We start from the raw sequence: 72,089 nt of genomic DNA on the forward strand, positions 1-72,089 counted from the left end.
TGGCTGAAAGCAGGAGAAAGGAAAGCCGAGAATGCCTCATCCCCCTCACTAACTCACGCTTTCTTGCAGGCTCAAAGTTTTAGGCATTGTTTCATGTAAGCTGCCGGCTTTCTAAGCTCTAAGTCTGCAGGGAAGCTGCCTCTCCAGGGAGCCTGTCTATGGTTTTCTTAAAAGGGCAATGCTGTAGCAAGAAAGAGTTAATGAGGGGGACGAGGCTTCACCACTCATAGGTAAGCGCTGTGGCTCTGTGTGGGGGGGAGGGGGTGACCCGCGTATAAGCCGAGGGGGGCATTTTTCAGCCTAAAAAAAGGCTGAAAAATTCGGCTTATACACGAGTTTATACGGTAAGTGATAAGTCTTGTGCCCAATAAAAGTTGTTTAACATGTATTTCATGGTCATCACAGTGTTCATTCTTCAGTTGTCCAGCTCTTACTTGGTTTCTCAAAGCATTTGTTATGATAGACAGCCCTCCTGTCCCACAGGTGGAGCAGCAACAAAGACCATGTCTGACTTGTCCAAGGAATTGAAAATATAGGTCTGGGTCATAAGTCAGAGAACTAAAGGAGAATCTAGGTTTTTTTTCCTCCCACAAGAAGGTAGGTCGATTATACACTGCTGCTCTGCCCAGCTGTGAGAGGGAATATTTCCTTCAAGGCAGATATTTCTGTACTTACGTGCTCTGTGTTATGGCACCACAGATCCTGAAATCCCCATGATTAGTGAGAGCAAACCCCCCATGTTTTCCCTTGCTTTGGATTTGTCTCTCTTTCCAGTCTTCCCCTCCCCCCCACACTTCTCATGGGCATTTCTGGGAGATCTATGGCCAGCTTTTTTTAAAAGCACAAAAATATAGATATAACAGAAATATTGCTATTACACAGAAATATCAATATAAACATTTAAAGGGCTTTAAAAAGAAAGCCAGCAATCTTGCAACAACCAGAAATGACCAAGAAGTAGGGGCAGGCAAGCCGCATAGCAGGCAGTGGGGCCCCTGCTAACATGCAAATAGAGAAATGTGAGGAGACCCCTCTATGAGCCCATTGCAGAGCAAAGAGCCCCAAGGAAAACACTCCATGCATAATGGGCTGTAGTCATTAAGGAAGAAACAAGTCATGATATGTTCAACACTACAAATAATATACACTGCAGTTGTTTGCAAAAAAACCTTCGAAGGTTTTATGAAGTAGCAGTAGGTGAATATCCAGCTTGCTGGGGATAAAGTGGAGATGATTGGGGAAGGCAATGGCAAACCAACCCTTAAACATAGTCTGCCTTTATGTTTAGTAGATGGCGAATTAGGGTATTGTTCTTCCAGAGTTTTTACTTGCTTCACTGAAGGCATTCCAAAAACATTCCAAAGTTGTCTGGAAATACTAAAGATATCAGCTCACCTCCCTCTCTTGCTCTCTGATACTGGGAACAACATGCCACAATTACTGCACACATCTCAGGTGATAGTTCTAATTTACCTTTCTCTTCACAATACTCTTGACACTCATTCAGAATATAAATTGGAGGCTCAAAAAGCTTCACCTACCTCTATTGTTTAACTTAACAGCTGGCTGACACCAAGATCCTTCTCTAAAAGAAAGCAATTTCCTCTGTGCTGTTCAAGAACAATGGACACCAATGGGGAAGGCTCTGACATCTGAAGGCACTACCCAGCAAGAAAGTGGCTTCAAAGTCAATAACTGAATAATAGGGGGAAAATAAACATTTTAAAATGCCACACTACAAATTGAGAGAACTTCCCCTTCATGTCAGCTTTAGTGCTTTCTTTGATAGCTGCTCTTTTTAAGGTAAGCGCTCAGCTAAGTGAAATGAAGGTCCATACTTCTGTACCCTTGTAAACCGGAATGAATCATCTGAAAAAGAGAGAAAGAGAATTATTCCATTATTTCACTACAGGGATCTTTCAAACAGTTCTTCACTGTTCTGACTATTCTTTTGTCTTGAAATGAACCACAGTAGTCTATTATTTTGTTTCTTATATGCAAGTATAATAACTTTTATCATAAAAAGTTGCAATCTCTACCCTTACACTCTCTGTTTCATTACATACTTCTTCATCAAAGTTACTTCAGGGAACTCTGGATGTACATTCCTGCCCATGAGTTAAGATCTCATGGGAGGGCCCACATTCAGAAATAAGCAGTTAACAATTCCATAGACAGGGCTTTCTTTGTAGTAGGACCTCCGCTCTGGAATAGTCTTCCCACAGAAACTCACCTGATGCCAGTTTTTAAAAGGTTTCTCCTCCCTCCTCTCCTTAGAATATGATATGATATTCTTTGGTTTTTATTCACCTGTTTCTGTGCTTTTATGTTATCACAAGCAGTAAAGCCCATTGCGCTAAACAATACAATGGGATTTAGACAGCTGTTGGTGGCAGGAGCAACAACAAGCAGGATCTGCATGACTTGGGGAGAGGAAAGCTCAATTCTAGGTGCTGGGTAATTTTCTGTTTGTTTTTTAAAATTTTAGAGGAGACGTCTTCAAAGCTTTACAGAATCAATATGAGAATCCATGCCAATTCTCATGACATGTCTGTGAAGCTTCAAAGACATGTCCTCTAAAATAAATAAATCAAAAACAGGAAAATTATCCAGCACCCAGAATTGGGCTCTCCTCTCCCTCACCACACAGTTCTTGCGAAGCAAAGTGGGGGTAACGATCCTGCATGCTGGACAGAGAGAGCTCAGTTCAGGCCCCAGGATTGGGCTCTCCTCCCCCCACCTCACTTCCCAAGGTCCACTGGTCTTAGGACACAAGGGGGGAGACAGAGCCCAAACCTGCATGTAAGACTGAGCAAGCTCAGTCATCATGTAGGATTGCTTCCACCACCTTGCTTCCCAGGGTCTTCAGGTCTTGGGAAGCGAGGTGGGGGGGGAGGCGAAGCGACCAGCCTGAAAGGGCTGAGACATGAGAGGTGAGGGACAATCTTCCCCACCTCTGCTGTACCAGCCCAAAAGGGCTGAGATAGCAAAGGTGAATGTGTGTGTGTGTATGTGTGTAAAAGGGCTGAGACAGTAGAGGCAAGCAAAGAGGACTGGCACTGGAGAGGAGGGGGTGAAAGGATTGAGTCAGGAGAGGTGGGCGGGACATCTTCACCCACCTCTGCTGTCCCAGCCTGAAAGGGCTGAGTCTGCAGAGGCTGGGCAAGGGGGGTGGCACAATTTTGCATGTTCTCCTTGCATGTTCTCCTGTTATGCTGAGAAGCCTGGTATGCAAAATCATTTCCACTCTCCTCCTACTTCTGTTTTCCTAGATGGAACGCGTGGCAATTGATTGGAAGTGAGTCATCACCTCATGTTCCATCAGTAGACAATTGTTTTATATGTTGAAAATCATCTCAGGAAGCTCCTAGGATGAGAGATACAGAATTTAAAATACTTAACCAATGCACCCTATTTGTTTTTCTCCTCAGTGGGAGCACACAAAGTTTAAAACATTCTCTTCTCCTCCATTTTATTCTCACAACCACTCTGTGTAGCAATTTAGGTAAATATTGACTGACCCAGTGAATTTCAATAGTAGAATGTGGATTTGAACCAGAATCTTCCAGATCCTAGTTTGACACTCTCACCATTACACAACACAGTAACAGTATATTGGTATTACATGAATTATAGTGAATTATAGTGAAGAGGGAATATTCTGGATTAAATGCCAGAAAATCACATGTGAACTTTCAAAACATTCTGGATGGCTTGGAGCAATTCATATAACAATGTTTAATGGACTACTTTCAGTGGCGTAGCACCCAGGGGATGGGGGGAATCTTGCCCCGGGCACGTGCCAGTGTAGGGGCGTGGTGGGGGTATGGTGGGGCAGGTTGCAAGGCACACATGTGCCACGGGCAAAGTTACCCTCCCTACATCTCTAATTACTTTATACAGTAAAACTGTTCTTGTACTTCAGGCTGAAGATGAGGATCCCATATTGAATTCTACTCTAATTTGGAAACAAAACCTACCATACCCAGATGAATTGTTTTTAATATACCTAACCACTGAACATACACATTCTATTCATTTTCAAGGCTTGTAATTAGTATTACTAAAATTTGTCAGGTAACTATTAATAAGCTGTGGCAAAAACTTATCAGAGAGCCAGTGTGGTGTAGTGGTTATGAACAGGTTCACTCTAATCTGGAGAACTGGGTTTGATTCCCCACTCTGCCACTTGTGCACTTCAACACATGCCAGCTGGGTGACCTTGGGCTAGTCACAGTTCTTCAGAACTCTTTCAGCCCCACCCACCTCACAGGTGTTTGTTGTAAGGGGGGAAGGGAAGGGAGTTTGTAAGACCCTTGAGTCTCTTTACAGGAGAGAGGAAGGGATATAAATCCAACCCTTCTTCTTCTAGTCCCTCTAAAATTAAAAAAAGGTTTTGCAACAAAACACCAGCAAGGAGAGAACTGGCAAAAGAAAAGAGCTTGTTTTGCTAGAGCAATGGGAGTGCAGCTGTAAAAAGATCCAATTTCCCAAGGGGGGGGGAGAGAGAGAGAGAATGTCTGGGGCTGTGCCCCTGCCAGCAGGCATACCTTAGGTCTTTTCCCTGCAAATGCCAGCATTTGCAGTTATGCAGGTGCAGCTCTGGGCATGCAGGTTGGTACTGCACAGTTCCATGATGCCCACCTGCTGCCCAGTTTGCCCTCTCTGCTGGCATAGGCATAGGGTGGAAGTTGACTAACATATGCCAGCAGGGTGGGCAAACACATCAACATAAACTCACACTGTTTCCTGATCACGCTTCTCTCTACCCACCCCACATATTGGACTGTTAACCTTTTTTTCTTAAAAGTCAACTTTGGTAGAATAGGAATGACAGGGTATGCTTTAATAGGAACTTCTAAGCACCATGCCACTGTTCTATATATCTATTCCAAGTTTTGTTTAATCAGATCTGGAGTGATCAGATTATTTTAAAATAAAATCTTAGTATGCTGACTGCTTATTGGCTGGTAAATAACAGCATTTCATGTTGAAACTGGAACAAACAAACAAATCTCTATTTTTACCTTAGAAACTGAGGTCTGTGTCCTGCAAAAATTAAATGTTCTAAGGAAATGTTCAGTCATTGTGATTTACAGGTTAAGGGCTTGCTTTAATGCAGACAAAAAGATTTTAATCTCCATGTCGCTGTTTTAAAAAATGGCCTTCTCACAGGTGGGCCCAAGTAACTGCCACATATCCAGTTCCTCTGAAGTACCATGCTTCCTGCCAGCATCACCTCTGCTTGTAAGGATTCAGCAAGCACCAGGACAATATTGATCCATGGGGTGACATCATATGACATTAACTAGGCAGACTATGTTTATGGGGAGATTTGCCATTGCCTTCTCCAGTAGTCTATATCTTTACCCCCAGCAAGCAGGGTAATCATTTTACAGACCTCAGAATGATGGAAGGCTATGTCAGCCTTGAGCCAATTACCTGAAACTGATTCCACTGGAATCAAACTCATGTCATGAGCAAAGCTTTGGCTGCAGTACTGCAGCTTGCCACTGCACCACAGAAGCTCCCTGGACTGCCCAATACACAGGCTGAGGCAGCCAGGGATGACACTACTGCAGTGCCACCCCACTGTCTCCATAGGGCTTTCTGGTGGTGCTGGGAGGCAGAAAATACGCAAAAATCTCCTCGCCACTGGAAAGCCCTCCATAGAACTTGCTCAGTGGACTTATGCCACCAAAAAGGGCCATGATGTGCCTGCCCACAATCCAGGGGGGAAGTTGACTAACATTGGCTCCACCCCCAGGAATGCCTCTGGCATTCCCCTGCTGTGTTGGCATGCCCCTGCTGTGCCCAGTGCTATGTCCAGATGTCCTGGAGGGTCAAGTGGCTGCCTGCAGTGTGTTTGCCTCTCTGTTGGGTTAACAGCTGCAGGGAGGGCAAATCTGCTGGTGCAGATTTACAGGATAATTGCCCCCCCATCTGGATTGGGCTGTTATTATCTTATAATTTTATTCATTATTCATTATTCCTTTTATCCATTACCATTGGGGGGCATTTCTGCTGTTTCTTGATTTATTTCCTTTCTTTCCCTTTAAAAACACCCAAGGGGATATCTCCTCCTCCTCCTCCTCCTCCTCCTCCTCATCATCATCATCATCATCATCTTTTATTTGTGCAGTAGTTTTTTTGCAGTGTCAGCCTTTCGTGCTTGCCATAGGCTAAATTAATTTGGTATTTGTGGTCATCTGCTGTGTTCATGCTGCTATCTCAATTCAATTCTCTGGTAAGCATTTTTGTCTTCTCTTTCCTCCCCTCAGGTAAGGTGGGTCTTCAATTGGTGTTGTGGCAGTTGAGAGATAGAGGGGCCACCTCTCACTAGTTATACCGCCTTGTCTCCCCTCAGGGCATGGTGCTTCTTTGATAGTTTAGCTACTGTTTCTCTGAGGGGTTTATCTTTGTCTATTGTACAGTCTTCAGAAAGGATTTTCAACTTTAGAGAGGACTTTCTGCTCTAATGGCACAACAGAATGGACTGATCCCTAGTGAAAAGGCAGTGGCCAATTGTAGCATTTCTGACATTATTCGTTTTAACTTTGTAAGACATGTATATTTCTTCATACCTTTCCTAACCTGTTAAAATACAACCCTACATGCTACCACTGAAAGATTCCATGAGGAATACTTTTTATTTTTATTTCAAATGTGTTTCTATCCCTTATGTTTCTGGAGAAAAGCCTTAGGGGAAAATGATTACAATATCCCTAAAGATTCTAAAACCAGAGCAGAAGATTTTTAAAAGAAAAGTGAAATCCTAAAACATTTTAGCAAAGCAAGTTTTGTAAACAATACCTTGGGATTTGAGTCATGATGCATTCATTGCACAGTGGAGATTCCTATACACAACATATTTTCCATTTCAAAATATATAATATTGATTCTGTGTCACTATATTATATACATTGCATAAATAACATCTCTGTGTTGAAGTGGGCTGTTTCCAGTTTTATTCTAATGCAACAGTGTGTAATTGTGTAATTTTGAGAATAGAATCTTTTCAGATCCACTCAACTGTGCAATGATAAATCCAGAGCTCTGTCAGATAAGATTTCTCCTGGTCAGTTGTTTCAAGAAGCTGTACATGGTATTAAAAAATTTCAAAGTATGCCCAAAGTGGGTTTCTTTAGTACATATTTTAAGGTTACTTTTTATTTCTTTTTAAAAAAACAGAAAAAAGAACAAGTAAATATTCAAATTCAAACCTGCAACCAGTTAAAAAAAGGAGTATATATAGCACAGAAACAAAAATATTTTAAAAATGGTGGTAGATCTCCAGGTAAATTTCTATGTCATAAATTTCATCTATATGCTGCGCATTCAAATATTGACAAAGTTGTAAGGTCCTCAATCCAATGATTTACAGAAGGTAGATATTTATTTCTTTTAGGCTTTTAGCTGTACTAAGGCCACAGAGGTCCCTTTTTGTTGACCATTGGCAGACTTCCATGAGATGGGCAGATAGTTTACAACTACATAAACATCTTCAAAAACCATTGAACATTCTAATAAAAATGTATATGAGTGACATCAATTTTGTGGTTCAAGGTGGCTCACAATAGTTAAAGGACAATTAAAACCAGAATAAAATAGCAGAGCAAACTTCCTCCCTCCCTCCTTAAAAATGCCTGCCATTCACACCTCTCATTTGACTATGCTTTGTAGCAGCCCCTGAAAATTCCCAAGATGGAGGCTGCTCTCACCTGTTTAGGGAGCCCATTCCACACAGCAGGAGCCATAAAGGAGAAAGCTGATACCAGACAGACTGCACTAAGAAGTAGGATAGCCAACAGATTGTTGCCTGAATAGTTGAAACACAGGAACACATATGGAAAATATTATATAAAATAAATGTTATTAAATATTATAAAAAGACAGTTCTTCAAGGTCACAGGTGGTGAAGGGTTTTATAGGCCATAATCAGCACCTTGAATTGAACTCATAGACTGGCAGCCAACGTAGATGTTTCAAAATGAGCAACCTATGTTTCCAGTGGCTAGCACTTGTCAACAGCCCCACATTCAGCATGTTGCAGTCACCAAACCATGAAATTACAAAGGCTTGGCTCAGCATGGCCAGAATGCTTAAGTTTCCAAATAGCTGGTATAATTAACTGATAATAATTGTGTGTGTGTGTTACATTCTCTCAAGTCATTTTTTTTAACTTTTGCTATTCTTATAAATTAATGATCTTCAAGCATCCTATTGTTAATAACCTTGCTCAGGTCTTGCAAACTGAGGACCATGACTTCTTTCAATGAGTCAATTCACCTTTCTTTTCCTACTGCCTTCAACGTTTCCTAGCCTTATGTTTTTTCCAGTGATTCCTGTCTTTTCATAATGTGACCAGTATGACAGCCTCAATTTACCTTTTAGGGAGAGTTCAGGCTTGATTTCAGCTCGAACCTACTTTTTAGTGGTCCATGGTATCTGTAAAACTTTTCTTCAGCACCAAAGGAATCTATGTTCTTTCTGTCAGTGTTATTCATTGTCCAGCTTTCATAGCCATATATAGTAATGGGCAACAGAATTGAACAGATTATCTGATCTTAGTAGCCAGCAACACATCCTTACATGTAAGGATATTTTCTAGCTCTTTCATGACTGCTCTTCAATCTCCTTCTGATTTCTTGGTTGTAGCCTCCAGTTTGGTTGATGATAGAGCGAAGGAATAAAAGGTCTTCAGCATGGAATAGGAGGTCTTTCAGTTTCCTCATCTTAAATTTCTTCAATCTTAAAGTTGTTTAATTCCTTATTAGTCACTGATTTAGTCTTCCTGATGTTCAATAGTAATCCTGCTTTGGCACATTCTGCTTTAAACTTCATCAATAGTAATTTCAAGTCTTCACTGTTTTTTGCCAGTAATGTGGTCATCTGCATATCTCAGATTCTTAACGTTCCTTTCATCAATGTTTCATTCCACTTTCATCTAAATCTAATCCAGTTTTCCTTTTGATATATTCTGCCTATAAATTGAAGAGGCAGAGAGATAAAATGCATCCCTGTCGGATACCTTTGCTAACTGGAAGCCATTCTGTTTCTCCCTATTCTGTCCTAACAGCAGCCTCTAGTACAGAATATATATTGTGCATCATGACAATCAGGCATTGTGACACATGCTGAAATCAACATGCTGAAATTTATGAAACTGATTTTCTTCTTATATTCTCTTGTACTTTCCAGTATCCAATCTAAATTTGCAATATGATCTCTAGCTTCTTCCTTTTTGAACCCCACTCAAACATCTGGCATTTCACATTCTATGTATGGTAACAGTCTGCATTGTAAATACTTCTGTCTTCACTAAACCTGCCTCCAAATTTAGAGGACTTGAGCCAGACAAAATATTTACAGGAATTTCAAGACAATCTCTGAGAAACTGAGAAAGTTCTCAGTAGGATGGGGATGCTTATCACTGTCTAACTTATGTGATTTGGTAGAATTCTGTTTTTTCCATAGTATTATAGAAATCAGCACAGGAGTACTTTGATAACACAAAGTAACTACTTTGCAGTTTTAAAACAAATAGGTATAATAAACACATTTCCCAGCATACTTATGTGAAGTGCAATTCATAATATTAAGAAGTGTAATACCAAGAGCACCATCCGCTTAAAAAAGATACTATTAAATATTTTAGGCCTTTTATCTACATCAAATATCTTAAATGTTTTATTAAAGACAAAAACACAATGCAGCCAAACAGAAACATTTTTATGGCTATTTATTTTGCTGGGAGAGACCTAAAATTTGATTTGGTTGTCATGTTTAAAAACTTGCTTTAAGAGCTCACTTATCAGAACATGCTGGTGGCGCAATCACTATTCATCTCTCACTGCTGTGCTGGGAGAGAGCTCATGTTGTCTAGACTTGAATGGATATTATATATAAATTTTGTTCAGAAGCATGTTCTTCTGTGTTTTTATTTTCATTAAATATTTAATATCTTTATAATTTAAGTATTCAAACAAGCAAGAAGAAGACAATAAACGTACATGGAATGGTACTACGTACCAGCAGCATAGGAGTTCTTTCTAATTTATTCTTGCAAAACTGTTGAATGTATCAATGCAAAACATTCTTCCACCCGCACTCTAACTATCTGAGTAACTGGGCAGTGAAAATTGCCTTGAAGTATCCCTCACTGTGTCTTTCCTCTACTTTCAATATTTCACAGGAACTCTTTCAACTGTGCATGTAGTATACTCTGTGCAGAAATGAAATGGGAAGAGTGGAGATTCCTAAAGCATGATTTCCACTTTGGAATCATGATCAGTTAAATCAGAACTCCAAAGTCAAGAGAAATGTTTGGATCACAGATGCCATTGCTGTCCGTGAACAGAAATTTTGGGAAACTGATCTCTAATCATTTTCTTCTTCTAAAAGAATTTCAGCCAATCATCTTGGCTTATATTATAGGAATCCATTTTACAAAACAGAGATCAGAACTTCTAAGGGTGTTTTTTCTTTATTTAGGGTTTACTGTTTGATGTAGGGATGCACTGCTGACCCAGCAGCACCGTAAGTAGAGCGCTGGCACACCGGCGCTCCTACGGCCTATCGCCTCAATTGGTCAAGCGACCGCTCCCTCACCCTCATCCCCCCCCCCCGATGAGTCACGGGTCATGAACTACCTGGCTCACAACCACCGGGTGTCCCGGACAAAGGGACAATGGTCTTGCCCCCAGGTGAGGATTAGGTCCCAGACGCTGATGTGCTCACCTCTTCCGCAGACGTAGCAGCCAGATGAGGATCATGCATCACATGATGATCTCAAGTCTCCCGCTCTCCCGCTCTCCCGGAATTCCCCCCGTTCCGCCTACTCTTCTACACGCCCGTTAGGAAATCATAATACAAAGGTGCCAGGAACCAGCACGCTGCAGAGTTAAAGCTTAGGAACACACGGGACACCACGCGCTCCCACTGCTGGCACTTCTCCACCAGATGTTATCACCGCTGTCTTCGTCTACGTTTCTTATGCGCTGACCTGCAGCGGTCACGACTACAATAGCTGGTGCCGCCAAAACCCGAGGGAGATCCCTCGAAGCTCCACCCTGCTTACGCGTACGCCTGGGAAAGGGCGCGGTACCGGGACGCCTGCTGGATGTTCGAGCGCACATCCAGGGACTCCACCTTCCGTGATCGCCTGGCCCGGCTGGATCGGCGCATCGAGGGTCCGAGTCCTAGGGAGACTCTCTCGTCCGGACGGAACACCGTAGTACGGTATAGAGCTCTTGCAAAACAGCTTATGGCAAGCACGTTAAGCGAAGCTTCGCGTTAAAAGCTGCCAGCTTTAAACGCGGCAGGGTCCCCGTAAAGAGAGGGGAGCTGCGCCGGTGTGGTTGAGGTAGATTGAAGCTCAATGTCCTGCACCGGGATGGTACCCGGAGGGGGGACATTGAAGATCTTAAAGGATTAGGAAAACATCGGGTGCACTCTCTTCGCGAGCCTCAGCTGGCGCTACCGGGTGTCACTGCTGCAGACGTGGAGACACGCGGCGTCGTCGCCATCAGCCTGCAGATTTCATGGCTCCACTTGCTGTAGACGCTTCCTCCTTTTCGATCTTTCAACTTCCAGTTTCGCCCCGGAATTTTCTCACAATATCCTCTAAATTGGACGCCTGTCCTCTCCTTCTGCCGCCCCCTTTGCTCCCCTGCCTCCTTTGCTCAAATTCTTCCGCTGCTCGCCGCCTCTGCTGCCCCGTTCCTGCTCTTCATTTTCTGCAATACCATAGCAACTCCGCTCGGGCCCTAATTCTTAATGCGGCTGAAGCCAAGACCCTGCGCAGAACGTATTAGCCGACCTGCACTAAGTAATCTTAAAAGTGGAAACTCTGACAGAAGACTGATGCCGATATCCTTTCGCTCTATGCGTTCCAGCTCCCGCACGGATTACCGATAACGAGGGGAGGGATGGCGTGCTATTAAAGCTGGGTTGTCGATTACAGCCCTTGTAGGCTATAACATCCTCCTCATCGAGACTCCGCAGAAGCGTGCGGGGACGTAGGAGTCACTCGTAGCCCCTATGTGAGAGGCATGGGAAGCAGTCGCCGAAGGGATACACCTAATGGTTCAAGGTTGAGCGGAAGACCACCTTCGTGACGCTTTTGAGCTCCTGTAATAATGTGCATCTAGGAAAGCGAGAGTTCCCGCCAGCAATACCTCTGCGCCTCAGGGAGTCAGTACCAGCGGCTTACTACGCCAGCATAACGTAATCCCTTTATGCCTTACATGCCCTTGCACAACCCCAACGATCAGATTATTGTCCTGCCAGAGGCCACCCTTACGATTACGCCTTCTGGAGTGCGCTCAAAGGCGTTTATCAAAGGATTCACAATGCGGCCAGCCAACCCTAAAGTTTCTCCATGCCATCCGGCAAAACCCCAAAGAGCCCCACGCTGAATTTGTGAACAGGCTCCAGGAGGCTCTCAAAGAGGCAGGTGGATAGCGCAGGGAGGTGGGGCCCAAAGCGAAGCTCCCTCATGGCTCGCTTTGCCAAGGGAACGAATCACCTCTCCACTGAAAGTGCCGCAGAGCATCCGCGGGCCTAGGCAAGGGATCCTGAACTGGCCGCACATGCCAAGAGTTTGCTTACCCGGACGCCGGATCACTCCAGCCCACCAATTGCTAGCCCCGCCAAGTAGCACTCTCCACCGCCAGGGAACGGCCCCAGGATGATTGCTTTACCATTGGCGGCAGGTCAGGAATTTCTTCCCAGAGGGAGTGAGGTAGGTGTCAGCCAGCCGGGGCTGGCTTACAACCCCAAACCCCAATGGAGGAGGGTCTTCCTCCAAGAGACGCAAGGCCCCTGAGGCCAGCCAAAAACCCGACATGCCCCCGGGTGCCAGAAAGGCTTCCGCTGGAGAAGCACTGACCGTCTGTCGAGGAAACTTCAGCGCTTCGGGCATCTCCCCAGCCCAGGGACCCTAAGGGGAGAGATTACTGGGCCAATTTGGCGTGGGCCCACACGCCAAGACCACCACCCAAACTACCCTCTGCGTGGCATCACAAAACTGAATTACTTCCAGCCCCATCTCCTTCTGTTCCCCAAAGAGGTTATGCCGTAAAACGGCAGTATGATGCACCCACCATCCCTACCGGGACCATTGGGCTAGATGCTGCTGGGGAAGGCCTCCTCGCGCTGGTTGAACAGGGATTGTTCATCGCGTCGAAGTAATTGACTCCACGCACTCAGGGACCACATCCATCTCCGAAGTCTGGCGAACGGTTTATCCCGCATCCCGCAGAGGTTGCCCAGCGGAACCAGCGCTGGGCGCACAGCTGATCCTCCTGCCCCATGCGCTACCCGCCATCCACGCGCAAAGGCTAATTTTGAAGCCCGGCAGCCACCAGGGGCGCAGCCAGTACCTACCATCGCCAGCGGTGTGGAGACACTCCATCGGAAGCTCTCCCCCGCATCGGCCTGGAGAGCTTTCCGCGGTGGAGGGGTGTCTGTTCAAGGAACCTATTAGTGGACACCGGGCGCGCCTGATGCTGTGATCGCTATCAGAGCAGCCCGAAAGTGTGGCCTGGACCAGTGTGGCCAACCGAGACCGTGTCCCCACATCTGGGGGGTGGGAACAATAAACCGCGCTGAGCCAGAGCATCGCGGCCCTGGGCCAGCCACGGTCCATACCCAGCCTAGGTTTCGAGCGCAGCTCACAGTCCGATCACAGTCCGCCTCATCATTCTGGAACATCCATGTCAGAAATCTCTTTGGGAAGGGGATCTCATGAGCCAGGTCAAAGCGACCTCTAGTCTGGGGATGGATAAACCCATCACACAGATTATTTGATCCTAATTATTGCCTTCTAGAACTCTCATTTTCGAATCTTCCTAAAGGGGAAACTATTGCCCTTTTTTCCTTTTCTTCCCCTTTCCCTGGCTATTTTTTTCAACCAGCAAAGGCGTGGAGGGCCACTTGGCTGACTGGGTCTCTCCTGGATTAGTAAATCTGGGCCGTCCATGGTACCGCAAGAGAGCTTTGCAGCACCGCTGTGGACAGGCCCCAGGATTAAAAAAGGCTGCCACCATTATGCCCCTAATACTTCCAAACCACCTGTTTGGGTTATAAGGGCTTAGCCCAGCCTGGCAACTTTACCTTAATACCACGTTTCAGTTAAATGCTTTTAACCCGAAGGCGCTTTATAAGGAAGGTCTCAAGGTCTGCAATTCCCCAAGATAATTTGACACAAATTCAGCACCATTTCCAGCCTCTCCTGCGCTAACCACCGAGGTCCACCGGTAAGTATATATTTTTCCTGCAAAGAAATACCCCCCCCTTTGTGTGTGAAATTCACCCTAATCGCCTAATTGCTTTGTCTCCCCGGATGCATCCATCACCCAAAAGCGCTTGAGCTACCTCTTTTGTGTTGTACAAATTTAGCATGCATACAATTTCACGGGTCCGCTTGCCCCTCTCCTCCATTTCCGGACCCTCGCTTTAGCGCACCCTGATGGCTCTGAAGCCGAAGCTTCCATGGGATGCATACCTCTGCCCTTCCTGTCGAACAATTTAAAGAAAGAAGTGGGCGGACCCCAGTAGACTGCACATTACAGAAGCGAATACTTAAGGCTGCAAGATAAGCCTCGTGGTATAGTTGTCTTATATCAAACACTAAATCCATGCAAACTTGATTTTTGACCTCCCGCCAGCCGACTCTCCAAGCCTGGCAGGACCATTTCCTATAACCTGGGGAGGGTGTGAACATTCAGTCCTTCTCCCTACAGATCTCCTGTGGATTCTGACTGCCGCCATGGACGGGCCGAAGCCCATGGATAAAGCGGGGCTTTCAACCCATCCCGGAGATGGAACGCATCTCTCTGCGGAGGATCCGTCACCGGCATTTAGCCTCAACAGGGAACGCCACCGGCAGGCGGGTCCAAGGGACCGGATGACCTGGGGAATGCTGGTAGCAACCGCCAGCGTGGCTGGGCTGCGTAAGCAAAACCACCGAGGCCGGGAACCTCTGTGCCGCTTCTCTTTGCAATCATCACTGCCAACTTCGGCAGCCACCATCCTTTGCCTGCTCTGCTGCCTCCAGCCAGTGGCAATGTCGGCCTTTTTTGGACGTGACTTTGACCAAACCAGCATCTGGGAGCAATTTGCTGCGGCTGCTAACGTTTCGTCCTTCTGCCTGGGCTAGTACTGCTAGGAATTGGAGGCCTGCTAAGCTCCTGCTTTACCTGCTCGTTTAAAGCCCCTGAGACTTCCTAGGTCTGGTTTTAAGCCCTATGAATGCTTCATCCATCAGAGTACTCTATGAGCGCTGACTGGGGACCCGTTGTCCAAACCCTCCCGGCCGGCCCTCTCCCTTGTCACCAAGACTGTCGCCAATCACAAGTCGATTAGCCGCGTCGCATTGCCTGCGGCCTTGACAGGGTGAGACCACGACCGGGCCCATTCACTGCTTCGGCCAATTGGAACTGCAGCGCGCAGGAGGACATTCCCCGTGTATGGAAATATCTTGCTCTCCCCAAGGGTTCTGGACTTGCGGGGAGAGAACTTTCAACTGTATCCCTGCTCGGCTTTCGCCGCTGGACTCCTCTGTTGCCTTAGCTGCCTCACCATCGTCCTGCCTCAGGCTCTCCACGGGAGCCGGACGCCCGTCGCCGCCCTCCACTCTGCCCTCGACCCCTCTTGCCGGAGCGATGTGGTTGCCCTCTCCGGTGGAGTTATGTCTCCTCGCTGACTTCTAGTGGGAGTCCCTGACTCATTCTTACAAGCGCTTCAAGACCATTGGGTCCGACTGGCCTGTGCCCCGAAGTCCATCAACTCCACCTCCATTGCTCTGGATGCTCTGGCCTCCGAAAGCAGCAGGAACTTTCGATCAGGCTGACTTTTAGATAATCGTGCAGCTATTGATTATTTGTTGTTATTGTGCATCACCTTGGGATAATATTCCATCATAAGTCAACCTGGAACACACAGAGATAACACCCTTAAAGCCTGCAAAATTTATCCGCTGCAGTACTGAAGTTTTAACATCAATGGTGGTAGATTCATACCAGCAGCGTTGAATTGGCCCAGCACCTTTTGTATGTTATACCCATTTGAATCCATGCATGGCACCAGAAATTGTAAAGCATCCAATCCAATTTCCTTTATAAGATGTTTGGCACCCGCATTGACAGGTCCATGCATGGTGTTGCTGTTTGGAATCAGGGCAACATTTATTAGAAACAAGGGCATGGGTTTAACTTTTAAGTTTGGCTCGTCTTTGTTTTTGCACTGACCCTATTGGTTGTGCCAGTTAGAAATGAGAGAGCTTTAGCTTTTCGAAATGGTGGGCTATATTGAAAAAAAGATCTTTTCCTTGGGCTTCTCTTGGGAGGCCCTACAAATGCTCACGCTCGAGATTTACCGTGGCTAAAGTCTGAACATTTGAGATCAAGAGTACCAATTTCTCCTGAGCAAAGCACAAAGCTTGCTCTCCAATAGTCTTTGGGATTATCCCTCAGAAAACTAGCCCTGCTATATATCTGCAACAACTTATTAATTACAATATTAGCAGATGGGTCATGACCAGAGCAAGGTGTAACTCTTTTCCGATCAGCACATCTTCAAAGATTCGATTTCTGGTATTCCCACAAGATGGTAAATTAAGCTGTCAATTCTGTCCTGATACAACTGTAACACGTTCTCCTATTCTGTTCCATAGTTGAAAGTACAACAACATCAGAAGCGATTTGAGACCTGTGTTACCAGCAGGATCTATGCTCCTGTCTTATAAAACACAACGGGCTACGCTTCTAAATAGCTCTAGTGTGGAAATATCTGAAGCTGTTGCTTATGTTTTTGCTTCCGGTGTACTACCAAGTTGAGCAATAATGATCTTTTATTGTATTTGAAATTCTTGGCACTGGTTTTATGCCTTAAAGGTTTTGGATTTGGATTTGGTTATTGCATCACACCAGGGTTGCGAGAATGTACATGATATGTGTTGTTTTAATCTTTCTGATAATTCCCATTTGATTCATATGAAGAGTGTAGTAGCGAACTGCAAGATGTTGTATCTAATCTGAAGTATGACGTTTTACCCCACTGGTGGTCAGCCCTCTGGAGCTGGCTACCGGGGGGATGGTTAAAGTGTGTACAGCTCTGCGCATTGGCTTGATTATTGTCCCTCATCGCCGGATCTTGTTTCATCTCCATGTATATCTAATATTGCCTTAACGTATGTAAGAAACCCTCGACTTTCCCTTACGCGCAACCAAGTTCTAATTTTACGCTTTGACATTTTCGACCGAAACGGCAGGCGGCAGTAAATCGCCCCTAACATTTCTTCGACGCCATTAAAATGTAAAGGAGGAGATGTAGAAGGGATGCACTGCTGAGCGGCGGCTTGCGTAAGTAGAGCGCGGCGGCTCCTACATTCTATTCACCCCTACCTCATCCCCGATGGAGTCACGGGTCATAGACACCACCAGCTCATTGCGATTATTACGGACAAAGGACAATGGTCTTGCCCCAGGTGAGGATTAGGGCCCAGACGCTGATGCTCCTCTCCATGCGTAGCAGCCAGATGAGATCATGCATCACATGATGATCTCTCAGTCTCGGCTCTCCCGGCTCTCAATTCCCCGTTCCGCCCTTCCTACCCGTTGAATCGCAGCAAAGGTGCCAGGAACCAGCACGGCAGAGTCGCTAGAACCACGGACAGCTCCGGCACTGGCACTCTCCACCAGATGTTATCACCCGGCGTCTTGTCACCAGTTCTTTGCTTTGACCACCGTGATTAGAGCTGGACAGTTTGAGATGTCCAGCTTCATTCCACTCTTGAGCCCTTTCCCCAAAGTCTGAATTTGAATTGTGCTTTCACAAACTTCAGTGACGTTTTTGCTTGTTTTGTTGTTTATTTTTAACTCATCTGTTTTAAGTTGTACATTTGTAATAGATCAATACACATTTCCTTATGTGGGATATTAAAATCAATTCATTATCTTCTTTTAGAAATATGAATAAGCTGTCCTTTCTCCACTTCATCTAACGAAGATGCAAATCTTATTTTTAACAGAAACAAACCTAGCATTTCTTGAAATAATAGTGGAACTGTACAATTTATTGATCTTTCCATCCTAAAAGATGCCCGAAAGATTGTTGTGGCACTTCTACTTATAATGATGACATACTTCACTTGACCTTGCCTGTGTAACCTCCAGGGACTAATTTGTTGTTCCAGTAGGGATGAACTTTTGAATGGAGGCTAACAGCAAAGAATGAGTTTTTTTGCTGTGGAATTGTGTAAAATCCTAGGCACTTACAACTTACTATATATATTGTACCTACTCAATAATAATGAAAAAATACCCCCCCCTTTATATCTAGGAATGTGTAGTAGTTAGAATGTTGAACTCAAGTGTAAGAACTGGGTTCAAACCCTCACACTGCCATGAAATAGATTTGGCAGCTCTGAGTGGAGAAATATTTGGAGATTTGGGAGGCAGAGTCAGGGGGGGTTCAATTTGTTGAGTTATATGTCACAGAGAGCATTTTCCGACTTACCTTCTGCTGCACGCTACTGTAGCCAAGTAAGCGCTGAGGGTCCTGACACTCCTACTACAGGGGGGGCAGTGACAAGCGCGGCAGCCGCCCTGGCGCTCGTCAACCTGCGTCATTCCTGGCGCTCTTCAAAACAGCGCACAAGCTACAATTAGCGTGTCAGAAGTGACGCGATGCTGAGAGGTAAGAAAAGCTGGCGGCATAGGGGGCTCATGGATTTTTCTCCAGGTGAAGTGATCTGTTACCTGGAAAAGAGTTGTGATAGCAAGAGATCTCTAGCCACAACCTGGAGGCAACCCTCCCATGAAAGCACACTTTATAAGCCTAACCTACTTTTCCCCATAAAGACAAATATTCAAAATGAAAGACACATGTATGCCATGACTTGTAGCAAAGCAAAGTCAGGATAAAACTGAATTGGATAAGACTACACATTGTAACAAGGAGCTTGCATTGTGTATATGTGTTTGTGTATATATCTGTGTGTATCAATAAGCATTCGTACCTTTGTTTGTGTGTAGTTGTCAATAACAAAAAATGTCTTCCTACCTCTCTGCGTTAGTCCATCTCCCAGATTTTAATACTGGCAGTGACATTTTTGTCTATTAAATACAACCCAAGTGATTCAGTGTCAGTGCCAGGTCACCTTGAACTTGCAAAAACATGTCCCAGTGTGATGCAATGATTGGAAAAGAGCTCTTTCAAAAATTGAACCACATTTGTGGTTGTGAATATTGCAAGTCAGGCTGAGATCCCTTTTCCAAGCCTTTCACATAATGGCTGCAGGCAATTTATGGCAATTGAAGCGAATACATCCCTGTGGGATCCTTTTGAAATGGCAGTGAATTGAGCATGGATTAGTGTAGGCATGGATTAGTGTAGTGTTTCTACATGCCTCCTCCAAAGTACCTTATACTTGACTGGGCCTTCTCTGGAACAAAGCCCTCCAACTGGTTGTAATTTCTTGACCATTTTCAGATGTAACTCTCAAATAACACCATCAAATACACTTATGTGATCTTAGCTGGTATTTTAGACCAGGTCCCTATGGAGAAATAGAGCATGAATTAAGCCACTGTCACTTGAACAATCCCTTTGCTATCTCTTTCACACAAACTTTTATTTCAAAGCTGCTGGCTCATTTTTTTCCCCCACAGGGAAAAAATCCCTGCTCAGCCTTTTCTCCTTTAAGAAGTAACAAAAATTCACTTCATATGGCAAGTGTTCTGAAATAGGTATGGCCATGTCAATGCATGACTTTAAAAATCATATGTTTAAGCACAGAAGAAGACAATGCAATTTTTAATGGTCTGAGTTGAAATAAAAGTCTATTTGGTGATACCAAGAAAGCTCTATGTGTCCTGGGACCCACATATCTATAGGATCACCTCTCTCATAAGGCTTTGCTGCAAGAACTCCACTCCATATACCAAGGCCTATTGAAGATATAATACAAGCTGAGAATGGAGTCTGCTTGGTTCAGAGCTTTTCCAGTAATGGCCCCACTTGGTTTAATAGCCTTTCTCAGAAGTCTTCGTCCAAGTTGCAGTGTAGGGGAGCTAGCTTTCTCACTGTTGTTAGTATTCTAACCCCAAGGCAAAGTCGAACAGTCCAATGAAGTCTTCCAAAGTAGAGGGATAACCGTCGTTAAAGTCAGCTACCCTTCTCATCCAATAGCAAGAGCAAAACTAGGAAGATCTTTAGTTCCAAGACATAAGTTCCAATTAAAAAGACAACATAACATAGCTGGATGCATCCCACCAGCAACCCCCAACCCTCACTACTGTTTGGTTAGCCAGCAAAGGAAAAATGTAGAAAAAAGCACCATCATGGTGATGGTGTGATGTCCTGTATGGTACTTGAAAGACTTCTTGAACAACAGCTTAAATATGGTTTTATTTGTCTCTTTGGGGGAATTTAAAAATTAGTTAAGCAAAGCTTCATAACAGGAATGTGGTTTGTAACAGAATAACAGAATTCAATATGGTTATGTTCAAGTGATATATTGTAATTCCAAATGTATCAAGCTGGTTCACACTTATTTTCTACTGAGAATGATTCCATTCAACAGTCATTGGTTTGTTTCTTGAACTAAAACTTCTTTTAAACAGTTGTTCTTTAGTTAGAGTAGTTAGGAACATTAACACAATTCCTCAGTTTCTCTTTTAAACTGGACTGAGATTATTCCTTTCACCAGAGTTATTTCTTAATAAACTCTTAGGCCCTTTCCGCACGGGCCTAATACAGCGCCCTGGGGACAGCAAAAACACCGTCCCCAAGGAGCTGTTCGTATGGGGGGTGCACCTGCTTCGCAGCCACGCTGCCCTCGCGCCGCCCTTGCTGCGCGAAACCGCCGTTTTCCCACCTCGCTTCCCGAGCAAGGTTTATGGAAAACGGCGGCTTCCAGCCGCTGCCGTGCGAACGGCAGCAGCTGGAAGGCGCCATCCCTCCCCCCTGTGACCGGTCGACCTACCTTCTCTGAGACTGTCCATCACGTCGCCGAGGCCTGGGGACATGCCCCCCTGCCCTGCGATGCCAGAGCAGTCGCGCAGGGCAGGGGGTGTGTGTCCCCTGGCCTCGGCGACACTCCAAACGGTTGCAGAGAAGGTAGCTCAACCGGGCGACGCCGCAGCATGGCGCCTTCGTCCCGGTAGTTTCTGGGACTGTTCGTGCGAAAGGTCCCAGGGGGGTTGGGTCGGCATCATGTACGCCAACCCAACCCCCACCGTGGCCATGCAGAAACGGCCTTAGAGATCCCATTATCAACCTATGAGCTATATCCCTAAGTAATGGGCTATGGATTCTTTTTGATCCCAATGACCAGGACAACTCCACAGAATACAGCTGTTCATCACAGCAGGACAAAGAAAATTGATAGAAAAACTGATATTAAAATATTATGCACTAGAAAAAAGCTGATTCAGAACTGGCTTCTGAAAAAACATTGGGATAAAATGCACACAAATAAGAAAATGAGGGGATAAACTGAAGTAATATGAGCCACAATAGCTGAGGGAAAAATCCATGAAGAGAAGACCAAAGACTAGTCCTGTCCTCAAGATGCATCATGTTCCAGTCCTTATTTAAACAGTGTGGGTACGGGAAAAGTTACTGTTACATCTATTAGGATGAGGATGGACTTAGTGACATAATGGTATACAAAAAAGTTCTGCATAAAAATGAAGATAAATATTTATAGGGCATCAGTGTATATCACCGGAACACATCATTATTCACAGGAAATTTAAACAAATTACGTTCTAGGAATAGTATTGCAAAGTCCTGTCCTGTCCTGAGGAAACTGCCTTGACTCCCTATTCACCACCAACCAATTCAAAGTGACATACAAAGCCTTACATGACCTTGGCACTATATATCTGAAGGAACATCTCCTCCCACATAGGGGTGAGTGATTGAGGGAAGGGGCACTCCTGGAGGCCACATTGACATTCAGGATTTGGGATTGAGGGCCGCTTGGAGGCCCTTCTCTGCAGATGTTCCAGTGCTTTGGAACACTCTTCCTTTAGGGGTCTTCCAGGTGCTAACTCCGCAAGTGTTTAGGTGCCAGGCCAAGACCACCCTCTGTAACTAGGCATATGGGTGTGATCTCTCTTGAGTGGTGCCTCCCTCCTACCCCATACCCCTTTTTTATTTGGAACCATTATTGCCATATCTGGGTGATCTACTGGTACAGTCCCTCCCATTTTTAAATGTGCTGAGAGGACATTATGGAGGGATTGTTGATTATATATTTTTAGCAGGATAGGGTGGTGCGGTGCTTAAAGTAGTTTTTTAATGGCTTTAACATTTTTTATGATGTTTTATCATTTTTTTTATGATGGTACCCTGCCAAGGGACTTTAGTGATGGGCAGGAAAGAAGTACAAAGATAACTAAATAATTAAATAAATGCATTTCTTCAGCTATGTTGTTGCAGTGGTTAAGAGTGGTGGACTCTGAATTGGGCTTGATTCCCCACTCCTCCACATGAGCGCAGACTCTTATCTGGTGAACTGGATCTGTTTCTGCACTACTACACATGAAATCCTTGGGGAACCTTGGGCTAGTCACAGTTCTCTAAGAACTCTTTCAGCCCTACCAACTTTACAAGGTGCCTGTAAGTGGGGAGAGCAAGGGAAGGAGTTTGTGAGCTGCTTTTAGACTCCTTACAGGAGAAAAAATCGGATATAAATCCAAACTCTTGTTCTTCTAAATTAAACAGCACTAACCATTCATAAGTGTTTATCTAGCTTGATCCCTCCCACACAAACTATACATAAAACTGTGCCACAATTTCTCTGACACAAAATCACTTAAAAGTTTTTCAAACAAGCTGAAAAATGTCATTTTGCATGAGGACTAAACAATGCTCAATTCACGCTGAACAGATAAAAAAATTGCTCAGATGCAATCAAATAACAGCTGGCTTGCAGTGTAATCCTTAAAGAGACCGCTTTCCTAGGAATAAGTTTTATGGAATAGACATGAATAGGATTCTAAGTAGACCTGCTTATGAGTCCTGTTCATAGAAGTTCTTAGGGAAATCCAAAACAGATTCACTAAGAAGTAAATCCCATGTTATTCAGTGGGGCATTCTCCCAATAAGTGTTGCAGTCACAGTGTTTTTAGTCACTTTTCTCTGTTTTTAGTCACAATTTGCAACTTGCTTGCTCTGTTAACAGTATCACTGCCTTGGTGAATTGATCATATAAATTAATTTTTACAGGTGGTTTTATAAAATGAACTTTCCCTTTAGTATGAAGTCTCTAGTAGAATTGTGGAATTAAGACTTAATGATTACTATGGATACATTTACATGAAGGTGATTTTCCAATGTTTGTTCCTAATACAAACAAATTTTGCTCACAACATAGAGAGATAGAGAGGGAAATAGAGAGTTAATATCTCTTGTTGCATACTCTAACATCAAGCTGCTTGTCTCTGGGAAACCTGCATGAAATTTATTTACGATATATATATGTGTAGGTGATTTCTTGGACCATGACAACCTAGTCCTTTTTGCTTTGTGCTTGTTTAGAGATTCTACAAAACCTGTTACTACAAGTGTTATTCTTCTTTTATCAAAAAAAGAGGAGGATATCTTCCCTTCTTTTGGAAAGAAGCAATAGGGCATCTAAGATAATTATGGCTTTAAAAATGCTTTTCCAGCTCTGATTTCTATCTAGATTGCATTTCAAGGAACTGTTACAATTCAAGGAACTGAATATAGTCTATAAACTCCTATATGGTTGTGACCAGATTAAGATTGCTTGTCCACCTTTTGCTTATCATTGTTCTTAAAGCCAAATAATATATAAAGAGCCTCAAACTCCTGTCTTCTGACCTTGTATATCCATGTTTATGTATTCATTTCCAGAAAATGGAGTTCATTTTAGTTTTAGAAAGGACATGTTGATATTTAATTATTTGATCTGTGTAAGTTGGATTTCCCAGAAATTTTAAAGCATGCAGGATAAAAGAATGCAAGCACTTTCCCATATTAATCTGCTTGTGTGTGTGTGCACAGGGAATTCAAAGTCACTCCAACATTCCCCCTAAACCAGAGGTGTATTGACCTAGGACAAGGGGATACCATGACTTTCAGTCATGTAGGGGGCACTGGAGGGCCCCTCAGGTGACCCAAGATGTGCACCCGCAGCCGGCGCCCCACCTCCCTCCTGGCCTCTCTACAGACCGGCTTCTGCAGGAGTCCAGGGATGCATGGGGACCTCTGCTCCTAGAACATGTTAAAAGGTAACATTTATCACTGTTTTACTCATGTTCATAATGTACATGTCCAAAGGCAGTTCAGCAATGGTTTCCTTTTAGAAATATAAATACATTCTATAAATGCTACATGGTAAAGTTGACGGGATAATAATCCAAACAGTCTTTAAACTCCTAGATTATTCTAAGAGATATCTTGGGTTTGGAGAGGTGGAAAGCAGGTGATACCTGTGAAAATTCCATGACAACATTCTGAAACAAACACATCCAAACTTTTTTCATGAGAGAATGTGTCATTGTCAGCATTTCATGATTATTTCTGAGTCTAATGAAAGCATTTATGGAAAATGTTAGTTCACACATTTTGATCATATAATCTTCATAGAAGGACCAGTTTTCCTCAGTGTCATTAAGGTTTTTCATTGACTAGGTTAGGACTAAAAATGCCTAACATCGCTATAATGGTAGTGATGTACTTTTAATATGGAGCTTATCCATTTATGCATAATATGTCAAAAGGATTACCTACAAAGGAGACTAATCTTGTGGCTGAACTGATATTTTTGCTGTAATATCATTATTGCACCTGACATATCAAACTTTGCCGTAACATTGATCAAACTGGCAACAGCAGACTTGTCACTCTCTCATGGAAGTAGAGAAGAAGAGAATGTGGTAAGTTCTTTTGGGTCCCCCTTGGGGAAAAAGGCAGGGTATAAATGAAATAAATAATTGTCTATATTTTGAAATGTTCAATGTATACTTTCAAGAACAATGCAAGATTAACATACTGTCTCTCTGGGTGAGGGAAGAGTAGCTATACTGAAACAAAACTGAAAAGTCATTAAAGATATTGCAGTTGGCTTCAGCATTATATATGTAGCTCCTTCTTACTAAGGGATAATGAAATAAAAATTCAGTGTTTTTTCTCCAGTTCACAGTAGGTTTGAAAGTGCAGGATAGGGGGATTATTGAAACTATCCCAGGATTGATGAAGAATGGGGGAAAGAGATAATAGCAAATTTTGAAAATAAGGACATTACCTCAAAAAAAGAGAGATTTATACTATCTTGATACAAGAAAAGTGAGAAAATACCCATATTTAGTAACAAAAAGAGGGAAATTTTCAGTCAGCTGTGAACCTCAAAGAAGAAAAATAAAGAATATCATTTTACAGTGTTCAAATCACTAAGGATATTCCAAAGAAAATCACATGCTGTGATATGAGGCATTGATTAGATTTATATTAATGAAGCAATGTAACACCTACCATTTTGCTTAAGAAAAATGTACTTTTGATTGATGATATTCAATTATCGTAGCCTTGGCACTTCCACACATGTAGGAAAAATGTGCAGCCTTCTGAAGAGATAAAGTATGCTACACTGATTTCAGCAAAAAAAAAAGAAAGAGAGAGAGAGAGAGAGAGAGAGAGAGAGGGAAAGATGAAAGACCAGAAAAATGTGAGTATATATTCACCTTCAATGAACATTTGACTATTTTATAACTGTCGTAGTTCTTGGCATCTCATGGTGGGGGGAGTACTTCATAAGAACTGTGCTGATTTTAAAATCAAGGCTAATATGTGCGCCATTAACTTACCCTGTGTTTCATTGGTTTGGTTTCCCTTCTGTGGCTAACAGGATGTTTAAAAGGCCATGGCCTTTCTTCCTTCGGCTGAACCTAGTGAATTTCAATGGATATAGAATAGTGAACTGTATATACTCGTGTATAAGTCAACCCACATATAAATCAAGGCACCTAATTTTACCACAAAAAACTGGGAAAACTTATTGACTCGTGTATAAGTCTAGGGTCGAAAATGCAGCAGCTACTGGTAAATTTCAAAAATAAAAATAGATACCAATAAAATTACATTAATTGCGGTTAAATGTTTTTGAATATTTATTTCAAAGAAAAACAGTAAACTAGTTCTGTAAGTAGAAAAGAGGGTCAACAAGAACAATATGGTTTCAACAATAACTTTAAAAGTCCAAAAACCTTAGCTCAATCAGCAACCAAGCTAAAACACAAGACTTAAAATCCTTCAAAACTGGATTCTTCCTCCTCATCTGTATGTCCAAATGTAACCCAACTCAGTTTTTAAGAGGGGTATTATCAGAAATGGAAAAGGAGTTCAAGTCTTTGACAATGTGATCCCACCTCATGACCCTTAACATTCACCAGACTTACAACAAAAGAAATATAAACACACTATGCCCTTCTCAACAATTAATACAAACATTCTCATACCTGAAATGGAACCTTTCCTTTCTTGAAATACAAGCCTCAACAATTGAAATGGAGGCTTTGCTTCCTTATGAGGAAAATCTGAGCTCTTCAGCTCCCCCTAATGGCACATAATGGCACATACAGCAAATACCGTATAATACAGTATAAGACTCGCATATAAGTCGAGGGAGGCTTTTTCAGCATAAAAAAGTGCTGAAAAAGTCGACTTATACACGAGTATATACGGTAACTCTTCAGAATGCAGTTGTTAGTTCACTTACTATTCTTCTCTTCATATCAGTAAATAAGCAATGTATTCTCTGCTATGAGCGCAGTGAGTGAGAAAATGCATATAAACGATTAATCTAAAATCTTCAAACACATCTACATTTTCTATTCTTGCTTTGTCTTTTTTTTTAACCTCCATGGATTTCTTTCTCCCATTTAGGACATTTGGAAAATGCCCACCTCCAATGTGTAAAATAAATCTCTTCATTGTCAATAACCTTATAAAATAGTGTTCCCCAAACCAAACAGTAAAATAAAATGTTTTAACTACTCAATATTTCTTTATTTACAAAATTTTATCCTGCCTCTCCTTTAGGAAAGGAGATTGTAAGCCCCTTTGAGTCTCCTTACAGGAGAGAAAGGGGGGATATAAATCCAACTCTTATCATTACCATAGATTCATAGAATCATAGAGTTGGATGAGACCACAAGAGTCATTAAGTCCAACTCCCTACTATTTATTGATTTATTTATTTTTCAGATTTCTATACCGCCCTTCCCTGGAAGGGCTCTGGGCGGTGAACAACAAAATAAATAACAGACAAATAGAGCACAAAATAAAATAAAATTTATGAATAAATAATAGGCTCCATGAGTCATAAAATCACTAAAACCCAGTAAATACAACATTACGTACAAACTTCCCGGTGTCTGACATTAAATTTTTTCCAGTAAAAACCCTCCCCAAAGAGTGGGAAAAACAAAAGCCTTTCCAGGCTCTCAAAAAACAAATACACAGGTCCTCAAATTCACACAGTTAAAGATATGGTTTTAAGGTTAATCCCCCAAAACAGAACTCACCTTTTGCTCTCTGTTCAGCTGCCCTTCTGCTGCTTATCTGAGATTATGGTGCATGCATCTTCCTCTCTTACCTTCTCCAAGCACTTCTTCAGGACTGCCTCAGACCTATCCAAATAATCTGTTACATAAAAACAGAGGATGTTAAACCATCTGCGTAGTGATTATTAAATCAGAAGACCTCACCCAGAGCCATGGGGCAGAATAGTAGGTCACTAGCATCATGTTTTGAAACTAGTTGACAAGGTTAGAGTGGAACTACTGTAGCATGCTGCTGCCTTACTCTCAACCTTGTTAGCCTTTCTGGAAAAATATCAAATACCATTAAGGTTCAAGAAACTTTACAGAGGCAAACTTGTTGTCAGAATCCTAGCAATTATAGTTAGGCAAGGTGACCAAGGCCATTTCCATTTGTCATGCCCCCCACAGAAGCCTTTATTATTTTTATTGTTAAGTATCAGTTTCCCATAGATAGCATGGGTTTAGTCCTCTGTATAGTCTCCAAAGGGAGGGAATTTTAGTTAACTTTTAGTCCCTTTAAAAAGTTTCCTAAGAGGTAGTCTTTTTTTAATTACTCAGTAATCCCCCTGTTCAGTCAGTTCAGTTCAGTACAAGTGCCTGAGGAGTCAGGAGGCAGCAGTATTTTGCCACGTCAAAGGTGTACAGAGACCACAAAGTTGAGGTTTACAGAGAATAGTAGCCAGATAAAGACTCAAGGAACTTAAAGAAGTGGACTTTCCTGGAAGCAGTCAAAGAAAGAACAAAAGTCTACAGCTTCTACTGTCCAGTCAAGCAAGTACTTTATTTTAAGCAGACCCTGTGAGGAGTTAGGGTCTCCATTCTTCTAAATATCAAACCTTTTATTTGAACTGGTAAACTTTGCCTGTGACTCTCCCACTCTGTTGCGGCTGGGCACAGGGCACCAGAAGCAGTTTTGCTTGGAGAGCAGAACACTTAACCAAGGCCTGTGATCAGACTGTAACATGCTTTAATAATCCATCTCTTCCAAGACCACATAAAGCTGCATGGCTACCATCCTTGTTCCAAAATAGAACATTGGCCACCAAGTGACAATTAGCAGGTTTAGGCATGCCTTTTTCAGGATGCTGCACCAGCCATTTCTTTCAAACCAGAATGTTATTACCTCCTAGACCTAGACCCACTAATCCAACCCAATTCAGCTAGATACTATCAGACATAATAGGAAAGGATATCAGGCGGCACATTTCTAAGGAACTTGTCTACTTCTCACCAACTGAAAGTCATCCGTACACAGGGACCAGATTGCTTTCTCGAAGCATCCTGAATTTGAACTGAAGTGACATATATGGTTTCTTCTATATGCTTCATCAATGAATTGCTAAAAACTGGTAATTCTGATATTCCAAGAGAGAAATTAAGTAAATGCCTAAAGGGATTTCTAATTTTCTTCTCTTTGAATAACAGATCAGAAATACCAGAATACCAGATCATTTTGTAACTTATGGAGTATGAAAAGTGGTATTGTATCATAACAAAGGGTACTTAGTGAGAAAAACCCCTCTATACTTTGGGATCACCCCCCCCCCCCAAAATCTAGCCCTGCTGTATACTTAGAACAGCTTGTTAATTATAAGTGTAGGTGGGTCATGACAAGAGCAAGGTGCAACTCATTCCCCTCTGTCTATCTTCAAGGTCGTTTCCTTAACATCCCACAAAGTGAACGTTGCTGTTGGTACTGTCCCAATGCTATAAACTCAATCCCTCATATCCTGCTTTACTGTTCGAGGTATAATGATATTAGAACCGACCTGGGAGCTTTACTACCTCTAGAATTTATGTTTCTCTCAGACAAACAAAAAATGTCTAAGCTATTGAACAGCCCTAATGTAGAAATTTCTGAAGCAGTTGCTACATTTTTAATCCATGTTCTACATGATATGTAACAATGATCCTGTTTTTGTATTTGGAATGTATGGTACTTCTGGTTTATGCCTAATAAAGGTTTTTGGATTGGATTGAATTGGAGAAAAAGAAGCCTGAAGATCCCTTTAATACATTTAATACTTTCATCATAATAATGAGATATTGCACATTCTACTAGTTGAAGAGACAGAGAGAGATAGAGAATAAAGATACCTTCGGCCTTATTGAGACAAAAAAACCCCGCTTTAACGTTGTGGGCTTTTAACTAATAAAACACACCATAATTCACTTGTTGTGTAACCCTCAAAAGTCAACGGGAGTTCTGCTATTGACATGCATTAGACAGTCTGTGCCCAACAACTCTGTTTATGTATCCAAACTGGATTGACAGACATATGGTATTCTGCAGCATTGTATTCCACGGAGATATTATCTGAGAAGTCGAAACAGCTGAGCTGCCAAATATATTTTGTTGTTGGCTGATAAAGCTTGATAAATATGTAGTGCCATCTCATTTGGGTTGTTATTCATCAAAGGACATAGATCAATCATTTTAGAATATATTTTCATGTTATGGAAGGATTATTTCTTCCTCAGGCAAGACTGTGAAAAATGACGACATATTAAGTTGTGGTATTAACCCTGAGGATGTATTCATGTCCTCTCCCTCTCTCTTGTTTTCCATTAATATAATACTACACAATGTAGCAGAATGAATGAACCATGAAAAACCTTCAATCTGCCTAAATAAGTAAACAGGATTATATGAAATTAAATATACATACTTTTCCCCATTTATACTTATTTTATTTATTTATTTATTTATAATTGGTTTTATATACTGCCCCTCCCCCAAAGGGCTCTGGGCGGTGAACAACACAATAAAACAATAGTTACAATAAAACCCCCATTAAAACAACAATCAATACACATCAATACACATCATAGTTTACCTGACTCCTTATATTTTAAGATACTATAAAGAACCAGGCCTCATGAATATTTAAAATAAGAAGAGTATGTTCTAGGCAGTCATCTGGCATGACCTTCCTAGCATATATTTATCAGTCTGGAGTATGCAATTTTATGAAATTTAAAATGGCCTTCCAATCCAGATGTCTTGCCTGGGCTTTTCACTTATAAGCCAAAGAACATATTAACTAGGAGCTCATGAATCTCACATTAATTGTACATTTATTTCAACTTTTAAATTTAATTTATTCAACTAATTTGATGAACTTATAGAAGAGGAGCAAAAGTTTGAATTGATATCCTACTTTTCTCAACCATAAGGAGCAGTGGTGGGATTCAGCAGGTTCGCATCATTTCGGCAGAACCGGTTGTTAAAATGGCACTTGTAAACAATTGGTTGTTAAATTATTTGAATCCCACCACTGGTAAGGAGTCTCAAAGCATCCTAAAAACTCCTTCTCTTCTTTCTGAAGTAGATGGGTCTGAGATAGTTCTGAGAGAATGATAACTAATCCAACGTCACCTAGCAGAGTTCATGTGCACAATTGGGGAAACAAATCTGATTCACTACAAATTGATATGCAATAAACTGGTTGCTAAATGGGAGAATTTTGAAGATTTTCACAAAATACTTGAGTTTATTAAGAGTAGTTAAATGGGACATTGAGGAGTAATTGTTTAGGAAAAAATTAATTGGTATGAGGGCTATTCACCATCAATGAATAATTGTTTGGAAATATTCAACAGGGACTTAAAAGAAAATTATGGCTTGAGGGAAGTAATGAATTTGATACAACTTTTAAAACATTCTACAACTGTTTCATATGACAGTGCTCTCTGGATTGGACTGTGAAGAACACAAGTAGAAGTAGGGTTTAATTCAACAAAGAGGGATGGGGAATCAAAACAGAACACATGTATACAAAACTCAGACACATAACTTACAACTGGGACCAGGGAAGTGATTAGAATCTTTTACTTTCTGTTTCTCTGAGGCCTTCTGTAAGTCTCTCACATATTCATTGGTTTGGTGCTATGGCTTGGATGACTCTGTGTGGTGCTGGTGGTGCTATTCTTCAGGTTTGGTTTGTTGTTGCAAATCTCTGGAAGCTACAGCTCTCTTGAGGCTCATTCTCAGGTCACCCTGTTCTCTGCCCTAGGACCCAGATGTCTCTTTTTTGATCCTCAGAATTCTCTCTTTTCTTTTAGCACTCTCTTTTGCATTTGGACTTTCCTGCAGCTCCCTTTGAAAAACAAAATACCTTTTCCTCCAAATGCCAATAGAGGGCCAAACACACAGGGCTGCACTGACATGACCTAGAAATATTATTATTAGGTGGATTGCAAAAAATAAATAAAATAATACTGACATAGCTAAAAAGCATATTTCATAATCAACAGATTCAGTAACTGAGAACACAGGAAAATAAATAGTAAACTTGATAGTATTATGTTCAGAATTCACCAGCAAAAACATGAAAATTGACAAAGACACACACAGTGACAGCAGCTTCTTCAAACACAAGGTACTGGTCTAACTAGAGCTCAGGTGGCATATTTACTAAAAATTCTGATAGTTTCCATCAGATTTCAGCAATATATAGAGGCAGAAACTTGAAATGTCATTTGCTGGCATCTAGGATCTAGCCTGGTCAATTGTAAAAAGTGAACAGTGTGGTTGAAAGGGCCCACCTCCAGTGTGCCCTGCTACCCCTTTTGCCTTTTAATGCCTCCTAGGTAATTCACTGCCCCCAGGTAGCAGAAATGCCCATTTTGAGAACCACTGTTCCAGACTCTACCATCTCAGAAACTACTGCATTTTTGAGGACAATTATGTGAATGAAAGTCAAGAACAGGCATTTATTGAAGTGAAGAACAGACATTTGCTGAAGACCCAGAAAACCAAACAAGAATACAGGAAAAATGTGATTAAAATGAGGACTGAAAGCTGGCACAACAATGCACTGCACAGCCAATTGCTGGAGAAGATCAAGGACAAGTTGGATGATAAAAAGATCTGGCTGTAGTTAACAACTGGAACTCTGAAAAAGAAAACTGAATCCCTGATTTTAGCCACTCAAGAGCAAGCCATTAAAACAAACGTGATCAACACGAGAACTGAAAAATTCTTGGATGATGCAAAGTGCAGATTGTGCAAAGAAGCTGACAAAACTGTAGCTCATGTTCTCAACTGCTGCAAAAAGATCACCCAGACTGAGTACAAACAAAGGCACAACTCAGTAGCCAAGATGATCCACTGGAATTTATGCAAGAATTACAACATTAGAATAGCTAAAAACTGGTGGGAACATTGTCCAAAGAAAGTCATAGAAAACTGGGTTGACCCTTATTACTATTTGAATGGGAGACCACCAAGGAAGTTTAGAGTTACTATACAGAGGAATGCATTGCTAAACTATTGAAACAATTCCTGGGCTTATATAAGCAATCTTCTCTGACAAAGTAGCTAAGGATTTATAACCTTGATAGACAAACACAGGGAAGCATCTTTATTTAAGACTTTCAACCAAATGCCAGTTTTAGGAAACATCTGACTGTGAGAGGATTTGCACAGCTATCTGTTTCAGAGATAAAGGGATGATACATGGAACATAAATGAGACCCCACTGAAAAAAAATTGGAGGTTGGGCTATAACACGGCTTCATGCTAGGCAAAGCATCTAATCATTTCACAAGAGTTCCCACAGGAGCTTTCAAGGACAACTGGAGTATGCCCACGAAAAGCACAAGCCATAACCAGGTATCAGCTAAATCACATTTGTATCAAATTGTATATAACAAAGACATGGAAGGCAGATACTGAAGATTGGATCCAACTATTTAAAAATCTGTTTAACTAACAATTTATGGGCAGATTTGGGACAACACATCATATTTGTTCAATTATGTGGTTGTACAAAGCAGCTTGTTGATTAAGTATTTGGCAAATACAAATACTGTAACTGGCAAGGAGACATGTCTGACAGATGTTAAAAATAAAATCCTGAATGTTTTTTATGATATAATTAAACCTCTTTAGATATCAAGTGCCCTTTAATTCTACTAAGAACAATAACCCATTTCTCATGAAGGGAAATCATGGTGACTATGAATTTTCTGTCACATTTAGTTTGGCTCACTAAAAAGGTCCTCATAGTTCTGATATCCTTCTAAGCTTATTGATTTCAGTTTGGATTGCCAGGCTCCCCTTGGCTACCAGTGGGGTATGGGAGATATAGAGTTTCCAGCAGGTTGGGAAACTGCTGAAGATTTGGAGATAGAACCTGAGGAGAACAGGAACCTCAATGTGGTACAGTACCATAGATTCCACCCTGTAAAGCATCCAATTTCTCCAGGGGAACTGACCTCTACGGTCTGGAGATGAGCTGTAATTTCAGGGGCTCCCCAGGTCCTACCTGGAGGCTGGCATCTCCATTTTCAATGGGTTTAGAAGGGTGTAACTTACTATCACGATGTTTCATTCCTCATAATTTCTTTCAAGTGTCCAATGTGAATGTATAAGATAGTGATAACAGTAAGTGATGGTAGTCCACACAAGCATGTCAAGAATATAAATCTGCTTCATTGGAATGGCAGCACACAAATCCTCAGCCAGGCATCCATTTTGGAATCAGACCTGAACTGGCCCCACCTTCTTCAGGAGAATGCCTAGTCTGAGGTGCCACTTACCCACTAAGTGGCAAAACAGGAGTGCATATTGCACTTAACCAATGGATTAAATTGGTGAATAAGCTCAACTTCAGTGTTTTATTTCTCTGAATACACACTGTAGAGAAAAACACTGTAGAGAAAACCACTTATGGTAAAAAAAAGTGTTTCTTTAAACAGCACTGAGTGAAGTAATTGTTTTACTACGTTTCAGCTATAATTATACTCTTCCTAAAATAAAACTTAATGCACTGAAATTAGCAAGGCAGGAACGGATACTGTCAGTTTCCCTGGCTTTTGATCTAAACATTATCAGCATCTTCAGCATTTCATATGGTCACAGCAGGGAGATTTTTGAAGTGTACCCAGAACTTCAAAAGAAAAACTAAAAGATAAGTCACAACATTTATCTCAAGCTCCAGTCTATTTGTTTTAACTTTTTTAAAAAAAGGGATTGCTAACAGTAATCTATCTTTCCCGCCTCACCCCACTTGAACCTCTTTTGAAATAGCTAGAGAGAGAAACAGATTAGGATATGGTTTATGTACAGTGGGAGGCTTTGGGAAATATAAAGCAGAGGCCACATGGAAAATATACCAGTAGCAAAGGTAGGTACATTAAAAAAGTCAATTTCCTGAGTACCATTCTTCTTCAGCAGTGTTACACACTTGTAAGCCCTAAACTAGATAGCCTGATCTTAGAAGCTGAGCAGGATCAGCCCTGAGCAGGATTCAGCTAGTATTTGGATGGGCAACCTCCAAGGAATACCAGAGTCATTGCACCGAGGCAGGCAATGACAGACTGGGTTGCCATAAACCAGATGTGTCTTGATAGCACCAAAAAAAAAAAAAAAGCTCAGTGACTTTAAAAGACTTGAAAAAATGTAAGTCTACTTAGGATGGCACCATAAACCAAAACACTTTCTAAAAAGGGTAACAGGGCACAATTAAAAAGCAATCGCTCAACACATCTAGAGTGGTCTGGTGGATTTTGTTCCTAACATTTCGCCTGCATCTGTGGCTGGCATCTTCAGAGGTGTATCACAGAGAAAAGTCTGTTTCACACTGTGTCTAAGTGAGTTTCTAATTCATTAGCCTAAAAATGTTTCTAATTCATTAACCTAAAACTGTAAGATCCAACAGTGACGATTTATCCACTAGGCCACAGTGGTTGTCAATGGGAAAGTACAGTGGTTATCAATGGGAATTTTTTGTTCAAATATTTAAAACAATGGCTTTTATCTTACCATTCTCCTCAGTAAATGCTGAACTCTTGCTCTGGAAGGAGTCTTCCCCTGGAAGAAGGGCCACATGTAGCAGAGGAAGACTCTTTAGGCTAGACTAGAGGAAGGTTTCAGACTTTGCTCAACAGAGTGGTAGGATACAAACCTGTGTGGGATTAGTTTGTCTAAAATATATCATTTTATAACCCATGGATTCTTCATGAAAATGGTCTTATGAAAGGTTGTTCATTTTATTTCAAGGACAAAGGAGAAACAGCCATGCTGTTACTTTGTACATTCATTTTCATGGTGTCATGTTTTTCCCCTACACCATTTCCTAAGTAACACACATAGGATGTGTCAGATTTAAAGTGCCTCCATTAAAACACATTCATACTAACATGCTACACTTTGTAACAGTGGGATCAGCTTCACAACATGTTATGCAGAACATCTGGATGTATTCCAGGTAACAAAAACTACACTAAAATTTGTGCCCACTAAGGCCATAATTTGAAATATCCAGTTGCGCTATCCAATATAGTTTAAATTAGAGGTTTGGAATGAAGGAGCAGTAAAACCCCTTAGCCAGCAGCATCCACCATTTAAAAGCTAGGGTCAGTTTTTCAAAGTTGGAGTTTCTGCTTGTTCCTTCTTCTCCAAGGATGTACAGTACCACTGTAATAGATCAACAGGGCAGCTTTTCTCTGATGTATTGTTGCAATATATCATAGGAACTGAGTCTGGCAGAAACATGAATTTCAGACATGGACCTACTTTCCGTGCTTTATTTGAGGACAGTCTTAAGAAAATCAATGTGAGTTTCAGAAGTGGTCCAGAACTTCAGAAACTCAGTGAGACTTCTAAAATTATTAATTCAGAATGCTTCACAAAAGTTTGAGAAACTCTGGATATGTGGGACATTATAAAGTTACTATCTTTGAAAAAAATTTTAAGAGTGGGCTTCATAGCAAATTGCTTGTGTGTCTGACTCAGCGAGGGAAAAAATTAACCTTGCCCAGCTTTACCCAAGCCTCTTAACAGGGACTCAACTGGGCCTCTTTGCTTAGGGAGTAAATAAAGCATCATGATGTTCTGGGTTATAATAATAGCAAGGTATGTTCAACATAAAAAAAGACAGGAAATTCTAAATGTAGAGCAATTACTCTATAGCAATTAGTAAACAAAATATTATGCAGATAGTCCACATTCATGATGACAAAAGAATCTGGTATCTCTCAAACATTTGCATTTTCAAGCTGCCACAGGAATCAAAATCTATTAATCGTCTCAACAAAGTGTGTGTGGAATGTATTTTTAAATGAGGCGCCTTCTCCTCCCAGCTTTTAAACTAGCCAAAAAGGAGACATGGCCTGTAGAAAGTATACTTCAAACAGTAAAATTGTTTAACTGTCGCTGCTTTTAATGTTTTAATTCTGTATTGCTGCTTTTATCTGTTGTACACCACCCAGAGCCCTTCGGGGATGGGGCGGTATAAAAGCTTCAAAAATAAATAAATAAATAAATAAAATTACAGATTAAGGGCTAACGGGTGGGCAGGTTTGCCCAGAGGCAAAGCTTCTACAGGGACATCTGGGGACAAATGCCCAGGGTGGCTGCCATTCAGTCATGTGGTGGGTAGAAAATTTCCCCCCACACACACACTTCTAGCCTGCTTGGACGCAACATATGTGTGCCACATGGGCAGGTCTTGGCAGGCCTGGTGGGCATACTCCATACTGCTGCCCGAGGGCCGAGGCAGAGGGGGCACAGTGTGCACAGGCACTGGAGAGGAGGCCTAGCGTGCCGCAAGCAAGAAGAAGAAGAAGAAGAAGAAGAAGAAGAAGAAGAAGAAGAAGAAGAAGAAGAAGAAGAAGAAGAAGAAGAAGAAGAAGAAGAAGAAGAAGAAGAAGAAGAAGAAGAAGAAAAGAGTTTGGATTTATATCCCGCTTTTCTCTCCTGCAGGAGACTCAAAGGGGCTAACAATCTCCTTGCCCTTCCCCCCTCACAACAAACACCCTGTGAGGTAAGTGGAACTGAGAGAGCTCCGAGAAGCTGTGACTAGCCCAAGGTCACCCAGCTGGCGTGTGTGGGAGTGTACAGGCTAATCTGAATTCCCCAGATAAGCCTCCACAGCTCAGGTGGCAGAGCTTGAGTCAAGCCCCTGAGCAGATGCAGAGTGAGTGCCCCCTCCTAGGGCTTGAGCATGGGTTGGGGGGAAGAGACTGGCATTGGGTATCTCTAAGTCTGCCTTTGGGGGTTGCATCTGAGTGGAGGGGGGGTTGTGGCAGTGCACTGCCTAGAGGAGAGGGCCTGGTGCACCATGGTGGCCTCCTCCATTACCTGGCCTTCCTCAGTCCCAAAGTTTGACAGCGGCATAGCAGCAGCCCCCAGTACCACAAGTCATGTTTGCCTACCGAATATTTGGAATGTGGAGAATACTTTTAGAGTGTATCCAAGTTTGGCAAAAAAAGAAAGAAAGAAAAAAGAAGAATGGACTGCAAATATGCACAGAGAAATATTGTCTGTTTTGAGCTGATTGATCAGGCTGACTGAGATTCTAGGAACACCCACATATCCTTGAGCTAAATAAGCCTATGTATACAGTCGTTTTATTAGAATGGAGATCTACCCTTTCATATAGCAGATCTCCATATGTCCTTTAAACAGATGATAAATTACGAGGTCATCCAAGGCTCATGGTGGCTCCACAACCATAGCTACAAGCCAAAGGCTTATGTCTCCAGCCATTTCCAGACTATAAATGGCTCTGTGCTGTGTTTCCAATGCTGGAGGGCAGTTGGGGGTGCTGGATATAACACCATAAAACGTTTTAACAGCAGTAATAAAACATTTTGAAAGCATTTTAAGTCAGATGACTTAAAAGTGTTATAACAGTTTTTAAACATTTTGAAAGTATTTTGAAAATGTCAAAAATTATTTCTGATGTGTGTCATGGACCATTGCTGTGTTCAGATTTGTGAGTTGGGGCATGTTGTATAATGTGGTGGTGACTTTGAGATGACCTGGTGCAAAAAAATCATTCTTTGGCCGGGGAGGGGGGGACCTCAGATTTTGCTGTGGGCTCCATTTTCCCTAGCTATGCCTCTGGGTTTGCCTCACTTCATTTTAAAATATCCTCCATTTTTGTGTGCAACCAGTTTCATTTTGCTAGTCACATAAGACTAAGAAACAAATTTATCAACCATTAGTACCTGAAAGACTGAAACTTAGTATTATTATTATTATTATTATTATTTTTCAGTTTTATAGACCGCCCCATCCCCTGAGGGCTCTGGGCGGTGTACAACATAATAGCCATCATATACAAATAAAACAGATAAAACCTTTAAAAGCAGCGGTAAAATGAGAGACTAAATATAATAGTTAAAATTAATTTGTAAAATGGCATCCGACAATTTCGTTTCCAAATCCTCTTTCAAGGAGGGAAGGACAGCAAATCCCAGAGTAACAAAGGCACAGATGTAAAGGCCGTGGGAGGGGGCACTGTCAATGGCTGGTACCTCCAAAGGCCCGGCGGAACAGCTCCGTCTTACAGGCCCTGCGGAATTCCATAAGGTCCCACAGGGCCCGGACAGCTGGTGGAAGAGCGTTCCACCAGGCTGGGGCCAGGGCTGTAAAGGCCCTGGCCCGCGTGGAGGCCAGCCATATCATCGAGGGGCCAGGGACCACCAGTAAGTTGGCCTCTGCTGAGCGAAGAGGCCGTATTGGGACATGTGGGGTGATGCGGTCCCGGAGATACGAAGGTCCCAAGCCGCGTAAGGCCTTAAAGGTCAGTACCAACACCTTATTTAAAGGATCACTGTTGCAACTGGAATGTATTTGTAATTTATTAATTGTAATTGTGATTGTTATTGTGGTATTATGGGCATTAGTGTAAGTAGTTGTTTGTTAGCCTGGTTGTACACCAGGGTTAGATAGACTAGGGCTGGATAGGTTTTTAGGGAGAAGGAAGTTGCATAACCATGGGGGCACCAAATATGGGGCTGGGGATCCCTGTGTTAATGGGACGAGGTAGATACTGCGGTAGAGCAGCAGCCATATGATAGAAAGACGTCACGAGATATAGTTATGCTTTCGCACGCCTTCTGACCTCCCGACCTATCCCAAGAAACTTGATGAAGTATCGGGATCAGGGACACTCTGCTTCGTCTTTGGTGTTAATTAATGCCAGGTCCATCGAACAATAAGACCGCGGTTGCTCCGAGATTTTCTCGGGTGCCCAGCAGGTGGATCCTGGCAGGTGTGTCAACGAAACCTGGAGTGCTGAAGGTGAGACCGTCGCCTTGGGCGAAGTCGGCCCCCGGGTTTCACCGTGTCTTCACCCGATCCGCGAACCTTACAGGGCGGGGGGGGGGGTGGGGTGGCGTTCTTCATCTGTGGAGTCTATTCCCCTTTAGGGAGCAGTCCCCATCCCAGAGGTCACTGGCATGGGTGTGTAATGGGCCTGGAGTGGTTGGCCTTGGAGAGGGTGGCTGTTCTCCTGGTGTACCCGATGCGCCCTGGCGCGCCGATTTAATTTGAGACAGCCTGTCGGCGGCTGTTAAGAGGTGTGGTGTCGGGACTGGGCGTTGCCAAGGTTCCCCAGGCTTATTGTCTTGGGTGACTTCTAACGTCCCGTAATAAGTCGATGCGGCCTCATGTATGACGGCCCAGCGGACCTTAGTGTCATCCATGGCGACGCTGTAGGCCTCTCCTTAATAAACTCTGGGCCCCACTCATGAGGCCGGGCACCACGCCTGGATTTGATCTTCAGGTCGGGGATAAATCTGGTGCGTTATCCCTCTACCGACATTAGAGTGCCATGGTCCGACCATTATGCCTTGAAGGTCCGGATGGACTCTGCCCACAACACCCCGTCTAGGGCTGACGGGCAGATTTATGCCACCCCGCGAGGAGATCTCTATGGATCCACTTTGGTTTCCTGAATGCTCTTCGGGACCCTGAACCCGCCCGGCAACACTTTCGATGAGCAGGTGGAGAACTGGAAATGCCCGGCTCTCCGATGCCATTGATGTTGTTGCCCGGCATCCTCTACTCCCGGCTCTACCGGGCGCGCCATCCGTGGTATCACCGGGAGGAGTTTGGCAGTCCAGATGAAAGCGGGGTCTTTGGCGCACTAGAGCGAGTATGGAGGAAATCTTCCAGCTGAAATGAGAAGCTGTTGCTTGAACATCTTATAGGACGCTTATGAAAGCCTATGAGGATGGCTTAGGCGAAGGAAGCGAAGAGGGTTTTCTTCTCCTCCTCCCTCGCGTCCAGCTAGCTCCCGCCCGGCTCCAACTGTTTTGTATAATTCGGTCACTGATGACCTCCCTGTCAGAGAGATTCCATCAAATTCCGGCAATTGAATATCTAGCTGTGAGGCCTTTGGCATGAGCTTTTTTGCGGATAAGGTTGCGTACACTCCACCATTTAGCGACCTTCCACATCACGTTGGCATATTAAGCAATTAGTGAACTGGAGACTCCTTGCTACCTCTTCTAGGCCCTCTTTGTTTTGGCCCGCGAAGTTTTCCCTGGCTCCAGGGTGAAGCAGCTGTCGGCAGGACCTTAGCTGCTGTTAGACCTACTCTACCTGTCCTCTGGATCCATGCCCGTCTTGGCTGGTGAAAGCCTGCCGAGCGGAGCTACGGTAACCCCATCTGGTTGAAATTATCATCAATAACTCCCTTGAGCAAAGGAAGTTTTCCCGGTATGGGCTGAAGGAGGCAGTGGTCCACCCACTCTTAAAAAGACCATCTTTAGATCCTGGGGATCTTGGCCAATTACCGCCCCGTGCCCTCGAATCTTCGTTTCACCAGAAGGTAGTTGACAGAGACTGGTGTTGGAGCAGCTTCAAAGGTTTCCTGGATGACGCATCGGCATTCGACCCCTTCCAGAAGTCCGGGCTTCCGTGCGGTTGGGCATGGGACGGAAGACTGTTCTCGTCGCCGTCACAGATACGGCTCTGTATGCAGCTTGACCAGGGCGGATCGGCACTGCTGGTATTGTTAGATCTTACCGCCAGCGCTTTGGATGTGGTGCGACCATGATCTTTTGACCCACCGCCTGGCTGCCTCAGGGAGTGCGGGCACTGTCCTTCAATGTGGATTGCCTCGTTTCTCGGGTGCGGAATCAGCAAGTGAGATCGCGGGGATGAGGACCTCCCGGAAGTGCCATCACTTCATTCTGCGGTGTACCCAGGGGGGGGCATTTATTATCCCCGCTGTTATTTAATATCTACATGCGACGAATTCCCTTGCTCAGCTGGTACTGAGAGTTTTGGGGCTTGTCTTGGCTCACCCAACATCGCGGATGGACACTCAGCTCATTCTGTTGATGGATGTGGGAGCATGCCACTGCCCCGCAGCTCTACAGCATTGTTTGGAAGGCGGTGCGGCTGGTTGGTTCGCGAGCAGAGCAGGTTAAAACTGAATCCATCGAAGACGGAGATCCTCTGGCTGGGCCGCGAGGGGGGAGAGGGGGATGTTTCAGCCGCCGGTGTGGGAGGGGGTCACATTGGCACCGACCCCCTCCGTACGCAACCTGGGGGTCCACCTGGATTCGTCTCTATCAATGGAGACTCAGGTGGCCCATATAACCCGGGTTGCTTTTTTCCACCTTCTTCAGGCCCGGCGGCTGGCCCCCTTTCTCTCCCAGACGGACCTGGCCACAGTGATCCATGCAACGGTCATCTCCAGATTAGACTATTGTAACTCGCTCTACGTGGGCCTTCCCTTGCATTTGATTCGGAAGCTAAAACTGGTCCAAAATGCAGCTGCGCGCCTGCTCACAGGCAGTGCCACCTGGGATCATATCCAGCCTGTGCTGCGCCAGCTGCACTGGCTCCCAGTAGAGTTCCGAATCATCTTCAAGGTGTTGGTACTGACCTTTAAGCCTTTAAGTAGATGGAATAATACCATGCACAACCCCATGCACATAATACCATGCACAACCTCATCACACTTAATAAAAACAGTAGCATCTCCAGAGACACCAGACCTTCCTCAGAACTCATCAGTTCCTTGTGATAATTAATTGGGGATCTTATCCACAATAATATTTTGTAAAAGAATATTAATATTCTGTAGAAGAAGGAATTATCCTTTAGATCAGTATTTCCCATGAATGATCTAATTTGGAATGGGTTGGGTGTCAAGATCAACTGAACTCCAGGTCAATGAGGTGTCCAAGATTGCCTTCAAGCATTCTTTTCTCTCTACCTGGAGTGCCCCCCCCCCTTCATTTTCTTATTTGAAATATTCCCATAAACCCTGGACTACTCTTCTCCTTCCCTTCAGCCAATCAGGTGGCATTCCTGTGAGCTGACCATGTTTCCTCATTTATTTCCAAGCCTAGAAAGAAAAGAATCTTTTGTTTTAACTCAGGCTTCTGGGTGTATAATTGGAGCTGGACTCTGTTTTCAAAGGCTGATTTTGCACTCTCAAAATGCTCCGTGACTTAGCCAGGGAGCGTACCTGCTGCAGGGCTTCTCACCCTGCTTGTAGTTCTCCACTGCTGCCTGGCTTTTTCCTTCGCTTGAGTCAGGGTTGGTGAGGGAAGCCCACCAGCTCGAGGCTTTCTCATAAGCACCACTTAAGCATTGCGAGCTTCTCCACAGTCTCTTTCATGCATCCGCAGGCAGCCTCCATTCCCTCTATTCGTATTGGCTGAATCTTGCCTCATTTCTCCCACTCACTTTCACTATTTTAGTTTTGAAAACAAAGCAGGTGTTGAGCAGCAGCGCCCTCACCCCCCATCTAAAATCCTTGCGTGTGCGATGGGATCGCCATCTTACACCCACCCCCATCTAAGACCTAAATCACATGTGCGAGAGAATCACCACCCTCCTGTTTATGGCACCTGCATATGCTGCTTTCTGCCCAAGGTTTCTTCCTCCTTTCTCAAAACCAAACTTTCTCCCTCCTTTTTTTTCATTGCAAGGTGGGGAGGGCACTGCTTCTCAGCACCTGTCCATTGGTGGGGCGGGCCAGAGCGGCAAGGTGGGAAAACTGGCCCTATTTATGCTACGGAGGAGTTTTGCATGGCAGTGGAGGCCTCCAGAGCAACAAAGGGGCATTTCAAAAGGACCTCAACCTTTGCAGTTCAGGAAATTCATGGAGCAAAGGCATTGCCGCGGGGCAGCTCCGGAGAAGAAACGTGGCAGCCACTCTGCAGCACCGGGGAAAGTGCAAAATTCCCGACTGCATGGAAGCTTTTCCTGTGCCATCAGAGGGGCAATTTTGGCATGCAAAATCGGCCAAAGAAGGCTTTGACTCATTTCAGATGTACCTCTAATTTATAAAACTGAATTCTCCATCTCCTTCAACATCACATGGATTTTTTTGCCTTTAGAATACCATTTTTTTGTATTATGGGCTGCTCGGATGCCTTAACTTGGGAAGAGAACATTTACTAGATTTGCACAGAAAAATAAACTATAGACCAACTCTGTCCTCTGTCTCTGTTTCCACTTCTTGAGTGGAACATTATGCATAATATGTGTGCCTCCTTCAAATATTTAGCTGTTAACATAAGCAAGGTAATGCTGGTTACTCTCTTTTGTACTTGAAATTATTGTACTTGAAATTATTTGTACTTGAAATTATTGAGTCTGTTAATTCTACTGTCCAACTGCCTACTTAAACCCTACACCCACCCACTATACTTTATTTCAAATTTCACCATATTGGGATTCTTAGTATTCCTTCCAACCTTTACCTTTCATAGTTATTTATGTGGATTTTTCCTTTCCTATTCATTTTCTGAGCACAAAGCCAGTCAGGGAGCTCTGAAGAGTTGCCTCATCCAGGACCCAGGATTAAATGTGCATTGTACTGGTGTTTCTGGCATGCTGAGATATAACCTTGAGAAAGATGGTTGGTGTGAACACAACTTCAGTCACCACACAGGAAGTTCTGCTGCCAGTCTTGCCTTTATAGCCACTTTATTGCCTGGACACACCTCTCAGCAATTAGAATCTAAGGGTTAAGCCAAATAGAAATGACTGGAGAGTATCTCACAGAGGAACTCCAGGTCTGCTCTCTCTTACTGTAAGTCTGCCTCCAGCTGACCTCCATTTTCACTCCATTTCTTATCTTTGTCAGCCAAAGATTTTCTTTCTGTGTGAAGCACCTTCCTCTATTTAAACATTGCTGTTAGAATACAAAAAAGGCCCGAAGCCTATGAACCTTGTGACTTTTCACTGGGTGGGATAGCAAGAATGAGCCCTGCACTAGAGTCTTTCTATAGAACACACTCATGAAAGTAACAGGGTAAAACTAATCAAGATAAAATAACTCCCAGTTTAGTCTGCCATTCGGAACATTGCAGGTGGAGAAGCTTGTGGTTATCACTAAAGGTCTCTTTTGAGTCAGCTGTCAGTCTAGATAGGGCCACAATGCATTTGTTTGGGAGGGTGTATATTACTTGCTGAACAGGATGATTTTCACAAAATTGAACACTACAAATGCACGTGTAGCTTCATTACTGTGCCAAATGATTCCACTTTTCTCCAATTTCTTCAAAAATGTGTCATTTTGTGCTCTGAAGATTAAACTGTTAAAACTTGTTTTCTCTGTAATAGAAACAAGTAAAATATTTTTTCTCTGTGCCCAATATTTGTTTCATTTTGATCAGCAGATATCTTTCATGTAATATGACTCTACTCTGTTCCACAATAGTATCCGACTTCACAACACTACATCTCCATAGCAATCTACAGAACAACTCAATAGCTATTTGGTTCCTCTTAAGTTGACATTTTGATGTGGCAGGGCAACTGTCTGGTTTCATTACATAAGCAGACATTTGTCATTTCTAGGTGAGCTTCATTCGAGCTTCATTCATGTAGCAACTCAGCTCATGGCTGCATATGACAAATGTGGTGTAGTTGAAAGGCAGTGGCTTATTCAAGAGCACACCGTGAATCTGCAGATGAGTCATAGCTATCTTATACAACAATACACTCAACCATAGCACAGAGAATATTGTTTGGAATGAAAACATAAGAAATCAAATTATTGCTCTAACAGCTTTTATTTATGACTGATCTGCATTATAAAATGTCTCCTGTGCTGCATTTCCCCTTGCTTCTGAAGGTCCCTTGGTGCTCCAGAGCAACTATTTTCAGTGATTTGGGAAGATACATAAAATCAGAAAGGTGCGAAACATCCTTTCTATGACTTGACAGGCACGACTTCACAGTTGTTTGGATTCAAGAACAGTTATTTCCCATGGATGTCAAGAGCAGAAAGGGAAATAAGTAATATTTAACAATGTGTAATTTGCCCCCCAAAACTTTATTTAGAAGTCAGATCATGATTTCAATTCTTTGAATCATGTTATGTGGATGGCAGGATTTCTGTCTGCATTATATTATATTCTCACAACTCCCAATCCTCTGTAGTCAACCATCCTTGCTATGTTTCTGCAGGTCCCCTGCAGATTCTGGAGGTTTAAGGAACAGCATTTTGGTGGGTGTTCAGGGCTGCAGTGGTAGAGAAAAAGTAATAGTCACATTCAATGGGAGAAATTCCTTCTGCTCACAGAAAATAACTGGTAGTATTGTCCTCATAAAATGTAGCATTTGTCATACTTTTTTGAATAACTATTTGAAAACTATTTGAATAACTATTTGAAATCTATCATAAAAACACAGGACAGCGAAGTTGGGAAGTCAATTTAGACATTTTTGTCAGTGATATACTAGAGACATCTGGCTGTTTGCAGGTATCAAGACCTTTTGCTATAAAATATACTAGCCTGATTACTTTGCAGTTTTCTCATTCCAAAGTCTCTTTGACTAGATGCTGTAAATCATTTTAAAGGACTGTATTACAACTTCAGAAACTTGCCTTTTATATTTTAGTTGTGGATGAAGCTATAGTGGGAACACAGGAGATGAGATGTTCACAGCAGATTACTGTATTTGGGTCTATTTGCCCCAGTACCATTAACTCCAGATGAGGCATGGGATATAAATGCACAAAGAAATCTGGTCAGCCAATTAGGAAAAGGCTTTAACCATCTGTACCCTTTCACCTTCAGCATTTCTGCTGCAGCTGACCCACCTATCCTGTCTAAAGGTAGCATAGGATTAGCTGGTCTTTCCAGTAGGCTCGTTCTCAATTAAATGGGCCTTCTTGCAGAACTGGTTAGGTAGGCCACAATTAATTAGAAAGAATAGGGCAGGTGGCTTAGAATAGGTAGGGTTAATCGGCAAGCACCATGATGGAGGGTGTGTCTGGAACAGGCCATTGCATGCCTTGAGGCTGGAGATAGTGAAAAGGAGCAATCTGGTGCTGAGTAGCATCTTTTGATCCTGGTATGAGTCTTGAGGCACTTCAGAGGAGAGGGATGATGCTGGGCACCTCTCTGTACTTACGGCAGTACAGGTGGTGATAAGTAAGACCTTTGTTGGGAGCCTTTGTTGGGAGCAAGGGCGGATCTGCCCAAAAGGCATACCAGGCAGATGCTTAGCTTAGGCCCCTTCCACTCATGCAGAATAATGTGCTTTCAATCCACTTTCACAACTGTTTACAAGTGGATTTTGCTATTCCGCACAACTCCAAAGTGCATTGAAAGTGGATTGAAAATGCATTAGTCTGCATGTGCGGAAGGGGCCCTCAAAATTTATTGGAACAAACAGTGATGTAACTCAATCATAAAATTAGATAAAATAATTATTTAACTATCACTATTACGAAATGATTTCCTGGTTTCCTCTTTCGCTCTGAAGTATGCATTTTTGAAACAGGAGTACCTGTTTTATCTCATAAAACTGTATTTGGATTACTTAGTTCTGCTATGTTTTAATGCCCAATAAAGGTCTTTGAACTTTAAAAATTATTTAACTAAATAAAACTAGTTGAATCCACATTCTGTTGGCTCATGTCATCATTTGTGTGTGTACGTAACGTGCTGTCAAGTTACAGCTGAGTTATGGTAAGGGACTTTCAAGGAAAGTGAGGAGCAGAGGTGGTTTGCCATTGCCTTCCTCTTCAGAGTCTTCCTTGGTGGTCTCCTTTCCAAGTTCTGATCCTGCTTAGCTTTCAAGATTTGATGAGATCAGGCTTTACCAATCCACCTTCTCTCCCATTCTAATTTGGGGGGGGAGGGGGAATAGGGGTCATTTTTAGAAAGAAGACAACCAATGCTATATTAGAAGTTTATACAGGCGACATAGAAACAATATGAGAATTAGAACAAAATCCTTCTACTTTACTTATAATTTGGGGTCACCAATTCTGGCAGTAACATGAGGAGAGACAAGGGCAGTTCTTTACATACCTTACACTCAGTCTATGAAATTCACTGCCACATTATGTAGGGATGGATACCAACATTATGGTACCATGGTTAGATATGGGAGGCCCTGGTCTGAATTCCCCACTCTGTCTTGGAAGCTTGTTGGGACCTAACCCATCTCAAGGACTTTTGTGAGGATAAAATGGAGGATAGAAAAACAATGCAAGCTTCTTTGGGTCATCATTGGAGAGAAATGAAATAAAATAAATACATAAATAAATAAGTCTCAGAAGAGAAGCCTATTGGCCTTTCCACACAAGCCCCTGAAAACGTTTTGCAAACAATTGCAAAACGTTTTGCAACTCCCCAGTTGTTCACACTCACCCCCTGCCATGGTGAGGGTGAGGACTGCTCTAAGAGTTGAAAAGGCTATTTAGCTTATCCAGGACCAGGCTTATCCAGCTTTGGTTTTTTTGGGGGGAGGTATGGCCCAAAAGGCGATATGGCTTTTTTTTAATGGTGATTCGGTTTTACTGAATCACAATCCCTATTAACAGCTGCAATCCAAAAAACACTTTCCTGAAAGTAAGGCCCGCTGAATAAAATTGGATTTATGTCTGAGTAGAGATGCTTAGGATTACTATGTAAACACTTTTCTGAACTCCTTGGAAGAAAAATAGGATACAAATTGACCAATGGGTAAAGTTCTTTGTGGAATAAGCAGTGTTTTGTCACATTTTTAAAAGATAGTTTTGGGAGGAGTGGTTTAGGTAGATGCAGTGGGGCACCTTAAACCTTTTATTTTTCTTGCTGCTGTTTTCTGATGATGAGATCACAGGTCTCTCTCTCTCTCTTTCCTGCCCCTGCTCCTGGTCACAGGTTTTGTTTCAACTGCAGATTAAAACTGTACTGGAGGACTATTAAGAGTGAGGAAATAGTTGGCAGGGAAAGCATTATGCATCTCCCCTTCGTTTGCCCCTCCTAAAGCTATTTTTTCCCTAAAAATAAAATGGCATTGGGACTCTAATATGTTCATTTAATGTACACACAGCCTTTATTTGCCACTAGCACTGTTAGTTTTTATATCTTCAAATATCTAATGTGTCTTAAGTGCAGCATTCTAGCTATTCTTTTTTTAAAAACGAAAAACATTTTTTTCTTTTTTTAACTCAATAACTAGGCAGGCTTTGCTGCTCTCTGTTTTCTATCTGACTATGAAGACTGAGTGAACAGTCAGCTTGTGTAACAAAATATATTGGTGGTCCCCCGATCAGTGTCTGGAAAACATGGTGGCCACAAATAATATAAGTGTTGATCATATCTGTCCAGGTAGTAAGTCACTAGTCAGAATCTGATTTTGTTATTAATTAAATGTAATCCTAATTGGTTCCACTAAGGACAATTCTGGATACAACTTGGAAGACAAAGATATATTTCAATATCTTGTGCATTAAATTGTGAGGGGAACTTGGTGTCTACACAGATGCATAGCATCAGGTCATGCAAGAGTTCAATATCTTTGTTGTTCAATCTAGTGGTTGGAAAGCATTAACTAATGGTAAAAGTTTTACACTTCAGATCTTATTTTACCCAGAAGAGTAAATCACATTTAAAAGGAACAAATAAAAAGGGTGTGTGTGAGATGGACTCCCTCACTTTCTCAACTTCTTGAGGCAAGCGAACTACTTTCTGACCAGGCTTGTCAGATTTCCTACCTTTTCCCAGGGACTAAGGCAGTGGTGGGATTCACCACAGGTTCGCACCACTTTGGCAGAACTAGTTGTTAAAATGGTACTTGTAAACAACCAATTGTTAAATTATATGAATCCCACCACCAGAACCAGTTAAATTATTTGAATCCCACCACTGGACTAAGGTGCATCATTTGGTACTGTGAAGTGAAAAAAATCACTAATGCTGACCCTGTAACTCCCCTAGAAGGTAAAGGGAGACAGTAATTTTGCTTTCTGGCAAACCTCTTTTCAAGGCACAAGATAATATTGAGGCAGATTCACACAAACAGAATCAAAGTTTATTAACAGAGGAGATGTGAATAGGATGGACCGGAACTTTTAAGCTCACTCTTTCTCTGCAGTCCATCACAGGGTGTGTGTGAATGTGTAGCCAAAACAAAAACTAAGCCAAACCAGAAAAGGCTGAAGAACAAAGATATAAAGTAAACTTTTATAAAGTTTATAAAGAAATCATTGGCAAAGACAATACATTGAAACATACTTGGTCATTTATAGTTTACAATAGGAGTGTTCTACATATTATCAATATTTTGTTTATTTATTAAAGGATGCTTAATTCAGTGAGATTGATTTTGCAGAATGGGCTTAACTTCAGTTTGTTCTGCTCCTCAGCCTTCTCTGGCTTGGCTTGAGTAAATCACAAATAAGTAAGTAGGCTTAGCTTGGAAGCTGTGTAGTGTGAATTTGTGCAGGTTTACTTGACTTCAGCGGGCTTAGAAGGGTGTGACGTTGTTTAGGATCAAACTGTAAGAAACAATCCAAGTAATACCAAAAAATATTCCCAAACAGAATAATCCGTCTGTGGTATTCAAAGTTAATTGCAGGTTGCGTTCATTTCCATGGGATGTGCCTTAACAGTGTAAGGATGTGGTTCAATGAATAATTGATTTCCTAGACTGTCAGTACATAACCAGCAGCTTTGCTCTGGTGGTGCATTTCACTCTGTTTGACATTTTAGCACTTATATAATCTAACACAGATTTGTAGCTTTATGCAGCTTTCTTGCCCCTGAGATCAACATAACACAAGCAACCAGAAGAATTCAACCAGTTGAAGTAATTTGGGAATCAATAGGATTTATTCTGTAAAATTACAGCCTTGAAGTGTCTTTTTTAAGTTTGAAAATGATTGTCTAACCATCTTGATTAATTTCCCTATCAAACTATAGATGAGACAATTAAATGAGTAAAATATTTTATAGGGTTTTTTTAAAAGTCAAATGTTCTAAAGTATACATTGTCCAGGCTAATGTTATCTAACTGTCTGGACAATATTTCCCAGGGACATTCGGTACAAATGTGCAGGATGGATAATCAGAACTTTTCACAAAAAGAAACAGTCTAAAATATATTATTATATGCATGTTGAATTCAATGAGGTTCAGGATTCTGAAGGGCAGGAGGGCAGCCTTCCTCCAGTTTAAGTGGCTCACTGGAAGTCAAATAAAGGTTTCTAACATACATCAGTGGAGGAGTCGGATAGGTTAGGAATGGATTCACCCTCATAGTTCTTATCTATGTCTAGCAATAATATTTAGTTAAAACCAGCATGTGACTACGATGGTTCCTCAGCTCTCCAAGACATTTGCAATGAACATAGATGTATTCTGACCCAGCCCAGAAAGCTGAAGATCTAAAAAACCATTAGTGTATGTCTGAATATGGCACAAGAGAGGCTGATTTGAATTCACAACTTTTTATTTTTCTCTTATGGCGGAATGGTCAGGTGAGACACTCATTTATGTTATGTTGTCTCCATGTTGTTGGTGGGTTTTTTGCTCTCAAGTCACATCTGAGTTACAGCAACCCCTAGTGGGCTTCTGAAGACAAGGTTCAGAGGTGGTTTAACATTGCCTGCCTCTGTATCATAACTCTGGTATTGCTTGGAAATCTCTAAATACTTGCCAGGGTCAACCCTGCTTGGTTTCTGATTTCTGACAAGATCAGGCTAGCCTAGGCTATCCAGGTCAGGGCCTCTATGTCATACATCTGTTTAATTATCTATTGCTTTTATTGTCTTAGTTTTGACTTTGCTGACAGAGCTGGACTGGCTGCCCATCTGTTTCCAGCCCATCTGTTTCCAGGAATAATTCAAAGAGCTGGTTCTTACCTTTAAGGTCCTAATAGGCTTGGGTCCAGAGCCCTTGAAAGACTATCTCCTCCAGCCCATCCATTAACATCTTCATTCCTAACCTTACACTTTGTGTACCCTCACCTGCCAATAGGACTTCTAGCCTATTGTCCTTACCTAGCCTATTGTCCTGGAATGTCCTTGCCCTCTTAAGGCACCAGACCAAATGTTTAATTTTATCCAGGCTTTTCAATTAAGAAGTTGATCTTTTACCAGTGTTTTAAAAGTCTGTTTCAAGCCTGAACGTTATTTTATTCAGCTTGTTTTAAGCTGTTGAATGTTTTGTGTTGTATTTATATTCTGGTTGGATTTTTAATAGCTTATTAAAAATGTTTATGTTGCACTATATTTTTGTTATATTTTATTCTGTAATCTGCCTTGAGCAGTTTCTCTGAAGAAGCAGTATATTTTTTTTCTTTTAAAAATAAGCAATGTCATATAATTTTATTGAGTACATTTTTATCCTACCATTGCTCCAAGGAACTCAGGGTGGTATACATTCTTATTTCTTCCTCCATTTTATCCTCAGAAAAAAACACTAAACTCATTGTAGAACAGGAATAATACCCGTGTTTCCTCAAACTCCTGCTAATTAGTTTGAAAGCTGTGGTGTTTGGCACTAGCTAAGATATTGGAGTTTTCTTCAAGGGCAGTTCCATGGAGAGCACATTGCAATAGCATGTTTACTGAGACATGAATACACATGGTTGAATCTAGGTAGGGAGCTATCTTTTTTGCTAAATTAAGGGAAAATTAGGCATTTTTTGCCTAAGGTATGGAAGTTATGGAACCCCAAAGTGGGTGCCCCATCCTCCATTGTTTCCAGTGGGAGCTAACAGGAGATGGGGGCTACCCTTTTGAAGGTCCATAATTTTGCAACCCCTGAACCAAACTTCACCAAACTTGGGTGGTATCATCAAACCAGTCTCCAGATGAGACCCTGAAATCTTGGTGCCAGTAGCTTTAAAACATGCTCCCTGCATGCCAAAACACAAAATAACACCAAAAATACCCAAAAATTCAGACGGACCCGAATTTTTCAGTTATACTCGAATATCTGGGTATATTTGAATATGTTATTATTCGGGCATACAGATAACTTTGCGGAAAATACAAATTTTATTGAATTTCTAGGATATTGACCAAGCCTATAAATAACAACAAAGCCCAACAAACAATAGGGCAAAACAACGAGGGAGGGTGAGTGGGAGAAGCTGTCATAGCTCAAGTGGAAGAGAGGAATGGGAAAGCCTGGCCTGCCCTTATAAGGCTTCAGTCCCACCCCCTCCACCTACATCCTGTGTTCAGGCCAGCAGCAAAATGTCCCTGCCTGCTGGGCTAGACGCCAGCACCGAGCTGCTCCTTTCCCTGCCCACTTCCAGGCAGCACTGGCGACCAAGGTAATTCTCAGCCGTGCTTTCCCTTCTGTCCCAGAAACAGAACTAAACTGCTGTATCACACTAGCAGGTAGAGGTACTCTTCAACCTGCTCTTTTTCTTGAGCCAGATCTGAGATGTCGCTACGCTCTCCCTGAGGCAGAACTCAACTCTCTCTCCTCCTGTATTGTCTAAGCCCCATTCTTGAAGGGGCTCATCAAAGTGGTTGATTTTCCCTTCGGAGTAGGACAGCCTCCTGTTCATCACACATGGATTCACATAGCTAAATCTAGGCAGGGAGCCATCTTCTGTGCTAAATTAAGATAGAAGAAGACATTTTGGAAGCTGATTTTGATTTCTGTTCACTATGTTGGCCATGTTAGACTTGCACTTGAAAAAATAAGTCCATAACTCTTAAATATATTATTTGTTTTTTATTTGTTCAGAATTTTAAATAATGTCCTCCACTTCCACTAGTGATGCTCAGCTGGCAGCTGTCAGAAGTATGTTTGTTCAAGAGAGAAGTCCGTTCCACACATGCATAATAATACATTTTCAATCTGCTTTCAATGCACTTTGCAGCTGGATTTTACTGTGCGGAATAGCAAAATCCACTTGCAAACAATTGTGAAAGTAGATTGAAAGTGCATTATTCTGTAAGTGTGGAAGGGGTCAAAGTTTTGGAGAACCGGACCTCACTGGCAACATATGTGATAGCAATTACACTGCCAAACTTCTTTCTAACTCAACCAAGACTGATAATTTTTTGGGGAGGGGGATGAAAAATTGGAAATGCAATGTTTACAACAGAGGAGCTCTCAGGAGTTTCTGATTAGCCTAGTTTGTGGAAGGTTCCCTCTGAAAATGTCAGAAATTTCTGAGAGAACATTGAAATACATTGACTGGCAAGATGTGTAACAAAAAAAGAGAAAATGTGATCTGGGATGTTAAACATTGTATTTGTTTTGTAGCATTGCTTTCATACTTTGATAGCATAGTAGGACAGAGTTAAACTGTGAATGGAAACAGCAGTTTCCCCTCGCCCCTATAAAGTCTTCAAACATAACTCTGGAGACTTCTTAACCCTGTTTTCAGGATGTATCTGTCTCCAAAGCTTAAATGATGCATGAAATAGAAACCAAAAATCCCTCAAGAAACTACTGTTCAAATGTGGATGTGTTTTGCTATTTACTGAAGTAATAAGCAATTCTGAAAACCTCAGAATGATAAGGACAGGGAAGAAAACATAAACAATTTTCCCATTTTTTTTAACATTTTATTTGCTAGTTATGGATCCCTAGGCAGCCCTTGAAGTAAACCATTTTTTATTCATGGCAAGTTACTGTTTTTAGTCAGATGCAGTCTACAAATAGTACTTTAAAATGAGTTAATGTGTGTTCCTTTGGGGTGGTTTTTCCTGTCAAGAATGAGAACAAGATTCTGCCCCTTTATTTCTTACATGTACGTATATTGCCATATAGCACAGATGATCCAGAGTGCTTTAACGTCTGATATCATTTAGAGAACCTACAAAGACTGCCAAATGTCTGGTATAGAAACCATGAATAGTAACTTGTGTTATTCAGAGACAGGTTGTGTTATTCAGAGACAGGTGGTTCTGAAATTGCATGAAAAAAATCTAAAACAAGCCATGTTGGCAATTTAATTTTTTTTATTTCATGAAAAAGGAATACAATATATTGTGAAACCAGATTTTGGAGAATCCTAAGCAAGGACTTTGCATAAGCAGTCCCTCCCCACCCCCCACCCCCATCTACCCTCCTCCAAATGTCAATGGCACCCCTGGTATGTAAGTGGCCAAAGTTACTATCAGCTGTTGAAAATGGAAAGGGGGAATGCATCGTCAAAGGCTTTCATTGCTGGAATCATCTGGTTCTTGTGAATTTTCTGGGCTGTGTGGCTGTGGTCTGGCAGTTTTTGCTTCATGCACATTTATGGCTGGCATCTTCACAGACATGTCACAGTAAGATGTGTTTCTGTGATACAGTGTGGAGTCATTTTGTGGTGGGGTATATGTTTTGTGCACCTCACAGATGGGAGGGGGTTTGAGGTGTATTTGCATGTGTCTGGGTGGAGTTCAGGGGCTTACAATCTCCTTGACCTTCCCCCTCACAACAAACACCCTGTGAGGTGGGTGGGGCTAAGAGAGCTCCGAAAAGCTGTGACTAGACCAAGGTCACCCAGCTGGCGTGTGTGGAAGTGCACAGGCTAATCTGAATCCCCCAGTTAAGCTTCCACAACTCAGAGCTGGGAATCAAACCTGGTTCCTCCAGATCGGAGTGTGTCTGCTCTTAGCCACTACGCCACTGCTGCTCCAAGAACCACCATGGGTCCCTGGGCAAACATTCTGTACAGAATGCAAACAGAAAGCAAAACAAAGGATGAGAAAGGTGTGTAAAAGGTAGAGAAATGAAAGGAAAGATAATAAAAGTTATGTATATATGTATTTATTTAGCTAGCTAGCTAGCTTACACTAACACGGTTTCACCTTTAAAGAAGAACATAACTTAGAACTGATGGAGAAGGTAGTTTTGACCCTATCCTTTCAATTACTAGGTATTAACATTTCCTTCTTTTAGCTGTCAATTTGATAGCACAACTCTTTAAAAAGGAAACCAAAATCATCAGTTGTGTCACTTCTGAGCTAAGTATTTTTCAAATATACAAGCATTCTGTTTACTTTTAACATATTTGGGGAAGGAATGGGCAAAAGTATATCAAGATTTTTCTCTGTATAAATTAAACATGGCAGAATGTAAAGATGAACATACAAATGGCTCTGGTGTTCATGGCCAACACATTATGGTTCCACAAACATAGTAAGTATACTGATGGCAGAAAATAAGACTAAATCTAACATAGGCCCTTTCCGCACGGGCATTTTATGATGCCCTGGGGACGGCAAAAACGCCGTCCCCAGGGAGCCATTCGCACAGGGGGCGCAGCTGCTGCGCAGCCGTGCCGCCCTCGCGCCGCCCGACCGGCGCCAAGCCGGAGTTTCCAGAGTGCGCTTGGAAGCGCACTTTCCTGGAAACGCCGGCTGGAAGCCGCTGCCAGGTGCTTCCCCCCCACTCCCTCCCTTCACTTACCTTGTCCCCGGCCCTCCAGTGCGTCGCCGAGGCCTGGGGACATGCCCCCCTGCCCTGCGATGCTGCAACAGGCGCACAGGGCCAGGGGGCATGTCTCCAGGCCTCAGCGACGTGCCGGAGGGCCGGGGACAAGCCGGGTTGGCCGGGCAACGGTGCTCCGCGGCGCCGTTGTCCCAGCCGGCTCTAGGACCGTCCATGTGGACGGTCCCAGCGTCTTCGGGTCGGCATGAGTTACGCCGACCCAACCCCTTCCGCCTCCGTGCGAAAGGGGCCAAAGTGTTAAAATGTTAAGCATTTCAGTTTCATAGTTAATCTAGAATTCTATGCTCAAATTATACAAATTTATATGGAAACATCTAGTGTTACAAACATCTAGTGTTTACAAACAAAACTATGCACAACAAAAAATGTGCTAAATTTTCAGTTCCCCATGTTGAGCTATTAAGCTAGTTCCAAGCTCCTTGAGGGGTACATTAGAACAGTCTTCTCTTACATTGAAAATTAGTCAACAAAGAGAGGATAACAAAGTGATTGGTTTTGTAAAATAGCTGTCTTGGGCAGTAGTGTGATCACATCATGAAACACAAGCTCTTTACCACTTACCAGGAAAACAACTGCACCAATGAGTTCTGACAGACAACATTTATAAATACCATGCAACATATCCAAAAAGAAAGAATTGCGTTTAATGACTCGCTCTTAAAAACACAAACACATACACACAAAGAAAGTTTCCTTCTTATGTTTCAACTGACATGTTATTTCTGTCACTTCTACTATCCCTAATTTGCTAGGGTTGAAAAGGCTTTAGCTCAATTTTCTTCCTCATAATTTTCAGCTTTAACCTGATCTGATCTACTGACACATTTCTTCAGTTTTAATCAGTATCTCGCTACAAGTTATACATTTTCAAATCATTGTTTATCAGGTTTTTTTTAAAAGCCACTACACACAAATATAACACACATACTTAAAACTCAAAATTTAGTAAAAGTGCCAGGTGTAATTATATGTTGGATGATATCCAATAACATCAGAAGAATTCATATCCCTTGTGAGTTACAATATAGTAAAACTATATTCTGTTTACTCAGTAGCTGTTTTTTAAGAGCTACAGGTTCAACTAGGTGAATTATTGAACTGAATTTCTGAATACCGAAAGAGAACTGAGCTGAAGAACAGGAACATGCCTTGGGCAACAAACAGCATTGAACTTAAAAAAAAATTCACCTCTCTAGAGACTGGTACTAAATTTTAGAACGCTAAATCAATTATTTAATCAAGAACAGCAATCTGTGCACCTCTTAGCCTTATGACAAGCTTTGTAATTTTCCTCAGTCTTTTTTACTTAGTCAATGTACAGAAGAACAGCAGACTCCACAGGGGTGCAGAAGCATGGAACAATCAAACAGCTGTCAATGGATTTTTTATTTGCTCCTTTTATTTGATTTCAGAGTTGTTTTCTCTCTTTGAGTTTTATCCATGAAAACATATTGAAGGAATGACATGTGTTTGCAGTCCACAAGAACCCCTTCCATAGGTTATAGCTGTGCATATTAGGAGACTGTCAGGCGTATCAGGAGTGTACTCCACCTGTATTCCTCATGATTTGCTTGGTTCCCATGTTGTCTGAAAGAGGTGACTTGTGGATTTTGCATATGTGTACAGCCTGCATATGTGGTTCAAAGCTGAAAATATGCATGTTGTCCTTTCAGACGACATGATGCCCATGCTAACAGGAGGATCTATTCTATCAGGAGGATTCCAGTATGCTAGACTTTAGGGTCCAAAAAGGGCACTGAGATCAAATGTTCAGAATGAGAGTTGAAATTGAAAGTGACATAGATTTATGTCACTGACATCAACAGAACCTGCAAGGTCTCAGTAGAGCAAGACATAAATAATAATGATATTGATTATAATATAATTTATGGCATCTTTCAAGACTATTGACTAATACCTAAAATGTAAGAAAATAGACACACCAAAAATCTGTCTTTTAAAAGGTACAACATGTCCAAATCTTTACCTTACCCCTGAGCAGTTCATGGCATTTTGTTACATCTGTTAAAGCAATGTCTTTCTTTCACAGCCCTTCTCGTTGGTGCTTCAGATAGTTGTGGATCATGTGGTCAATAGGATAATCTCACAATGGGTAATTAAGGGGGAAACTATAGGAAAATAAAGTTAAGGAACATTAGGTTTGGAACACACTGACATTTGCGGGTAAATGTTTTTGTCCTGCTTTCAACAGCTACTCAAAAAGAGTTAAAAGGTATAACAATACTTCTGATAATTATTATTTTTCCAAAGTCATTTATTTTTATTGAGTAAAATACAATAAACACATGTCAAACAAACGTACAAATTATCAAAAGGAAAAGACTTACAATAAGCACTACTAGCCAAATATATGCCCTAAACAAATCGGTACAGTAAATTCAGTAATTCTTATAATCCATAGAATGACTTCTATTCACAACTTGTTGTTATCTTAGAAAGTAATATTTCATCAATATCAATCATTTCAATTAATAATCAATTGGAGAGAAATCTGCATCCATATTTCCTTTTAAGAGAGGCCCTTTCCGCATGGGCCTCTATGCGCCCCCACGCTGGCAAGAATTCTGCCGGCATGGGGGTAGAGGCGGTTGCAGGAGAGGCGGCTCCGCACGGAGCTGCCTCTTCCCCCTTCCCTCTCCCACTTACCTTGTCGCTGTCGTTGCCCTGCTGGCCTCCTAAGCCCCGCCCACATTGCCCTCTGACCTCCAGGGGTCGGAGGACAGCGAGGGAGGGACTTAGGAGGCCAGCAGGGCGACAACAGCAACAAGGTAAGTGGGAGAGGGAAGGGGAAACAGCGTGTTCCCGGCGGTGCTGTTCACACCCGCGCCATGGCCGGGAAGACGCTGTTCCCTCAAAAACAACCCTTTAAAGGGTTGTTTTTTAGGATGGCCTGACGCCGCCCTGAGGGAGGGGAAGGGGAGCCAGGTCGGCGCTGCTGCGTTTCAGCAGCGCCATGCCACATATTACTGGCAAAGCGGGCGGACCTGGGAACGGTGTTTTGCCGTTCCCCAGGTCAGCCTCTTCTAACCCTGCATGAAAGGGGCCTACAAGAAGTAATACTTCTGATAATTATTGAAAATGATGGTGAAAATTACCCCTATGGCTTTCTAAATGATGGTGAGCATGCTACAGAAAATAGAATTATCTATTGCCAACAGAGGTTAAATCCTTGATCCCTTTTGTGTTTTGCTTGCTAGTTACTAGCAGCAACTTGACTTCCTGTGGAAAGTTACTTTTCTTGCTTTTGCAGACTTCAAAGATGAACCTTTGTTGTTTCTTCTTTGTTTGTGTACATCATGGGTAGGTCATTGCCTTGAATGAGTAATTTGCTACAAGAAAATGGCTTTGCTTGCTCTTGATCATATTGTGTATTATACCTATTAAATGTTGGAAAATAATGTCAGCTTCATTCAACTCTTTCAGCTCACACACTTGTATACTTGTCTCTTATATTATACTTATACTTGTATACTTGTCACTTATACTTATACTTATATAAGTATACTTATGTATACTTATGTACTTGTCACATGTAAATATTTTCATTTCATATCAGAAATGGGGCCAACACTTGAGGAGATAAACATTCAGTCCCAGAGTATGTTTGGAAGTCACACTTGCTCAGCCTATACAAGGTGGGCCTGGTCAGTGTCTGGGTGGAAGGCCACCTATGAACCCCATGCATTTCATGAGGAAAAGTAGTATACAATGCACAAATCAAGAAGCAAAAGATTAAGAGCTGCTTATTTTCCCAAGTCTGAAATAGTTGGCTCTTGCACTAGTGCGGTGAGCCAGAATTGCTGTAGAAATTTAACCATCAGTTTAGACTGAAATGAGAGTTGAGAATGCAGTTATAGAGTTGTTGTTTACCCTTTATAGGAAATAAAGACTTATCTTAATGTTGCTGCCTTGAGGGAACTGCAAATGTTCAAAGACAGTTATAACTTATTGAAAAATAAAACTTCTCAAATTATTTTCTCAAGGGCTAAGTACCCTCATTCTTATTTTAATCTTTTTTTAATCACACAAATAGTGAGGTAATTTTGTCTGGAAAAAAAGTGTGTGGTACCCATCTCAATTTATTGAAGTCACTTGGCCTTGAAGGATTTATATCTGCTTTTATAGCTGGTGTTTTGGGGAAGAACTTTGCACAGCACTCTTCCCCCAAACGACTTCAGCCCAGTGGCATACCTGCCAGAGGGACATGGGGTAACCCAAACCTACCCAAACCTCTTTCATTTTTGCCACTTGCACCTGTCATTTTTGTGTGTGTGCTGCAGCAGAGTCTCTGTGAAGATTCTCCATGAAAGTTTCCTCTGTTTGCATTGATTTCTCTGTAAAAAGTAGATGAATACAGTTCATTGTGCCTAGCAATCCCACACACTTGTATTTTTAAGAGGGATTTCTCCAAAGCTATGGTGACATTAGAGAAGCCGCAATATGCACATATTGGTGTCACTGCAACTTCTCAGACACCCCTCTCAAAACATAAAAAGGAAAAACAATTCAAGTGTGGGATTATTACACAAAACAAATTTTATTCATCTACTTTTTATACTGAAACTTTTAGCGTATGAGCTGCAAGCAGAGGAAATCTCTGTGGGAAATTTCACCAAATGGCAGAGGCAGGAAGAATCTGTGCAACAGCACACAAAATAGCAAGCACAACTTTGAAACTGACATGAGTTTCATGCAGCAGGTGAGAAAAGAGATCAATTTTGGCTGGCAATGCTTCTCTTGCACTGTGGGAACACAAAATGCCAAATATCTTTTTAAAAGTGTCTTAAAGATGTTATTGTTTTCTGTGTAGAATCAACCCCTGCATCTGAACAGCCTCTTTAAGAGTGGTGCAACATTCATGTTTGCTACAAACAATCAGATGCAGTACTGATCTCAAAAATGACCGAGTGGTGCTATTTTAAATTATTTTAGAAACTTTGGCAAACAATGGTGTCTAGGGAATTCATCCTAATTTCTAGACTGTAGCACAGAAACTAATACCAACAAAAACGAGAGAATAAAGTTTAATTTTGGCAGAGAGGCAACCTGCAATTTTTGTGCCTACATTGGCAACATCTTCTATGTTAGTTCTGCAATAGCAATTAAAACTTCATTAATATTTAATCCATTATGATAAATGACTCTGTAATATAGCTATAATAATGACACCAGGTTTGCCTTGAGCTCTAATTTATAATGTCTGCCTACTCGCTTCTTTACTTTGTTATGAACAGATTGGGAATTAAATTATGTTGTCCAAGTATAACACAGTGTGTGTGTGTGGTGATCTGTGGCCCCTATTCACATATCCTGCATACTCAAAGAAAAATTTCACAGGGGAAATTACATTCTATGTCACCACTATATTAATCTGAAAATGCCGTTGGTTTACCTTAGCATTGTCTGAAAAAAATGAGTATACAACGAGATGGCACTTTGATATATCGGGCCCATAAAAAGTAGCACAGTTTCACTCTTTACCATTTTCCCTTCACTTCAGAGTAGCTTTGGGAAAAGCTGGCAAGAACAGATAGGCCATTAGGATTGTTTTGCAAACTTTTATTTCCAAGAGATTTCCAAGAGATTTTGAATTTCCAAGAGCCTTTGACTGCAGAGCAGATGTGGCAAAATGATTTGCATACTTCAAAATACAGCACAATGTGCTAAAGCTTCAAATGTTGAGAAATTGGGGTTGGGAGAGCTCATAAGAGTGCCACTGTTGTTTCTTCTTTGCATTTCTAGAAATCCTTGTTTCTTGAAAGTGCAATAATTCATCACAGTTCCTGGAACATTAATTACCAAGTGCTGAAACATTCTGCTTGACTTTTCTTGAAAGGCTCTATTAATAGAAGTGACATCACAGCAGCCCTGGCTGCACAGCTTAATATTTGTTTGGCTTAGTCATAGATCAGCACCACACTATTTGTCATTGTGTAATGGTACTTGTGCATTCTTTTGTTCATGTGTAAGAGCCTCAGCCTTTGTTATCAAAAATGTTGAATGAAATGTTTGGTGCTTGCCATAAAATGTACTTGGAAACAAATGTCAAGGATGCTTTGGTTTCATTGATCTCCTAAAGCTGACAAGAAACACAATTCTACTCAGTTTCCCTCTGGAAAACTGTACAGAGCTATTCCAGAGATGCCAGAATAAATAGCTCTATTCTGCTTACCAATACACAACCTCCTTACAGCACTGCACTTCTTGAGAGACAGCATGGTTAGTGGTTAAGAGAAGTGCACTCTAATCTGCAGAACTGAGTTTGATTCTTGAGTCTTATGCATGAAGCCTGCTGGATGACCTTGGGCCAGTCACAATTCTGCCCGATTTTTCACATCAAAATGCCCCATGGTAGATCCAGGGAGTGTGCCTGCCACAGCACTTTTCCCCCCACTGTTGACCTGTCACTGTTCCCTGGTTCTTCATGGAATTCGAGACAGGGCCAGTGCGTTATGCCCCAAATGTTTTTTCACAAGCCAGGTGCTTCACCATTTCACCAAGGAGCCTATTGCAGTGGGGGGAAGAGAAGGAGTTTGTACACTGCTTTAAGACTCCTTACGTTGAGAAAGGCAAGGTATATATTTAAACTTTTCTTGGACTCCTCTGGAAAATTTGGGAGATAATAAGTTAATCTCAATTTTAAAAGAATCACAGGCTTTTTTGTTATTCCCCATCCTCCCCCATCTCCCCACGTTTCTCTCTCTTTCCCCCTTTTGTTCTCTTCCCTTCCTCTCCCTTCCCCTACTTTCTTTCACTTTCACCCATTTATCTCTCTTCCCTCTTTCACTTTTCCGCATTTCTCTCTTTCCCCTGTCCTCCCCCATTCTCTCTCTTTCCCCCTTTTCTCTGGATGAAGGTTACACAACTGAGTAGTAGTGTGAGAATAAGATCTTGGGATAAAGGTGGACAGTAAGTTAATTATGAGCAGTCAGCTTGATGTAGCGACAAAAAATGGTAATGCAGTCTTTGGGTGTCAAAAGGAGCATCACATTCAGATTGCAAGAGGTTGGAGGCGGCACAGTTTGAGAGCTTGCCCCAGGTTCTATTTTCTGTAAATACTCCACAGATTCTAACTTCCCTGAAGGGATCTGGCTGCAGTAGATATAATTAGACTTATTTTAGTATAGGCAGACCATAACTACTGTAACTTCACATCTTGCAAAATGCCTGGACTTCAATGGGTCTGCCTTGGGCCCTTAGCTATTAAGTTCTTCTAAGCTGGACTTGGCTAGAAGTCAGCCTTAACCAGAAAACTCTTTAAACCACTAATTATGTACAGGGCCATATATTAGGTGGGAGGATCTTCTTGTAAGTACTGTGAATGTTGGTGAGGAACATAACAAGATCTGTACTGGAACAGATCATCTAGTCAAGTTTTCACACAATAGCCAACACGTTGCCCTGGAGGTCATCCCATGATATTGCCTCCTAGCACTGATTTCAGAGGTTTACTGTCCGACTATGGATTTCCTTTAATCATATCTACTACTTACAGGGGCTGTCATTCCAGTTTCAGAACATTCATGCTATTCCCAGGGGTTGTCATTCCCAGGGATGCCAGCCTCTGGGTGGAACCTTGGGATTCTCCAGAATTACAGCTCAACTCCATAAGACATAGACATGTTTCCCTGGAGAAAAATGGCTTCACTGGTGGGTGGACTATATAGCGTTTTATCCCACTGAGGTCCCTGGTCTCCCAGGCTCCATCCCCAAATATGCAGGAGTTTCACAACCTGTATTAAGCAATCCTACTCTTCCCCCAATCCATCACCAGTGGCCAGGGGAGACCTGGATACCCTAGCCCTCATTCCATTCTAAGTGTGCTTATCTCAATACTAGAACACTCAGAGGCCATGATTCCACTCTGGCAGCTGTCATTCCAGTCCCCGAGCACTTCCACTACTGCCAGGGGCTATTATTTTACTCTGGTGGTTGTCATTCCAATCCAATGATGATGACGATTAGAAACCTTATAACAGTGCTGAACAGATTTTTTTTTCAATCCAGAGGAACCTCATATATACATAACTCCTTCAGGTACAGGCTGTTTACATCACAGCAGAGCTCTGTATCTACATCCGGTTGCGTTGGCAGGGTTATTTGTGCAGTGAAGTGAATAGAGGTGTCCTTGTTGATAGGAGTGGTCCATGACTGTACAAGGTCCATATACATTCTTAAGTGGAATGCACTGTGTGCAAATGGGCAATGTGCAAATGGGCAATGTGATTTTGCAAAAAAAAATCATTATAGATTCTAAAAACTTTGTCACTGCTATCCATTGCAATATACTGTAAGCAAGAACCAATGTGACTATCCATCACTGTTCTATGAATATCAACAGAACTTGTACTCCATCTGGTTCTAACAGATTGTTTACAGAAGTCAGCAGGTATTGTACACCAAAGATATCAGAGGACATTCTGTTTTTATGAGGTGTTAGTTTTTATGCCTGCCTGTGGATTCCAGATGTTATTTGATTAGCAGCTATATTGCTACTCCACCAAACTGACTCATCTCAAGAAGCTGAACAGTTGCTTGGCTATTTCATGAGTTGTTCCATTTTCTCCATTGTGCGCACTTCACACTGAACTAAAGCTTTTAGCCCTTACTAACACCTGCTCTTTCTTTTACTTCCAAATACTCCAATCTGAAGTTCATATTATTTTCCCATCCACTTGCAGCACTGAAAGACCACTGTCAACATTATGAAAAGAAGAAAGCCTTGTCAAAAACTAAAAACGGATCTACGTGGTCAAATTTTCTGTACATTTAGATGCACCAAAACATTTTTTAAAAAAACACACAGCTGAAGTTACCAGGCATTTCCATGAGAGTGGCTTTACATTTTTCGAAGTAGATTTAATCATTATAGTTTACAGTAGCCGTTGACCATTTAGTCATGTACCCTCTGTTATATATTAGTTTAGTACTTCATATCAGGATAAGTTCCATGATCGTTTAAAAATAATTTATTCTTATTTAAGTGTAGAGGTTGGCACTGTATTTTCGAGTAGAAGATGGCATAGGAGATAGAAGTTCATGAACATTTCCTCCCCTGTCAAGTTTTCCACTAAATATGCCTTCTAGCCAATTTCATCCCTTCTGGAAAAATAATACAAGTAAGTAAAGGCATTCAGGATGCTGGATTGGGGTGGGCGGGGGGAAAGGATGTATATTTATTATTTATTGGATCTGGGTTCACTGGCAATTCAAACAATTCAACCATTGTTGAAGCCTTAGTGTTGTACATGCACTAGGGCTTCTATGGGTGTAAAATCTTTACAACTGTTGGAGACTTTCTTTGGGTGTAAAATCTTTACAACTTTTGCAGACATACTTAATATCCTTTTTGGCATATATGTGACCTAAGTTCAAGTTCCATCCCTGTTTCATTTTGTAACTTGGCAATTCTCCTACATCAAAATGCTTTCCTGAATATTCTCACAATGAAAGTCTGGGCTTCTTCCTACATTTTAAAAATGTCACTGTGATAAAACATGTAGCTCCACCAGATTGAGCCAACAATGGTTGGTGCAAAACCAGAAGCATGCATATACCCTTTTTCTCAGTTGCATTTAGTTCAGGAAAGAACAGAAGGATAAACTAATAAGTAACCTCCTAAATAATCTTTCATTTATAGATTTTATTGGCGCAGACCTGTCTGTTAAGGCAGATAGACCAAATTTTCACTTCAGTAATAGTGGTGTTTGAAAATTCTCTTTACAGTTTCATTTAGCTTTTAACAGGAAAACTCATTCCTGGTTTTGCCTTTGCCACTGTGATTTACCCATTTCATTAACTCAGAGCAGAGTTCTGCTATTTGTTGCTTAAGCCATTTGGAACACAGAAGAGCCTCAGTGGGACTTTGTCATTTGACAAAATTATTCTCTTTTATTTCTCTTGCTACCTTTTAGATGCAATTGCAGCAATTTTAAGTAGTTATTAGGAAATGCTATTTCTTGGGAACTTCAGAGTGCAACTGATTTTGATCAACAAAGTCAATAGAAGAACATAGCTTTCTTGATATTATAAGGATGGTTAGGGCCAAAATAGATGTGATAAGAAATGTGCAGCTACTGCTCAGAGAAGAAGTTGCAGGTAGCCACACTGCTCCAAACAAAATGCAAAAACAAAAGCTATGTTATATTTTTCATCAATACGAAACAAAAGGATTCATAAAAATGCATGATTATATATTAAAGGTGTGTGTGTGGGAGGGGGGAATTACATATTTCAGGCCATGGTGTTAAGATTCCTTTGTCGGCATTCTATAGGGTGTTTATAGGATGTTTACCTTACTTCACTGGGCACACGATTTGGCTTTCTTGTCTCAGGTGGCATGATAAGAACAGATGGCATGATAAACAAAAAGTTGAATCATCCTACCAAAAACAGAAAAACCAACAGGTAGACAATGGTGTTTCTAACACCAGACACAATACACAGATCCTTTTCAAGGCTAAGAGCTACCAGAGGATGTGGTAGTCCTTATATTGATAATGCTGGAGATTGTTTCAGTTGCTGCACTGGGTCAATAGAAGCCATTTTTTGGTAGTATTACCTGGTAGGAGTGTGCATTCAGATTTGCCAAAAAAAAAGAGCTACCATTTTAATAGAGCCAAAAAGCCAAAGCTGAAAAAGACAATTTAAAATTATTTTTTCAACTTTTTCATTTCCATTATCTTTGTGGGGCGCTGGGGTATATATGATTTTTTTCTGGTAGAGCTGCCAAATTTGCAGCATAATTAAAGGTGTTTCTCCTAACAAGAATCCCCACGTTTGGTGATTAGGGTCAAGGGTCTGATTTTATGGGGACAAGGGTCCAATTCTATGGGGCCCCAAAAGAGGGTGTTCCATCCATCCTCCATCCTCCATTGGAAACAATGAGGGAAAATTTGGGGGCCCATAAAATTGGACACCCTGACCCAATCTTCACCAAACTCAGGGGTTCTTGTAAGGAGGGGCACCAGCAGCTGTGGGGAAACGTTGGTGCCTTTACCTTAAATTATAGCTCCCCTACATAGCCCAAGAAACTTTCCCCATTAACTAAAATAGGAGCTATTTCCTCTAACTTTTAAAGGGAATGTATCCATTTTACCCAAAGGTGAATTTTTCAGGGGCTTGGAGGTGGGGGGGACTCTTTTTCAAGAGAGATGCACTAAATTTCCAGCAGAGCAGCAGGTCTGTGTCCTTACAAGAACCCTCATGTTTGGTGAAGATAGTATCAGGGGATGCAGCTTTATGCACTTCTAAATGGATGAAAACTAGGTGCCTGTAAAATTGGATCCCCTAACCCAATTTTCACCAAACTTGGGGGCTCTCATTAGGAGTGGTACCAGCAGCTATGCTGAAAATTTGATGATCCCCTGAGCTATGCAAAGACTCTCCAAAAATTCATATAATTACAAGAATGGTTGGGAAATTTGTCTCAGCTTGATTGTCTGGTCTAAAATTGCTTGATTGGAGTCAAGTAATTTGCAGTGAAAACTCATAAAGAAAATTCTTTTTTCCCAGGTTCATTTTCCTGAGTGTTGGACAAGAAATCCAGGGTGACATACCCACCGTATAATGGAAGCTTGCTTGGGTCACTTTGGAGCAATGATGTAGGGGAAGAAAATGGTGCCCAGGTCAAAATGGTGCCCGGGTGCCACCCCCATCCCCCCACAGCCCGCTGCCCATGGCCCCGTTGCCCCATTGCCCTGTCCCACCTCCACACTTACCTTAGTTCAACCAGCTGCAAAGAGCAGCCAACTGAAAAAATAGCCTGGCTAGGCCACCAGCTGAACTAAGGTAAGTGAGGGGTGGCCCCTGCAGCCCCCCATGGGGCCCTCCCCTCCACCTTATCCCCACTTATCTTAGTTCAACCAGCTGCAAAGAGCACCTGGCTGGAAAAGCAGCCTGGCTGGCCCACGGTCCAGCCTTGCCAGACTGTTCTGGGCCGTGGAGCCTGGCTGGTGGGGTGGGACTGGGGAGGGACACCCAGCTGTGGCCTCCTGAGCCTGGTCAGGCAAGGTCAACCCGGCAGCAGCTTCTGCCAGGCCAGGCCTGGCAAGGCAAGGCAAGACAAGAGGGAGGGGTGAGGGCATTTTATACCCCCATGTGACCCCAACGGGGAATGTTCAGGGCACGGTGCCCCCACCACCTTGTGGTAGCTACATGACTGCTTTGGAGTCACACATTCTTCACTTAATCTATTTCACAAGATTCTTGTGAGGATAGAACAAAGGAAGATGAAAAAGGTAAGTTGTTTGAGTCTCCACTGAGGAGAAAGGTGAGCTCATGGATGGTGTCCAGGGGATGCATAAAGGGACAGTTAAAATGAGACTAGTGACTATTTAGCACAGTCTTCCCCTAATCCACATAAATCAAATTGGGTACATTAAAATTGGTGTATCTCTGAGGTACAAAGTTTGCTAGTTCCTTCTTAGGTTTTAGTTCTCACCCTTGTTGTAGATATCCCTGAAAATTTGACTTTGGGTTTGGTTAAGTACAATTGATATAAGAAGATAGTTACACATGGTAACTGAAATGGTATATGCTAAAGATTTGTTATGCCATACTCTGAGAAGAGTAAAGATAAGGAAAGGTGCTAGGGAAGGCAAGTAGGATTTAATCCAGGATTTAATTTAATGATGGTTAATCTGTCAATGTGTTGAGCAGGGCTAACACTTAAGTGTACATCACTGTCAAGTCTTTTGCAAAGCCAAGTACAATGACCAAAATGCTAAGGTTGTTAAACATACAAATTTTGGACATTTTTCATTCTTTTCCATTCTTCATGAATGACTGGATAAGTAAAGACAAGACACTTCTTTTCCCAGTATTCATACAGGTATCATTTTCAGAAACCTGCACAACACCATGAGTATAGCTGAAAGTTTAAACAATGAATGATGATGGAAATAATCCACCAGACAATTGTATTCAGCATCTTCTTGTAGCATGGATGTTTTGCAAATGCTAGCCATTCTTTTTAACCCATATCTTCCATAGCAGTTTGAAGGATACTGTTCTGTTATATTATCATTTATTAATAGGATTGTCAGTTCTTGGTGGGGAAATACCTGGAGATTTTGGGGAGGCCAGGGCTTGGGAAGGGAAGGACTTCAACAGGTTACAATACTATAGAGTCCACCCTCCAAAGCAGCCATTTTCTACAAGGGTTTTCTATTGCCTGGAGATCAATTGCAATAGCAGGAGATTTCCAAGCCTGACAACCCTACATATTAATATAGAGGCTTGGAACAATTTGTCCTTGTCCCTCCTTTTCAGCCAAAAGAAATTAGGAAATCACAAGGAATGCAGTGGCTTTCTAAACAATTATCTGTAAACAATGAATGCAAGTAATGGATGCTTATATAGGTAAACAAACAAACAGGTACCTGAATAGAATTGCTTCATAAATCACCCTTATGTATATGTGTTTTATTTCTTGATAATGTTTACTAACATGTCACTAATTCTTGGTAAACATACACAATCTTTAAACAACATTCTATAGGCAAATAAATATAACTTATAACAAGGTCTGCTTATAACTTACTAGCAGGGTACCCGCGCTTCGCTACAGGGAGTGGGAAAAGTGGAATGCAGAAATGCAAATACTCCACCCATAAGAAATGCAAAGAACTCCACCCCTAAGACGGTTGTGGCCAATAATATCTTGGAGCATCCTATTTAGGGCCTCGAAACCTCATGTGTGAGCCATGGTGCAGTCATGGTGCTGGGGTCCCACCATGAGGCTTCCTATCCTGTGATCATAGTGTCTGTATGAAGTTGTTGAGTCATCCTGTAGTGGGTGCAGCAGAAGGAATGGGTTGCTATGCGTTGAGGAGCATGGTGTTGGATAGTAGGGCACCCGTGGTTCGGTACGTGTTGGTGAGCGCTGCGTCTCTGTGACAGTCAGCATACTTCTGTACAGGGTGGTTGTGGACTGAGGGGTGACATGCAGAATATATCCTCACAGCCTACCTCTGGAGTGACGGGGTGGGTTTTGCATATGTTGCAGCAGCTTCCTGGTGCTGTTTGTGTGTAATGCAAGGGGTAAGTTGATGTGTGTATGTAAGGCATGTTCTCCCTTTAGCAGTTTCAGCAGAAAGAACAGGTTCCTATGTGCTGAGGAGCGTGGTGTTAGACACGGCCCCTGTGATTCACAACGTGTTGATGAGAGCGGTGTCTATATGAATGTCAGGGTGACAGGCAGCATACTTCTTTGCAGTGTGTTTGTGAACTGAAGGGTGACATGCAGCGTGCCTGTGGTGTGGCAGGGTGGGTTTTGCATGGTTTGCAGCAGCTTTCTGGCGCTGTCTGTGTGTAATGCAATCTGTAAGTTGCTGTGTTCATTTAAGGAATCACACCAATGGATCAAGCGTGCCTGTTATTTGGTGGGCAGTACCACAGCTTGTTGATTTGGATAGCAGGGTTAGAGCAGCAATGTGGCCGTCACTGAAAAGTCCTGTGACATGAAGCTGTATATGTAAACGCAGAATACCAATCACTGTTAGAGTGAGTGACTCATCAAAGGAACTGGGAAGCTGTTCCATTAGTGAGTATTCTCAGTGGGTTGTTCCATTTTCTTACCCAGGAGGCAGGAGGGAGAACCCTGGAAGGGACCCCTTCCTCCAGGAAATAATTCTGATTACCTCTGGGACAGCCCTTTATAGGCTTCCTTTGCAGTTGTCCAGTTGGATCCTCAGCATCCACTGGATGCTGCAAATCTAACACATTTATAGTTTTTGTAATTAGTAGAGATAAATCCTCCCCTTTAAATAATATGGGAGTCTGTTCTATGTCCTCTGTGAGTGGGTTGTCTGTATCTGAAAATTGAGTTTCCTCCTGTAAGCATTCACCCTCACTTAGATCCTCTATACCAGGGGTAGGGAACCTGTGGCTCTCCAGATGTTCAGGAACTACAATTCCCATCAGCCTCTGTCAGCATGGCCAATTGGCCATGCTGGTAGGGGCTGATGGGAATTGTAGTTCCTGAACATCTGGAGAGCCGCAGGTTCCCTACCCCTGCTCTATACCCAAGGGACTGTGTTGAGAGAAGCTAAATGGTCCAGGATCTAATGGAACACCTCCCTCTTCTGGCTGCTGTGGCCATTGTCTGATATTCTGGGAACTCTGAAGTGCCAACTGTCACCCACGGAATGTTCGGGCAGATGGGTAGAGATGAATAGGAAAAACAGAAAATAGCTAATAACTTGAGTTGACTTCAATATTTTTGGAAATCCTTTCTTATTGAGCACCTTGGGCACATGAGGAACCGGCATGCCAAATTTCAAGTGCATAGGTTCAGTGGTTTCTGAGTTCCGTTGGCAAGTGAGTCAGTGAGTGGAATTCGGTTATATATAGAGAGAGAGATAATAAGGTCTGACTCAACTGAGTCATCTTGGTGTTGTGCTCTTGGGTCACGACACAAGCTGGTTAGCATTTCACACAAAGGGACCATCATAAGTAAACATATTCAAGGGGCCGTCATAAGTAAACATATACAATTTTAGAAAATTGTGCCAAATTGTGCCAAAGACTGACATAAAAAAGTACTGAAGTTTACACAATATTTATTACCTGATGGATATGCTCAGTATTTCACCCCAATATCTTGTGTTCAGGATGTTTAAACTCTACATAGGAACAGCAAATACAAAAATATTAAACACTAACTCAAGTCCAGTTTCATTAAACCAACATGTTTTTAAGGTCTCGGGTTACCTGACAATTATATTAAAAAAGGCAAAACATACTCCTATTCTTGATATAAGATTTGTTTGTAAAAGCAAATCTCCAGTTAGTGTTTGAAGATTTTCCTCTATTACAACTGATCTCCAGGCAACAGAGATCAGTTCACTTGGAGAAAAAGGATGTTTTGGAAATTGGACTGTATGACATTATCCCCCATTGAATCCCTTCCCCTCTCCAAACCCCATCTTTGCCAGGCTCCATACCCAAATTCTACAGTTATTTCTCAACCCAGAGCTGGTAACCCTAGCTCCAAATAATGTTCTTCAGTGTAGAGGAACTAATTATGGAGAGTGCCCTTGGTTTGGGGCTTCTTTGCTCATCCCCAGGTCT

This window comes from Sphaerodactylus townsendi, linkage group LG02, assembly GCF_021028975.2.
Source record: "Sphaerodactylus townsendi isolate TG3544 linkage group LG02, MPM_Stown_v2.3, whole genome shotgun sequence".
Taxonomy (NCBI): Eukaryota; Metazoa; Chordata; class Lepidosauria; order Squamata; family Sphaerodactylidae; genus Sphaerodactylus; species Sphaerodactylus townsendi.